The sequence below is a fragment of the Bidens hawaiensis genome, unplaced genomic scaffold (genome assembly GCF_021521415.1).
Source record: "Bidens hawaiensis isolate Kalapana, Puna unplaced genomic scaffold, B.hawaiensis_p1.1 tig00018140_1, whole genome shotgun sequence".
NCBI classification, from domain to species: Eukaryota; Viridiplantae; Streptophyta; class Magnoliopsida; order Asterales; family Asteraceae; genus Bidens; species Bidens hawaiensis.
The window spans coordinates 35,174-107,262 of NW_027492744.1; the positions used below are offsets into that span (position 1 = coordinate 35,174).

At 34.5% G+C, this 72,089-nt stretch overlaps 3 protein-coding genes across 3 annotated transcripts; 1 reads left to right on the forward strand and 2 right to left on the reverse strand.

The window, feature by feature from the left end:
- Positions 1 to 8,549: 8,549 nt before the first annotated feature.
- On the reverse strand, positions 8,550 to 13,504 carry LOC143555525 (serine/threonine-protein kinase AFC1-like). The gene is made up of 12 exons (XM_077045060.1): positions 13,243 to 13,504; positions 11,503 to 11,674; positions 11,406 to 11,432; positions 11,169 to 11,322; positions 11,021 to 11,069; positions 10,832 to 10,946; positions 10,557 to 10,648; positions 10,047 to 10,203; positions 9,897 to 9,961; positions 9,723 to 9,820; positions 8,948 to 9,053; positions 8,550 to 8,822 (listed from the first exon to the last, which is right to left on the reverse strand). Exons 1-12 carry the CDS (start codon positions 13,333 to 13,335, stop codon positions 8,664 to 8,666), a joined length of 1,287 nt encoding a protein of 428 aa, XP_076901175.1. The 5' UTR covers positions 13,336 to 13,504; the 3' UTR covers positions 8,550 to 8,663.
- A 4,880-nt stretch (positions 13,505 to 18,384) lies between these two features.
- Positions 18,385 to 24,875, forward strand: LOC143555524 (kinesin-like protein KIN-5B). The gene is made up of 23 exons (XM_077045059.1): positions 18,385 to 18,584; positions 19,260 to 19,389; positions 19,459 to 19,614; positions 19,706 to 20,043; positions 20,208 to 20,346; positions 20,433 to 20,530; positions 20,633 to 20,789; positions 20,945 to 21,014; positions 21,106 to 21,182; positions 21,272 to 21,325; positions 21,417 to 21,497; positions 21,584 to 21,695; positions 21,766 to 21,852; positions 21,937 to 22,112; positions 22,176 to 22,337; positions 22,473 to 22,580; positions 22,709 to 22,867; positions 22,974 to 23,057; positions 23,139 to 23,344; positions 23,427 to 23,528; positions 23,601 to 23,710; positions 23,804 to 23,952; positions 24,478 to 24,875. The coding sequence occupies exons 1-23, from the start codon at positions 18,385 to 18,387 to the stop codon at positions 24,697 to 24,699; spliced, it is 3,177 nt and encodes a 1,058-aa protein (XP_076901174.1). The 3' UTR covers positions 24,700 to 24,875.
- A 1,250-nt stretch (positions 24,876 to 26,125) lies between these two features.
- LOC143555531 (WAT1-related protein At2g37460-like) lies at positions 26,126 to 28,182 on the reverse strand. Its single transcript, XM_077045069.1, has 7 exons — positions 27,907 to 28,182; positions 27,731 to 27,793; positions 27,519 to 27,635; positions 27,121 to 27,361; positions 26,675 to 26,836; positions 26,436 to 26,587; positions 26,126 to 26,357 (listed from the first exon to the last, which is right to left on the reverse strand). The coding sequence occupies exons 1-7, from the start codon at positions 28,116 to 28,118 to the stop codon at positions 26,126 to 26,128; spliced, it is 1,179 nt and encodes a 392-aa protein (XP_076901184.1). The 5' UTR covers positions 28,119 to 28,182.
- Between the last annotated feature and the right edge of the window lie 43,907 nt (positions 28,183 to 72,089).

Here is a 72,089-nt window from a genome sequence, read left to right on the forward strand (position 1 = left end):
GCGGGTAGAACCGTCACTTGCACTTAGTAGGATGGCAAAACTTTACCCTTATCTGACCTGCGTGTTGGTTTTCCTTATCCTTTTAAGAATTTTGTTTTTGACCATTCGACGCGCGGTTATCGATAGGTTAGTGTTCAGTTTCCTTTCATGATTCGTGCGGATAGACCGGCACTTTCATTTAATGGGAGAATTGAACTTTTCCTTCAACTGACCTGCGTGAAGGTTTGCCACGTTATTGGGTTCGTGCGGGTAGGACCGCCTTCCCACGCAACGACTTCACGTAATGTGAATGCCGTCACCAGTGTTGCATAGTTTAACCGTTCGACGCGCGGTTGCGTGAAGGTTTGTCACGTTTTTTGGGCTCGTGCGGGTAGGACCGCCTTCCCATGCAATGACCTCACGTAATTATGCGGTGAAAACCGGCATATTAGTGTTCAGGAAAGTATAAATGTAAAATCATCAGCTTCGATGTTCTTAAAAGAGAATCATTTCCATTAGAAGTGGCTCTTGGCCTTTTCTTTACAAATTGGAATTGATTTACATGCAAACTGTGTAAATGAGCTCCCTTCCATGTTGGGATGGGAGCGCCATCGAGCCGATACGCACCTGGTTCGGGATCTCGTTCTTTACGCAGCATGTAGTCTCAATGTTGAAGCTGGAATTTTTATTCGTTTTCCCCAGCTGGGGTTCTACACGCATCCGCCTGCTCAGCCTTTATTGCGCCACGAGGTGCGCGAGCGTCCCATCTCTGACAAATGCTTCGACCATGTCTTTTACATCTATGCATTCTTCAGTGTTGTGGCCCTTTGTCTTGTGAAAGTCACAGTATTTGCTCCGATCAGCATCGTGACGATGTCGGATTATCGGAGGTTTTGGCCACGGGAGCTCTTCAGTGGCGAATATCTCAGTGACGCTTTTGGTGAGTGGCGTCCATCTGGAGTTTCGGTGCGGCTGTACATTATCCCTTCCGCCCACTCGATGTTGCAAGCCGGATGAGGTGTCAAAGTTTACCCTTGACTGCCAAATGCCTAGCTTTCGCTTTTTATTTAGTCTGGCGGTGAGGACGTTGTCTTCTCTCGTCTTCTGAGTGTAGAGGTTTGTGCTCTGTGGGAGATCTCTACCCAGTTGCTTCTCTGTTTCCGCATAGCGTTTTGCTGCTGTCATGATGCCATCCCATGTGGATGGCATGCCATCTTTACCCGTTAGGGTGCGGATGAGCTCTGGGTCATGTGCGCCCTGGATGAAGGCAGCGCGAACAAGATCTTCGCTGATATTGCCCAAACTTAGCTTCTTTGAGTTGAAGCGAGTGATGAAGTTTGGCAGAGATTTATCTTCCTCTCGTATGCATTTGAGGATTGTCCATTGCTCCTCGGTATACTTCCGTTGCTGGCTGAAGTGTTGGCTAAACTTCTGTTGGAAGTCTGCCCAGTCGTAGATGTGGTTGACCGGTAGACGATCAAACCAAGCTCTAGCAGCCCCCACCAGCGTCATTTGGAACATGTAACACCACGTGGGTTCCGTCCAATTGCTGACGGTTGCCCCCGCTATGAACCTGTTCAAATGATCGTCTGGATCAGATATACCGTCATATGTGCCTATGTTGGGCATTTGTTTGGCACTCTTTGGGGCGATTGCTTCAGCAATGTCCCTTGCAAATTTGGACGTTCCTGCATTTGCAACGTTTGGTCTGAACGTTTTAGAGAAGTCTCGTGGACTTCCACCTGTGCTTTTTGGTTTGAAGGCTTGTCCAAAATGCCTTTTCGGTTGGGATTCCGTTTCCTTACGCTTCCCTTTTGCCCTATGGCGAGGGTTCGCGTCGGAGTCGGATTCCTCCGAGTCATCCTCCCAGTACTCGAATTCGTCGGCCTGTTGCACGGAACGCAAGCGTTCGTCCAACTCAGCCTGGAATTCCTTTTGTCGTGCCTCCGCCCATGCCTTAACTTCATCGAGAGTCTGGCGGGGGAGTCTTCGTTTCTCAAACTGGGTATCGGTGGATCCCAGTAGGCGATCATTTACTGCACTTGCCCCAGCTTTGGTAAGTGGGGTAGTGTTCGTAAAATTTACTTCACTTGCCCCGGCTTCGGTAGCCGGGGTAGTGTTCGTAAAAACTGTGTTGCCGGTATTCCCCCTAGTAGCTGGGGTTGTGGTTACCGGAATTTCTCTAACCATCTTTGTAGAAGTTTGAAAAAACTGGAGAAAAATAAAGTTCTAGCTTTATGCACGGATGGCGCCAATGAAGAAACACTAACCGGACCCCGGACAGATTACTGGTAACCTGGGGGTTGGAGAGATGTTTCCCACGAGGGGTTAGACCCTTGGAAGATGGTTCTTCTGATAACCTGCAAAACAGACACCGTGAGCTCGTCACTGAGAAGGGGGGGGTTCCTCCTTGTGACCACCCTCCGGCGTGAGAATCAGACTAGATTGCTCTTTAAATATAAAGGTATATTAAGAGATTGCTAGAGCAGATATCAGGTATAATATGATAATGTCGTAAGATATGATAAGATGAGATGGTCATACCATTTGGGGTATTTATAGCCGAAGGTAGGTTTCCAAAGAGGTATGGCCGGCTGCAACAGTGTTCCTGTTCCACCAACAGTAGCCTACGCACGTGCCCTGCTGGTAGTTGGTGGGTAGGTAGCGGCTGATAGTGACCAGGCCTGCTGTATACTATTCCTGTTCCACCAACTGACGGCTACGCACGTGGTATGGCAGTAGTTGGTGAGTAGGCAGCGGCTAATAGTGATACAGTACAGGAGCATGCTGCTCGCCATACTGTATCAGTGAGCTGTCGTATCTCTGATCAGATCTTTCGCCCATACCTCGTCAGGTACAGTAAAAGATCCTTCAGTATACGGACTGGCTTATTTGGGCGGGAGTATTCCCCCTCCCGCCTCTGTGCGGGATTGCTCCCGGCTTGGCTCATTCCTTCAGGTGACACTGAATGATCGAGAGCTAAGTGCCTTGTGCGTGTAGCCATGCTGCGCGGGTGGCCTTCCCTAATGGCTTGTATCCGAGGCTGCGGGGACAGGCGGAGTCCTTCACCATTGGGAGGCATTTCCTGCGGGACCAGCTTGCGTACTGCGCGTAAGGACGTCACGTCTCTGAGCATGGTTGGTCCTGCGGATCCAGTTGGTCTCTGTGCAGACGTCCCTGTTTAAGGTGAGTCTTGTGGGTCCAACTGGGCTCTGCTGGGACCTACCTCTTCAGTGCTACAATGCTTAAAATTCTGTGAACTCAAAAAGGTCTGATACTCTGATGCACGAGTACGACTTAGAGGTTAGGGTACCGGTCCGGAAGACGACATGGGGATAGAAACGCATTGGAAACGTTTCCTAAACGAACCCGTTAAATGGAGACGGTCAACAAACGATTTTGGGCCTTTGGGGACGGGTCCAAAACCGTTTCGGGGACGCTTTTGTAGTGAATAGCGAGGCGGAGCGGCCAAATAGCGTGTTTTGGCGAAGAATTCCGGCGCCAATGATACAGTTTCTACCGAAAAACCATTGAAGAAGAAGGAAGAAGAAAGGAGTGCGGATGTTGGAACATGTGTTAGTTTTTTTAGGGTTAAATAATTTTAGGCTTAACATTTAACCCTTATCATTTAACTTTTGCATAAAAAGTGTTAAATTAGGTTATGCATTTTAACATTTAACCCTCTCTATCTAGACTAGTTTATATTTGGTCCTTCAACTTATAATTTTACACATAAAATGTTTAAAATTAACAATATATATAGATAAAAATTATATATTTATAATTAATTATCTATGTTTTATTGTAGTGTTTTTGAAGTTCATACTTTACATCAATATATATCTATTTTGGACTTTGTTTAATATATTTTAATTTTCTTGCCGTACCTTCGTCGTACGCCTATCTTGGATTTTTGAGTTTTGTCATTCCCCGTACCCGTATCGTCCCCGTACCCCGGTCCCGTGCCCGTTCTCGTGCTTCATAGGTCTGATAACATCATTGGGGATGCTGTTGGGAAATCATTTCCAATTGGTCGATTGTGTGAACCAATGGTTCATTTCATTGTCATACTATGTCAATAATGTACTTTATAAAGCATAGCAAGGCAGTCCTATATGGTGTTCGCTTCTTTTATATGCTCGCTAGCAACTCTAGTAAAACATCTTACGCCATATGATCACGACTAATAGATTAAGACCTGTAGCAAACAAGTACTTTAGAAGAATATCCAATAGACAATAATTGAGTTAAAAACACACAAGATAGAAGTATAGAGATTATATATTCAAGTTTGCTTGTGTTCACTCAAGACTAAAGAATAGACGAACATCAAAACTCGACATATTGAAACATTGGGGACCATATGGATCAGAACATCAAGAACCATAGTTTGGAGGGGTAACATATCATGACACTTTGGTGGCATAGTTGTACATGGTATAGAATTTCTACAAAAGATGCTTTGATCTCATTTGCTGCATTGATTCTTATTGATAGTCTGTAAATGTTTAAACATATGTAGATAGACACAAGGAAAAAAGCAAACACAAGCAAAAAAACCAGTTTCATATTGTTTTTATAAATCATGTCACATTTTTGTTAAATTTAACTTGTAGAGAACCTTTAACATGTACAAAGTTGTTGAGGGACTTTAACAAGAAAAAACATAAAGTATGTTAGTTTTCATATGATATTTGCTCTTTTTACTAATATAGTCTAATATGTGTTGTAGGAATGGGTTCGGAATTACTACTGAAAGATGAGTTGACGGAAATACTTGCACATGCTCCACGATTGTGGGATGTATAAATTTACGGTATACATAGTAGTATTCGGTTATTTATAAACATTTACCAGATTACTAACATATTTATAACTTATGAGGAACCCGACCAACATTCTCAACAATATGACGATAAGTCTATTGCTGGCTACTCACTAGATTTGATCATGGGATATGACTTGTTTTCTTTCTCCGTGGACACCTCCAACTTGCTGGGACTGCTCACTGGTTTCGATACCACGATTAGGTACAGAACCGTCATTACGCATAAAGATGATAAGTTATGCTTTTGTGAGTTTGACACAAATATAAAAGATCAGAACACAATATTGTTCAGGCTTGTGTGTTTAACACAAGTTTTTTATTCAAACAAATTTTTGGGGTTTGTGTTGGGTTTGACTTGCCAACTCACCCTTATCTTGATGTTCTTGTTTGGAAAGTTGTTTGGGGATGCGATCTTTATGTCACATATGTTATAAAATGGGTTGGCAACTTGGCACTTGTGTAGAATTTTCCTAATGCAAATTCACGTTTGAGTTTATGTTGTTATATAATATGCTTATTTGTTTGAATCTTATAAAATTACCATTTATATAAACCATGCACATATAATAACACAATAAATATTATGATAAATTAAAAAATTGTGATTTTTTTTTATTTAATTATGATAAATGTACATAAAGCTTTATCATGTTTTTCACTTGAATAAGCAATAGAACAATCACAGTCTATACTTTTTATCCAAAATGTTAAAAGCCCATTCTTTTCATTTGTCTCAAAAAAGATAAGGTAGTTATCTAACACTAAACCAAAGTTGAGGGATTAATGATTATAACACCACTAAGTGAGCTACAACACATTTTACACATGCGTCTATCTCTTTAGAGCATTTATAACAACAAACCTTCACAAATCACTACATCAACTTCCTATCATATTTCAATTTTTTCTTAAAAACCTTTATTTTTTTCCACAACAACAAACCTACACCAACTCTATTAATAAAAAATATTGAATTGCATGTGTATATATACCCCCACACACACGGGTGTGTGTGTGTATGAGAGAAATGGCCACATCAGCAGTCTGTTTCCAAGCAAACTTTGAAGACAAACTCCACCTCCGCAACAAGGAGGTTTCTGACCAAAAATCTGCCTCTTGCCATATGAATTTAGATCTTGGGCTTTGTAGCCTGATGTAAGTGCTTTTAAACCAACCATTACCACATGTCATCTGCCACCTAAGGAGGTGTGTCTAGGTCATCCCTCACTTTTAATATCTTAAACCAACCATTACTCAATGGCATCTGCCACATAAGCGTATATTTTATGATTCATCCTTTAAGTTCCGTATATTCACCCTTCAGGCCCTTTGCTTCTTACACAAGTCATTTCAAAACCCTAATTTAATTAAAGTTAATCCGATCAATCTGGCAGAAGATCTTACGGTAATCTTGTTGAAGAAACGTGGATCGACTCACTGGTAGACGATCTACTTTCCTCGGGTGTGATTATGCTATTTCACCGATGGTTCTCTGGGATCTGGGTTCTTCCACCTACAAAATGAACAGCACCGTAAACTTACCCCTCAGAAAGGGACAGAGGGGTTCTCTTTGGGGTAACCCTCCGGTGTGAGAATAAGTGTTTGTAGGAGAAGATAATAATATGAGAGTAAGGAAATTGGAGTGTATTGCTTAATATAGCTGAATACTGTGTAATTGGGTGTCCTTTCTCCTTGTGGAGTTGATGTGGTATTTATAGTGCTAGGGTTTCCAATGATTGGGCTCAGACCCAATTAGGGCCTTGTTGGCCTCCTCCAATTGCTTTGCGCCACGTGTCCTTGGGACACATGGTGCTTTTTCATTGGTTATAATCACGTGGTAGCACATGGGTTTTGCTGAGTTGTCCACCTTTCATTGGCAGCTGTCAACATCAGCATATTCTTATTCCTTAAAAAGATACCTTCTGGAAGGTTGTCTGACGTGCACAATCAAGGTTGCCCTAATCCTGATTTGGATAAGGACGAGGTTGATTATGTGCATGTGTGATATGCGCCTATCCTGAGGATGCGCGAGGTCTTCTCTTTATTCTCACGCGCAGATGTTTCATGCGCAGATGTGATATGCACAAGCATGTGATATGCGCCACGCGCGGATGCGCCACGCGCAGATGTGATATGCATGAGCATATGTGATGCGTGAGCATATGTGATGCCTGAGCATCTGTGATGCCTGAGCATGTGATGCATGAGCATGTGTGATATGCGTGAGCATATGTGATATGCGCCATGCGCATAGGTTTTGGCTTTGTGCCTTCATAATGTCTTGATTTCAAGCCTCTTGTCTATATCTTGTGGGTTGACCCGCCTCACTCGGTGTTGAGGCGGGTACATACCTCTTCACTTGTAACCTAAACTTATTAGATTGGATTAACTGTTAATTGTTGGTTTGTTGCTTAATTAGAGTGGATTATGATGCAATTAAGTTCTAAATATACGTTTAACTGTTATGGATTCAGGTGCAATGGATGCTCCAATCATTCCGGTAAATTAGGGATTTGTTGATTGTATATCTCGAACCTGTTATTCTTTGACTGGATATTCACTTGCTATGATGCTATAATTCAAATCTGTTACATCAATTGATAGATTCTGCATCAAATTCGGGGGTCTAAACAAGACGAGAGTCGCTCCTGAGGTTAAACGAGCTCGATCTGAGCAATCTCGATCTTGTTTAGATCTCATTTCTAAAGATCGAGCTCGGCTTGTGAGTAGCTTTTTGAAGATCGAGCTCGACTCAGTTATTACTCATTAATTACTTTCTAAAATTTATACTTAATATATTTTTATTATAACTTTTATAAATAACATAATGCATATTATTTTCTTACTTGTATTATAATATTATATATAATAATTATTTTGTAAAAATTTATATTTAAAATATTAAATAAAAAATAGATAAACAATAGCCTCGTTGAGGCTCACAGGCCGAATCGAGCTCGATAAGGGACGCTCCGTCTTATGCTAAGGCCCGGGCCCATTTATTAAACAAACTTATTTTTAAGCTTGAGCTCATTTAAGATCGGATTGATTCAAGTTTTTACCCAGCCGATCTCGATCTTGGAGTCTGAAACGAGCCAAGCTCGAGGTTGAGCTACTCATAGGCTGAACTCGAAATTTAGACTTGAGTTTGATGACCAGGACCTCTTAAGACTACGCTGGTTTAACTTAAAAGTAAAAAATATCTCACCACATCATTGTCACACAAGCATGGGGTTCTTGTTAACTTTTCACTCAAAAACATGTAATACTTTAACTGAAAAACAATTATTATTTAATCATTTTTTAAACAAAAATGCGTGTGAGGTAATTTGATTGACTGGAAAAGACTTGGGCCCACACCTTTTACCCATCCGCCAGTTACCGGGTTAGCATAGGTCAGCGCCAATGACTTCTATTTTCTTTTGTTTTGTAAACCATGTTAACACGGGATGGGTTGAGTCATGTCACTCGTGTTAACATGTTTATGAACAGGTCTATGTCCACGAGTGAGTAATTGCATAGTTAATCACGTCTTGTTTATGTTTGATACTTGTATTAATCATGTCAGGCCTACCCAAACACCCCTACAGGAGTACAGGCTACATCTCTTTCCTTTCAGTTATATCCCAAAACAAACATTAAAATCATAATGATTAAAATTGTGACAACTTTATAGTCTATACGACCGGACTTCAAACCACGGTTAGTAGAAACCAATATACATCACCAACATTTTTAAACAATCAAAAGGTAGAACAAGCAGATAATTTTGTGACGTAACATTAAAACCATGATTAAGAGCTTCGATTTATACGAAAAATATCACCACTTTCTATTTAACTTTTGAATTTTCCGATTACAAAGGGTAGCCGTATCGTCTAATATCTCCCGTAAAGAAAGGATGCCTTAAAGCTTCCCGAGCTTTGAGCCGTTCTGATGGCTCGAACCGCAACAACCCCTGCAACAGGTCAATCAATGCCCCAGCCGAGTGGTCCACATGCTGCATTACCAAGTTCTGCATTCACAACACAAAAACAAAAGGCAACTATTGTCTTAATATATTAAATGTGATATCCAGTATCAATGTGTAAAAATGCCTTTTAAACAAACACGAGCGCGCGCGCACACACTTATTTATACCTGCAGGCGTGGAAGTTTCCAAACCGCCCTCATACTTTCTCTTGAAGTTGCACCCTCGGGCCAATCTAACCGTGCACCCCTTCTAAAATATTTTTCAGATCGCCGGCTGACAAAACATTGGGTATAATATTACATATAAAAATAATCTAAACTATTGAAGGAGATCGTATACACTAAAAATGGACTTTGAATTGACCTCTTCCAAGGTGTGTAAACGAACAGAATGTTCAGTTAACCGTTAATGAACCGCTCGGCAGGAAGTTCGTGTATTTAATAAAACGAACGAACATGAACGGCCTTTTTGTTCATTTAGTTAAAACGACGAACATGAAGCGTGTCTTGTTCGTTCGTTTACGTTCATTAATGTAATCATTAAAACTTTTAGGCCCATTGCAATTTGGTCTACTTTTATTAACTTTTTTAGGCCCAACACATTGTTCACGTTAACTTCTAATTGGTTTTTATCTCAGTTATGTTCATTCATCTATTTTCAGCTATGTTATGAACCGTTCGTTCGTTTATGTTCATGAACCGTTCGTTCATGCTGTAAATGAAAGATCATAGAAGAGCACAAACACATTAATTCTCTTAACGAGCGAACACAAACAAGAAAACCATATTCGTTTGATTGTTCATGTTTGTTCGGTTAGTTTACAATCCTACGGCTTCAACCCATTTGAGATAACCCCAGCCCCAAATAAAACCGTTTGTAGGTAAACAGGTCGAATTTGCCACCTCTAAAACCAATGTAATAATAATAATAATAATATCTTACTCGGCTCTCATGATCATATGTTGCGGAAGCGGCCCTAAAACTCTCTCCATCATGGCAAGATGTTCCAAATTCTCATGAGTTTGAAACAAAGCCTCGCCCTATTTGAAAAAAAAGAGTTAGTATATTTTTCATTTATATATTTGCATAATAATCTAAAGAAAATAGAATACTTACACAGCAAAGTTCAACGAGTATGCAACCTACACTCCACAAATCACATGGATAATTCCAGCCAAGTCCTACATGCAACAAAAAATGTAACTCAAATGACAAAAAACGATATTACTTACAAGGTCGCATGATAATATAGTAGACGCCACTCACCCAATATAACCTCTGGGGCCCGGTAATGACGTGTTGATACAACATAGCTGTGATCCTGGTGTTCAAATGTAGTACTCCCAAAATCAATTAGCTTAATAGCACTTGTTTTTGGCAAATTCTTAAAGCAAGAACCTTCCTTTCCAGATCTTGAAAAAAACTGTATTACAAAAACATTATAATTGCACGTTAATTTGTTTCAACTATATACTTGTAGTTTATAAAAACTTAAAAAAAACAATCTTATTTGACTCTTACATTAACTTAACTATTGAAAACTTAATAAAGAACAATCTAAACATATAGACCATGTTCGATATCGCAATAATGAGATTGTTATAATGAATATGCTAAAAGAAAATTTTGGGTGATAAATAGTGCTACAACAAAAAGAAAAGTCACACCCTTTTTGTTATTTTGGTGGATACAATGGAGACGGTACAAGTAACTAAAGGATAAAATAGTAAATGTAATTAGTAGGTAAAACTCAAATCTTTTTAGACGGTTACATACCTTATAATCTGGCACCTTGACATACTCGGATGAAACCAAAAGAATATTTTCTGGTTTTAAATCGGTATGTATAAGGCGTAAATCATGCATAACTGCAAGAAAAACAAACAGAAGAAAAAATGATGACATTAGTGGTACACGAAAAGATAATCGAAAAAAAATAATAAAAGGTAATATGACTAATAATAACATTTCATCATAAAGACACGTTTTGCATGTATAAATATAAAAGGAAATAGCAGAAAACAAAAAATGGTACAAGGTTTTGCACACACATGCAACAGACTCCAAAAGTTGTCTTCCAAACTCACGAACAAGATCAATGGGAAACGAACGGTAGTTGTTTTTGCGCAGAAAATCATATAAACTTGGACCGAGCTTCTCAAAAACCTGTGACGATGACGGGGCGTCACTGTCATTGCTAAATTAATAATATCTCAAAACATATACCAGAAAACACTTACAATACAAATATGATTACGATAGTCAAACCAATTCCGTATTTGCACACAACTGCAAACATAAAGTTACAAAACCTCTTACACCACAATCACCCTAACTTCTACAACCAACAATTTTTAAAAAAAAAACATAAAGCAAATAAACGCATACCGTGAGCCACCAATATCATGTCTGGCAAGCTTCTGTAAAACATCAATTTCAATCATGGCAGCTTCACGATACTTGTTTATTGATCGAACGATTTTAATTGCCACAGGCTCTTTCTTTTCATTATCCAAACACTCCAAAACTTGCCCAAAAGTACCTACAATTGATTCCAAAAAAGAAAAAAGTTAGCTAAAACTTATAAATAAAGATGGAAGAAATAAAAGAAAAAAGATGGCTAACCTTCACCCATTTTGCTTAATATCCTGTCTGCCATTGAGAAACAAAGCATCATTAACACATCCAAAGTCTTTAATTCAAAAAATATAAAAAATATTACATCGAGGAGTTATATTTTCTCCTACTGCAAACATATAGTGGCCATCTTTATCATCTGGTCTCCATGGAGGTGAACCATTATGAGGCATCCCTTTGTAATATATTGAAGAGTAAGAAAACATAGGGAGTGCATTGTTCATATATTCCTGCCTGCAGTATAAAGCTGGATGTACCTGAGTGACAAGCAAGCATTATAATATTAATATTAGCATCTGAACAATCAAATTGATTGAAAACACTCTACAAATCGATGTGTTCTGCATCCAGTGATTGTATATGTGAAGCAGATTTGATAACCAAGTTATATACAAGTCAAAAGTGTTCAAATTCAATTTTAGATTAAAAAAGATACATATTATCTCTCCAAAATGGGATGTAATTAGAGATGCAACTGCAAACGAGCCGAGCCGCTCACGAGCTAACCGAGATCGGATAGATAAAAAGCTCGAGTCTCAAAACGAGCCGAGCCTTATCAATCCCGAGCCTCATATAAAGCTCGTTTAGTTATCAAGGCCGCGCTTGCGCCTTGTATGAGAAGATTGTTAGGCTCATCGAGCCTTGTATATTTTTAAGTTTTAACTATTTTGGACTTGGATGTATTAATTTCACATTGCAGAACCGATCTCGAGCCGATCTTTTAAACTCATTTAAGGTACTATACACGAGCTCGTGCCGAACTTAGGCTCGTCTAAAGCTTTTCTCAACATATAAATATAAACAAAAAATACATGAATTAATTAATAAGTAATAAACAAGCCGAACTCGAGTTTGATTAACGACTCATGATCCGAGCTCGAGCTTGGCTCATTGACACAGATCTATATTTTCTAAATCTAGTCATAAGTTTACACAAATTAAACATCTCCTAAACAAATTAACCATACATCACCATATCAGATGCTAAGTAAATCAAATCATCAGTTCACAACATGCTAATCTGTTAAACCACAAAAACTGCATATACTTGAGAAAAAATAACCAGATTCGTACTCAACAAACACTCTAAAAACAGAAATAAATACTAATAATAGCATTAACAACCCTACTAACTCAATTACACAAAATTCACAGTTTCCAGCACAATAAAAGTGGTTCCTAAATCAAATTCATCAACAAACAAAATTAAATGATCGAAACCGAGCTTAGGTTCGTTTAAGGCTTTTCTCAACATATAAATATAATTAAAAAAAAACTGTTTATAAATTAATTAAAAATATAAACGAGCCGAGCCCAAGCTCAAGCTTAAAAAAACAACTCATGAGCCAAGCTTAGGCTCGTTTAAGGCTTTTCTCTACATATAAACATTAAATATAAATAAAAAATGTATTCAAATTAATTATTAAACAATAAACAAGTCGAGCCCAAGCTTGAAAAAACGACTCAAGAGCCAAGCTCGAGCTTTAGAAAAGGAGTTCAAAACGAGCTGAGCTCGAGCCTAGTTGAGCTTTGGCTCGACTCGTTCACACAGATCCATAGTTTCTGAACCTAGTCATAAGTTTTTACAAATTAACCATATATCACTATACCAGATGTTATATAAACTAAATCACACAATTACAGAAATTAAACCAGATCCATACTCAACAAACATTCTACATACAGAAAACAAAAACTAATAATTCAATTACACAAAATTCACAGTTTCTAGCATAATAACAGTGCTTCCTGAATCAAATTCATCAACAAAACAAAATTAATAAAACTAATCAACCAAAACCTAACAAAAATTAATCAACAATACCTTCGGATGAACCGGATCAGCCAACCTCGGCCGTTTCCTCGGCCGTTTATCCATGTTTCTGTGCGGAAACTCGATGATCCGCTGCGTCTCCATCACGTAACGCGGATTGAGAAATTGAGATCTGGAAACATGAATTGAGGGAGTGAATTGGAGTTATGTAGAGTGAATTGGTGGATTATGAAGAGGAAGGTTGAGATTGTTGGATGGATTTTTTGAGTTAATTAAGAACCCTAGATTTTTTTTATTCAAAGAGGGGTGGTGATGGTGAGGTAGAAAGTAACCATGGTTGAGTTAAGCGTTGGCAGTTTGATGATGATGGATGACTCATGACTTCTTTTTTAGTTTACCTGCACGTGACGTTATTATCCAGATTTCTTTTTCTTTTTTCTTTTTTTCAGTTATTTTGGAGTTGATAGTGCATTAGTGTGTTGAGCCAAGCCAATAAAAGTTGGGCCTGGCCCATGTACTTTGTCATGTGTCAAGTATTAATTAGTATTACCCATGTACTTTTTTTAATATCCGGGTTTTTGATACCCAAATCCGTACCCGACCTTACCCGTAGGGTACGGATAAGGTATGCATTTCAGTACCAAAACCCATACCCGGAACCGGACTCGATTTATACCCAGTAATACCCGAAAACCGGAACCGGTTCCATACCCGGAATCGGGTTTCTCCAATACCCGAAACCGGGTTTTTAAAATACCCGATTTATATCCGAAATTACCCAAAAATACCTGAAAAATGCCTAAAAGTTACTCGAAAATACCCCTAAAAATTGCAACCTCTTAAAAAATCCAATATATACCCGAAAAATACCCTGAAAAAAGCCCGAAAAAAACCTGAAAATAAGGTTTATTCAATACCCAAAAATAGGGATTCAAATACCCGGTTCTATACCCGACTCGAACCCGATGCATAGGGTATGGTTTTTAGAGACAATACCCGGACCCGGACCCGGACCCGACCCGGTTATTGCCAATACCCGATTTTCCAATACCCGGTCATACCCGAACCCGGGTATTTGAAAAACCTGATTTGTGCACCTCTAGTATTACTCATGATTCAAATCTTCTATAGACTTGTAGCTTCGGCCAGAGGTGTACAAAACCGGTTTTAATCCCAAACCGAACAAGTTTGGTCAACGGCTGGTCAAAACCGGTTTGACTCGAACCGGTTCGGGTTATAAACAGGTTTAGAAGCAAGATAGTCCGGCCTGGTCACGTCGGTTCGGTCCGGTTTATAAACCGATTTTAGTCGGTTTTAAATCGGTTTTCCTCAAACCGATTTGGTTTTAAAACCGGTTTGGTAGATCTTAAGGGGAACCGGTCTTGAAACTGGCGGTTTGAATCGGTTTGGGAACTGGTTTGGATGAAACCGGTTTTAAACCCAAACCAGTTCGGTTCAGTATGTCCAAAACCGGTTTTTTTTGTACACCTCTAGCTTCGGCCTTTGGTGGCGCTTCACTTGAGTTGGTTTTACAGTTCTACGTTTCTACCTAGAGGTACAAATACTGATTTTTGGAATATTGGCTACTACTCATAACTGATTATTGGTCAAACTGCCAAAACCAGTTATTGATGGAAAATCTCTAACCTATGTAACCTATTGGTCAAACTGTCGAAACCAGTTATTAATGGAAAATCTCTAACCTTTGTAACCGTCGGTTCGGTGTGATTATGAATCAGTTAATCGATAATATCAACCTTATTAACACTAAACGTATTAATCTATTTTGAGTTAACCAGTTTCTTCTATTAGGGTTATTAACAAGTTAACCGGTTACGATTTACACCTCTTGTACCATGATTATGGTTCAGTTAACCGGTTACGATTTACGCCTCTTGTACCATGTATTTGGTTTTTCGGAAAACGTATGTGAAAATTATGTTGGTGTAAACCAATGTTTTAAAAACCGGTACGTACCGGCCGGTTGAACCGGTTATACCGGATTTTCGTAAGGTCACCGGTATTTAGAGTCTGGTATTTTTGGGCGGTTTGATAGAACATCGTACCGCCGGTTTTTTTGAAAATACCGGTTTAAACCGGCAAACCGGTTTTAAATCCAAAAGATTTTTGATATTTTTTGCCGCCCATATTTTTAAAAATGACTTTTAACATAGCGGATAAAGTTGAAACGAATAAACACGATAAACGACGATTAGTTATTCAACCAAATTTGTATCATGCAAATCCATGTTTGTTTATTTACATCTTTTGCAATCGACTACTTTTGTATACAAAGTATATAAACTTTCTATCAAACTTGACCATTGTTCATGTGCAATATTTTGTTCAAGTGTCATGTTTATTAATGTTTTTTTGGGTTATTTTTTGAGTTGAAAATGCATTTATATGGAATTACAAGGTAAATTATTTAACCCGGTTGAACCTCCCGGTATATTCCGGTTTAACTGGTTGTACCATTTTTAAACCAAATCCGGTACGGGTAAAATACCGGTTTTTAAAACATTGATGTAAACCAGTCTAAACTTTAGTATACCATTTAATCATTTATATAAAATAAATAAATAAAAACATGGTAGGATATATGTTCATTATGATATGATAAATACAGTAAAGCTCAATTTGTTTATGAATATTTTATAGAAAATTGAAATATTGGTTTTAAATAATCTCCAACTATGTCTTGTTGGCAAATAACAGTCTCAACTTTAAATTTGGTTGGTAGCGGTCCCAACTAAAGGGGTATTTGTTTTTAACGGACCGTGACTAACGGATGTTAACCCCGCTAGTGATTTGCTGGCGTGGACCGTCTTCTCCGGCTGCATCAAGCCGGAAACCTACAACTCGCCTTCGTTCTCCAAAATATCGTTACACGTTCTCTCTTTCTCTCTCTCTCCCCTTATTCGAAACCTAACCGACATGTCGCTGTCGTTGTCTCCGGCGAAATTCACCCTTGTCAATCGTGCACCATTCAAGGTAATTGGCACATCATTCGACTCGTTTTGATTCCCTTAAAAAATGACCTATGTTTATTTTGTAAATCATGTAACATTGATTTCGGATTTTTGAAAATAAGATCGGGTTTTATATCTAGGGATTGGCCATGGTAAAAGATGAAATCTGCTTCATTGTCTAATTTCCGATGTGGTTTAAAGAGGGAGGGAGACGGTGTAACGATATTAGGGAGAATGGAGGCGAGCTGCAGGTTTCTGGCGTGATGCGGCCGAAGAAGAAGGTCCGCGTCAGCAAATAACTAACAGAGTTAACATCCGTTAGTTGCGGTCCATTAAAAACAAATACCCCTTTAGTTGGGATCGTTACCAACTAAGTTTAAAGTTGAGACTGTTATTTGTTAATATGACATAGTTGGATTATTTAAAATCAATAGTCGTACAAAATTTCAAACATTTTATATATACACTTATACAGTTTAATGTTTATATTTGTTCCTGCACATAAAAAAGAATATTTTGGTAAACCATTTTTTATGAGCTTCCGCCGCAAGCGAATCAAAGCTTTAACATGTCAATCCAACCTAAATGGGTCTAACACTGGTGAGCCCAAAATAGGGTTGGACCATTAGAGTTTTATTAGCCCAAATACCTTTATTATTTTTTTTCCCAAAGTACATATATTGTAATTTGTAATCTCAAATATGAGCATGACTGACTTTTGTCTTGGAGTGTTCGAGGTGCTTAAAGCCCTTGGCCCCTCTAACGAGTATTTTCTTTTTGTGGTCGAAGCCCGATTTATAACACGATAAGAAGAAACCAACACCAACACTAAAGACGGATCTACTATAGTAGGCTGGTAATTGAGACATGATACATGAATACATGACACCTACTTACACAACTTTAACAGGTATCAGGTACGCCCTTGATAGGTTTCGTGTACTAAACAGGTAGACACGAATTGACCTGCTAATTTTCGAGCCTAAACAGGTAAAATATATGTTTACTTGTTAATTACTCGTTAGTACCTAATTAGACTTTTTGTATAAAAAAAGACATATAATAATAAAATTTGTTATATTATACTGATCCAGATTCCAGACGCATCTACCATCCAGACTCCGCAAGCAACAGCGGCGCACATCCAAATCTCCGGTAGTCACCTCTGGCCTCCGTTTCCCCAGTCTCCCTCCACGTCTCCCTCTCCACGACCACATCTCCGGTTCTCGATCACCGCCTTCATATCTCCGATTCTCTAGTTGCAGCGACGCCGTCCACCGACTTTTGTTTCACTAAAAAGGTTGATGAACATGTGTTTTAAACACAGCTCTTATCGTGTGTACCTGGTATTAACAGGTTCGTATTTGGGAAACAGGTACATGATAAAGTTTTCGTGTCGTATACAAGCATACATGTTTCGTGTTTGTGTCTTATCGTGTACAGGTATACATGATATGCCAGCCCTATGCTGTAGCTTTCTCTTCTGACACTGTTACCCAAGACCTTATCGTGTATGATGCGGTATATGGTTTTAACAATTGTCATTATGTTATTTGAATCAAGTCAGCTTGAGACACCTAGGTTCGAATTCTATTCACATTCTAATTTCATAAGGACTCAATTGGTAACATGAACTTCAAATTCGTAGGGGATATAAATCACATATACAACAATTGAATTTAAATACTCAAATAATAAACCCCTCTAACTTAACTTTATGTGTATCAATAATCTTTGAGAATCTATGCAATGATCTAATGATTTCATGGGCTAATCATGTTAAATTATTTTATTCTAACGTGTTAAATAGAAGAATATTTTTTTTATTAATGGAAAATCTCTTTAAGGCGCCTCATATTTAAAATTGAACAATTTGAAATGAATCTTTGTACAAAAAAGCCAAAGTGGAGCCCACACACCCCCCAAATGGTCAAATAAATATTCAACTCTTTGTAGCCGTTAGCAAGCAATTCAAACCCACACACATTCGATTCACAAAGCATCGATCTTTAATCACTTCAGCCTAATTTAATTTATTCACTTCAATCGCAGGTAAAACTTCACTATTTCACTTTCAATTTCGTCTTTTTATACAGTTTCGAGCTTGATTTGTGATAAATTATGTTTCTAGGGTTTCAATAATTTGCTTTTAATTTGATGGTTTTATATAGTTTAGTGCTTGATTTGTGATAAATTGTGTTTTTAGGGTTTGATTGTATAAATGGAGTATAAGAGGAGTATGAATTCGATGACGCCGGGTCAGAGTGGAAAAGTTGGAGTCGGAATGGCGGCTAACCCGTTGCCGTTTCTCACGCCTAGACCGGAACGTAGGCGGCTGGATTCGAGAGGTATAGATTGGAATTCGAGTAAAGGTGACAAGGATTGCGGAGAAGTTAATATCCAAGTTCTGGTTAGATGCAGGTATATGTTGTTAATTTTAGCTAGGTGTTTGATTTATGTGTGATTTAGGGTCCTGCATTAATAATTGAATTGATCCAATTACGGTTTGTGTATTCGATGGAGATCGTATGTCATAGATGTTGCAAACAATAGATTCAAACAGCCTTTTTTTTTTTTAATTTTCATTTCAACTGTGAAATTATTTGTTTGTCCTAAAATCTTAACTTGATTGATTAATTGACTAAACTAACATGGTCCTTGTTGAGCCTTTATCTTTGTCGCTTGAGCTCAACTAGGCTCGAGCTCGGCTCATTTCAAGCTCTTTCTTTGAGGCTTGAGCTCGGCTATTTCAAGCTCTTTTTTTAAAGCTTGAGCTTGGCTTGTGAGTCATTTTTCCAACTCGGGCTTGATAATCAAATGAGATTTAATTGAGGTTTGGGCTCGGCTCGAGCTTGATGAGGCTCGGCTCATTTCGAGCTTTTTATCGATCCGATCTCGAGTAACTCGCGAGCAGCTCGACTCGTTTGCACCCCTGATTTTTTTTTATCAAATTTACATGAAAGTTGTGAAACTTGTGTATGGTTTCTTGTGATTGTTCCAACATTGTATCGGATATGCACAATTCTTGATGTGTTGAATTTGCTAGAAAACGAGTTAAAATGTCTTCCAAATCTTAATTTTCTAATGTTCTCATAGGCCCTTAAGTGATGAAGAACGAAAGTGCAATGTACCAAGGGTGATAACATGCAATGAGCACAAAAGAGAAGTCTCTATATTGCAAAATGTTGCTAACAAACAAGTGGACAAAATCTTCACCTTTGACAAGGTACATCAGTTATTCTGTATACCTTTTTAATGTGAACAATTATCTTATTAATAAATATTTCTGTTGAAGGTTTTCGGACCCAAAGCGCAACAGAGGTCGGTATACGATCAGGCAATATATCCTATTGTAAATGAAGTGCTTGAGGGCTTCAACTGCACGGTGTTTGCATATGGTCAAACTGGTACCGGTAAAACATACACAATGGAGGGAGGCATGAGAAATAAGGTAGTTAAAATTAAGCGAACAATAAAACTCTTCTCACACACCTTATGATATTGACATAATAACAATTCTCTTAACTTTATTCTCATTTAAGGGTGGAGAATTACCTGCTGAGGCTGGTGTAATTCCAAGAGCAGTTCGTCAAATATTTGACACTTTAGAAGCTCAAAACGCTGATTATAGCATGAAAGTTACTTTTTTGGAACTTTACAATGAAGAAATAGTTGATCTTCTCACCACAGAAGACAGCACAAGATCTTTAGAGGACAAGCAAAAAAAGCCCATATCATTAATGGAAGATGGAAAAGGTTGTGTTTGTGTAAGAGGCTTAGAAGAAGAAGCTGTATATAGTGCAAATGATATTTATAACCTTTTAGAACGAGGTGCTGCTAAAAGGCGTACAGCAGATACATTGTTAAATAAGCGAAGCAGGTACACTTATTCTTACACTTGATCTTTAGTCTAACACATTAATTGTTTATAAAAAAATGGACAACGAGAATCAATAACCACTTTCAATATTCATTGTAGAATATATACCACTTGTAGCCTAAGTACTCTTTTTTTCTGTTTTTTTCTTTTTTTCTTTTTGGCAGTCGTTCTCATTCGGTTTTTACAATAACCGTACACGTCAAACAAGCAACGATTGGTAGTGAGGAGCTAGTTAAATACGGAAAGCTTAATCTTGTTGATTTAGCAGGATCAGAAAATATCTCCCGATCAGGGGCCCGAGATGTAAGTAAAAACAGATATATTTTTTATTCCCAAAAATGCTATATTCTTTCTGATATAATAAAAATTATTTTTTGTATTGATTTTAGGGTAGAGCAAGGGAAGCTGGAGAAATAAATAAGAGCTTGCTTACTCTGGGTCGTGTCATTAATTCACTTGTAGAACATTCGGGTCATGTGCCTTACAGGTTGGTGTTGATATTTTAGATATCTTATAGTACTGTTGAAGATTACCCAGCAACAATATTATTACAATAATTATTCTAATCGACATGTGTTTAATTTTACAGGGACAGCAAACTGACCAGACTGTTACGTGACTCACTTGGTGGGAAAACCAAAACATGCATCATTGCAACGGTTTCTCAGTCTGCTCATTGTTTAGAAGAAACATTAAGCACTTTAGACTATGCACACCGTGCTAAAAACATCAAGAACAAGCCAGAGGTCAGCATGGATATAATTATAATTCTTACATATACAATTATATAGACGTATGTACACACACACACACACACACACACACACACACCTAACCGTATTAAAATTTATAGCTGCTGTTCTAAAAAAAACTTTACTTAAATTTATATAATTTATTGCAGGCAAATCAGAAAATGTCAAAAGCTATGCTTCTGAAAGATATGTATTTGGAAATTGAGAAAATGAAACAAGGTTTATTTTGCATTATCCATAATTTTTGGCATAATTTATTAATGTTGCTTATGAGTTTATATATGTATATATACTATTACAATATATGCAGATCTTCGAGCAGCTAGGGAAAAGAATGGTGTTTATATTTCACATGAAAGATATGCACAGGAAGAAGCTGAAAAGAAGGTATGCATCCATGAAAATGCCAAATTTTATTTCACAACAATATCTTTTATTTATATGTGATTATGTTGACGATTGCATCATCTTTACAGTTGAAGAATGAAAAAATTGAGCAACTGGAGATTGATCTAAACATTAACGAGAAGGTAAACTAGTTAGTAGTTGCATTTTATCTACCTTCACTAATTACTTGAAGCATTACTGAAAAATGAAAATTATTTATATTTTTTATTATAGGAAGTAAATAAATACCGTGAGCTCTATGAAAGTGAACATGAAAAGAGGTTGAGTTTAGAAAGTGATCTTAATGATTGCAAGGTATGAAATGAGCAGTAAACTTGTGCAAACGAATTTATGAATTTTGATTCTAGTTTTTTTATAATTTCTGTTAATATTGAATTCAGGAAAATTTGGAGAACAGTAACAAGGCCTTGTTAGATATTCAAGGAAAACATAAGGAAGCCATGTTAATGTTGAAGAAAAAAGATTTTATCATCTCCAAACTTCTGGATTCAGGTCAATTGGTCAACCCTTTGTTTATTACCTCAATATCAATAATTCTGATTATTTTTGTTAAAAAAAACAGAAAACTGTCTGGTTGAACATGCAAAAGGTCTGCGAAACAAACTACAAGATGCAACAGAGGACGTGACCGTATTATCTTCCAAAATAGGTAAAGCCATTATCATATTGTGTTCATTTTAATTTATATTTTGCTGGGTAATAAAAACTAATTCATTAAATGTTGGGTTTATAGATCATAAGAGCAAGTTAGAAGCAGAAAACAATGGGCTGCTTTTGTCATTTAGTTGTCAACTAAATCACGGCTTAAAAGACCTGCAAAAGGTTATTATAAGTTCGGTTTCACAGCAACAACAGCAAATGAGATCCATGGAAGAACACGTTGCTTTGTTCCTTGATAGTAAACATAATGTAAGAAATTAACTTATTTTCAAAATTTACAAATTCACGACTAATTTATCTGTTATTTACCAGAATGCCCAGATCTTGGAATCTAGAATCAACAACATAACCGACACGTACACTTCGGGCATGATGTCATTAAATAAGCTAGTTGGCACTTTGCAATTGAAAGCTTCTTCTGATTTGACTCATATGAAGTCCAAAATAACTAATCAAATAATGGCAGTTGAGAATGTAAGGAATCTATTTTTTCAGCATAAGAATCTATTACCATCTTTCGAGATTCAAACAAATAATTTTTTTTTCCTGAAGTTACATATTTTTTAGCAATATGTTTACAAACGTTGTTTTGCTATTTTGTGTAAACAGATCTTTCAAGATGCAATTATGGAGGCTAAAAATGCCACATGTGATATTCAAAACTCTATAGCTGATCAAAAGCAAGAATTGGCTTTATCTGCTCAACAACATGAACAAGTGAGTCCTTTCTTAACTTAAAAGTTTTCAAGTTTATTATATTTTTTTATTGATTTTATTTATTTCCAACAAATATTCAATACTCTTTATATTTGATACTGTTTTGATTTTTCTTTCTAATTGTATAGGGACTACGTAAGAGTTTGTCTTCTGCGCACGAGATCGCGACCGCAACGATTAATTTCTTCAATAATCTAAGTCAGCAAGCAACTAAACTCATGGCAGCTCTTGAACAAAATCATAAAACTAGATCTCGTGAGCTGGCAGAATTTGAGAGAAACTTCAAGGTCAAGAAAAGCAATAATATTGATAAATTATTTATAATAAAGTATGCGAGTTTAATAAATAACTTGACAAAAGCTAAATTTTGAGTTATTACAATCTGTTTCACAGGAAGATGCAACTAGAGAACAACAACTGGCAATAGAAAACATTTCAGCAATTGTAAGAAACCTAACATCAAAACAAACTTCAATGGTAAGCTAGAAGACCCTTTGTTTGTACATATCTCGATTTCGTGAAGGAAAAATGTTAATCCATAATCAATATCATGATCAGGTTACCGAGGTGTCACGAAAAGTTGACGATTCAAGTTCAGAAGATAACAAACGGTTGTTGAAAGATTTGTCTGACATGGCGCAAATATCAAATGATGGAAAACATGAGATGAATGAATATATAGAGATATCAAAAACTCGTTTTACAGAAGACACATTTATTTCAACTGAGAACCGAACCATTATGGAGAATTGCCTTGAAGAGTGGTAAGTATTATTGTGTTGGTTAAATACTAAAATACTAAACTTTATATGCCACTTTTAACTTTTATGGAAAATTGGCTTGCAGTACAAACAAGGTTGAGAAATCTTTGCAACACTGGGATAACACAAAGTCAACTATCAGTCAACTTAATGAGAGTAGTATGGTTGATACAGAATCATTTATAAGGTACTATACATTATAGTATATATTTATTTTATTCTTGTTGCATTTTTTTGACCACTTTAATATTTTGTACAGTGAAACGATGCGTGTAAATAAACTCAGAAATGAAGATATTGATGCAGCACACGTGTCAATGGATGCATTAGTTCAAACACATACTAATGATCTGAAATCAACTGTTAATGGTAATCTTAAACTATAATCATATGTGATTAACTTTAAAGAATTTATCTACTTTTGAACCGATAATCTAATTGGGAAAATGGTGTTACAAGCAGATTCACTGATGCTGGACCGAGAAATGAAAAAAGAGTTTGACTTAAAGTCAAAGCTACTTTTGGATCACGTGACATGCTTAAAAGGCGAACACGGTGACACAACAGAAAAAATGATAAAACAAGTTGACTGTCTAAAACAAGGTTATCAGGTACACCATAGTTACTTACAATGATAAATTTTTTTAGTAGAATTAACTGCACGGGTAAGTAGTTTGGCTGTATTGCAAGTTTTGTCTTCAAGTTACAAAAATTCCAAGTTTAGATCAACTGTTGAGCACGAACATAACACACTAACAGTCTAACACCATTGGTCCTTAAAGTTGATGGACGTTAAATGTTCCTGTTAAGTGCGTGTGAAATGATCAAGCTACCCCTTAATATAAAAAATAAAAATAAAAAACTAAGAGTTGTAGTTTCTGAAACAAGATAAGGGGATCCCAGTATCCCACCATTCTTTAACGGGTCGTCTGGTCATTTCACATACATTTAACGGAAGAACTTAACGTCTGTCTACTTTAGAGAACAATGATGCTATGTTCGTCCAAACAGTTTGTCTAACGTTTTACATTTTTAAAAGTTTGTCTAACCTTGCAATAGAATTAATTATCTATGTAATTAATTCTTTTGAGTATTATAAAAATAGCTTGGGATTTGTATTGATGTTTGTATGACAGATTGATAATGATTCTACTCCAACAAAACATGTAATAGATGTGCCTAGTTTGACATCTATCGAGGCAATGCGAACACCGTCTTTTGCTGATCTTTTAGCGACAACAAATATTGTTTGCGAAAACCAGAAAAATTGTGTGGAAAATGGAAGCAAACTGAAATACCATCATCATCAAGTAACCTTGGGATCTCCAAACAGAAGTCCTTTTGCAGATGTTAATTAATTCTTTTATTTTACTAAATAAGTATTAAGATTGTATGCTCTTATATATTGATCTTATGCCATATATGCAGTTAAGATTAGTGAACTCCAAAACTCGGTTTTGGACTCATCTACCGATGAGCATGAATGCTGTAATGGAATTGAGTAAGCTAAATTTTTTATTGTGGTATTTAAAATCATTTATCGTAAAATGCAACCTTTATTCCTATTGAGTTTTATATATATTGTTACAATTAGGCTATGTGTTGTGGTTTATCTAAAAATTGCATAACTCACTGCCACATAGGTGGTAACTAAACTAAAATTAATAAATAAATAATGTGTGTGTGCATGTGATTGATGGAGAGTAGTGGAACCTACCTGGCTTTTGTGTTAAACGGTGTTAAGGGGGTAGCACATGCCTTCTTGGCTCCCCCCTTTTTGAGTTTTATTCAATTGGAAAATTCTGAGTTTTATCCAATTGAAAAATTCGGGTGAACCACCAAATTATTTCGATCTGAAAGTGATTATCCAAGTGCTACAACTTACAAATCGCCTACAAATGTTACAAAATTGTTAAACTAGGATGATGATTGGTGGTGGTTCTGATGCTATAATCCTGTTAAATGTTTAAGTTTGTATCACTTCACTTGGTTTGTAACTTTGTGCATATCCCTGTTATCACTAGATTATTTTGTCTGCAAACTATTACTTACTACACTATATAGACACTAAATGTTATTCGTTAACACATAGTAAACAGCATTTAAAACCTCAAAAGGATTTTCAACAATACAAAGACGAATTCTGCAGACTGATATAAACTAAGCAGCATAAACCGGTCAGAATCTTGTAACATATTTATTAACTAGATATACAGAGTTACACTTCTGCTCTTTTCGGGAAATATGACTGATATCATTTTGACTTTTAAACTCAAATGTTTATTGTGAATATTCGTCTAATTATCGCTATGTAACGGGGCAATTTAGTGACGGATATTTGACAACGAACCACCAAGGACAACTAACTTCTTTGAGATTGATTCTACATTTAGAGGTTTTAGTTATGGTGAGATTAGAAAAGTCAGTCAGTAAAGTCAAAGATGCTGAGAATTTTCTGTGGGCCCATCTGCCAACATTTTAAAAATCCTACTTCTGTTATATATTATTTGCACTTACTAATGTATTCTAAACCTTATTACTTTCTTCATTCTTCATAATCACTTCTAGCTGCTACTCGTGAGCTTCAACGGATATATGCGAAAGAAGGAGCTGTGCCGTAGAGAGTTGACTTGGTCAAGGTACAACACGTTTCAAGCATAGTTCTATATATCATTTTTGTAATACTATAGTTACATAAGTAAGCTAATTACATTGGAACATTAAACCTATCATTTCTAAGGAAGGCTCATTTTATCTCGCATTAAACCTGATCTGTTATTTTGCTTAATTGACCGGCTCAACATTAATTACTATTACATCAACTGTCTTATCTTGTTTATCACATTTTTCATCCGATGACTCGATAATAATAACCTTGTGACAACCGTTCTCTTCGGATTCCTTCTCAAGTAATTCTTCCGGTACTATTTGATTGCCAGTCGAAAGCTCGTTATCCTTACTTTTACCCCAAACAACCATATAAAGCCCTGCAACTATCACTATAGCTCCAAGAACCCTGTAAGAATATAAATGAATTTAAAAAAAAAAAAAAAACTATGATTTTTTACTTTTATAAGAAAATAATAATTTTTACCTTCCTAGATATGTTTGCTCGGCTAGAATAATCGAGCCCATGATGGCTACAATGATCATACTCAGCGGACTGAATGCAGTCACGAAAACCGGACCCCTGTCTTTCATTACTATTCCTTGGATGTAGTAAGCGAGACCTGAACATATTACGCCCTGCATACACATAAATAAAAGTTGGGTTATATATTATTTATACAAATTATTTATAAAATTTTTTATTAATTAGTTAGAGATTTTTACACTATAGAGTGTTGCTAGAAGTGAGATGTCCCACTTAATAGCCCAAACTGCAAAGTTACTTCTCTCCATCACTAATGCCACTATTGCTCCCTCAATTGTGCCCAAGAAGCAAATCCAAGCGGTTAATGACAGCGCAGCAGGATAAGACTTTAGTGTAATCGCCTGCATATTACAAGAGAAAAAAAATATATTAAGTTTAGGAATTGTTGATAATACTTAGTTCACTGGCTGGCAAATCCTGACCTGTTTAAGACACGATTAAACCTGTTTAATGAAAAAGTACACTACGCAATTTTATATATATTTTTAAATATTTACAATTAGTAGGCTATTGAAGCATACAACGAGTTGTATTCATGTTTGATACTTGTGTTAATCTCGTCATTTCTGACATATTAAACACGATAAGACATGTTTTGCCAGCTTATAAACATATAAATTCTTACTTGCAAAACCATGAAGCAAGCCCAGCTAAAGATTCCAATTATGATCATAATAGCACCCTTGAGAGAATGATGTAAATCAACCCCATTATTTGTTGCATTTCTGCTATAACGCCCTTTTGTCCAAAATAGCTCCAAAACCGGGCCTTTAACCAGTGTCATAACCATGGCTCCTGCAACGGTTGTAATCGTTCCAACTACTTTCGCTTGACTGCGGATACTCTTTAAGTTGACCACCTCAAGCCTGAGTCAACCAACAGTCAATCTTGTTTTATTTTGACTTGTTTGACATAAGCAATAAAGCACAGCCCAAATGGTCAAAAGGGGCCATTTCTTGTTTCTTTGACCACTTAATAATATTATTGGTTTTATGCTAAATTATTTATTTATTTATTTTTTACCTTAGAATGCATGCAATGACAAAAGTGATAGCAGGAAGAACATTGGACAATGAAATTGCAAATGTTGCTGTTGTGGCTTTCATTCCTAGAAAGAAAAGATTCTGATCAATAACTGGCCTGTCAAACAAGAAACATAAGGTTAGTCATTTTATTATAAGTCATAACATCATACCATTAAGTCATTAACACATGTTATTCTTATTATAACTTACTCCAATAGAGCAAGCAGCATAAGCTTTACAAATATTGATTTGGTCATCTTCGGTCTTATTTTCCTGTTAAAAAAATAATTAAAAATTAAAATATTAAACTGGTGAGAGAGACAGAGAATAATTAGTGAAAACATAAACATAAATAATTATTTTCTTGTTACAAAAGTAATATTTACTTGTCTAGGACGATGGCAAAAGGGGCCATGACAACAGTGGCTATAACGTGATGATAAACAACGAATACATAGCTACTCATTCCTTCGTTCATCGCAACTTTAGATACAACACTCATTCCCGCAAGCCCGAATTGCAGAAAAATGACTGCAAAAAAGGGTTTCCCCTTTTGGAAAAACTCACTGATTCTCTCACTCATTGCTTGCTTACTCATAGTGATATTTATAAGTAACACTTGTTTCAATTGTATGGAAATATGCTGCCATCTTATGTCTATTTATAGTAGACTTCAGCAAATCAGCAGTCAGCATGATCCTTTCAGATATACTGCATGGCATTGTTTATAATTTCATTACTTTGGTGTTTTTTTTTTTTTTGGTAATAACATATTTTGGCTGTTTTACATGAAGCTTCAAATATATTTTGTGACGGGGGGTTTGCTGCCCAGTGACAGAGACAAAGTCTCTTAATTATCTAACAGTCTTAGGTTCAAGTCCCGGGAAGTAAAAGAACTTTGCCGTTCAAATCAAAAGAAAAAGAACTTTGGAAACAAAAAACATGTCGAGATTCTGTTATATCAGATTTATGGTAAGTTTTTGTTGACCTTAGTTTAATTGTTTTGGCCTTTGGGTAAGATGTTGTGATTTGACTTTTGAGATGGTAGTAAAATGACTAAATGAGTGTTTTAAGTAATAAATTCAAGAAAAATATCACTTGCAAGTTTCTCACTTTAGATAACTTCAATTGCAATTCGCCAATGGTCGAATGGCACAGGGTGATGACATGGACTGTTGGCATCTGTTTGTTTCGGTATTTGAGATAGTTTCAAGGACAGCTCAAAAGAAAGATAACTTCAACTCATTAAATAGTTATTGACTTAATATTTTTTTTTACAAAAATAGCAATGTTGAATAGTTAATTTGGATTAGGGATGAGCAGATTTGATACCGAATAATTTGGTACCGTTGGTACCGAATCAGTACCAAGTTTTGAGTTTTTGGTATCGGTATTTTATGAATTTTGAATGAAATACCGGTACCGAACCAAACATTTCGGTACCAGTACCAAATATTTTCAAATTTCGGGATTGGGATTTTCGGGATGATACCGATACTGTCCCGAGCTCATCCCTAATTTAAGCGGATCCTTATGATCTGAACCAAATTCCAAATTTGGTTTCAAACTCGAATTTGTACCTTTTTTTGAATTGACCCAATTAATTGAATTCGATCTATATAATTTTCTATAGAAAACATTTATTTTTTATGTATCTATTATTTATTGTTTCTCGTTTTTTATATGTTATTCTATATAGTAAGTAGATAAAGAACGCTCATGATTACGAACTAATTTTTTTTATTTTTAGGTGATGATAGGAACTATATCATTAGTTTCTTATATTTTAACAATTAAAAAATAAATATATAATATCAATATTTTAATAAGTTACCTAATGAGATTAAAGGTAAAAAAACTAGCCATGCATCTCATAATCAAGGGTTATGATTGCATTCTTATCTATTCAACCATCCTGAAGTTGTTTATCCTTCCCTTGAAAGACAATGTTAAGGTAGCGTATGATATGCAGTAATGATAGGGGGAATGAGATGATTTATTGTGTTGGAATGAAAAAAGTGATGTTTGGTTGATTAAAGGAATGGAATGACTATTACACATGGAATCTCATTCCATCAAAACCATTCATTCTCACCCCCTTCTTTTTTTTTTTCCATTCTATTCCTTATTTACCCTACTTTATCAACAACACCACCACTTAATAACAACAACAGCCACCACTACCGTCGCCACCACCAACACCCGACTGCCACTGTCGCCACCACCACCGCCTCCGCCACCACTACCTTACCACCAGTGTAGCCACCGCCACCGCCGTCGCCACCATCGTCACTGTAACCACCGCAAACATTGTCACCGCCGCCACCTGACTATCACCGCCACCCTAACATCTCCCCTAACATCTCCATCACTACCAATGCTACCACCGCTTGACACCGCTAACCTCACCACCACCATTTTCGTCGCCAGAGCTAACACCACCATTGTCGCCATTGCAGTTTTTTTTTTTTTGGTGAAAAAATTATTTTGAGATAGGAGTGTTTTTATTATTTTTATTTCATTCATACAATTTTTTTGGATACCAAACATAATAAAGTAATAATTCATTTCATTCCCATAGGTTAACCAAACAAGACAAAGGAATGGTAATTATCCATTCCATTCCTTCTCCCATTTCATTCCCCCTTCATTCCATTACCTCCAACCAAACATTAAATGGAATGAGTCATTCATAAGGAATCACCTAATTCATAGGGAATCGTATTCCGTCATTGTCTGTTTTTTTTTCATTTCATTTATTTTTCACCCTATTTTCTTAACACCATCACACGACCATCGCCACCACCACTGTCATTGCCGCCACCACTATCTGACCGCCACCACTGCTACCTCATTCCTTCTCTCTACTTTCTCAACACCACCACATGGCCATCACCACCACTTGACCACCATTGTCATCGGCGCCGCCACCACTACCTGACCACACAACCGTCACCATTGCTATCATCGTCGCCATCACCACCAATGTTGCCACCACCATCACTATCTTCGCCACTACCACCGTCGTCGTTGCCCCACCGACGTCATTACCATTTTATGTTTAGGTAAATTTAATTTTTTTTGAGCCAGAGGTACTTTTTGTCGTTTGTATTTCATTCCTTTATTTTTTTTCTTGCCTTCCAAGCAACAATGATATGGTAATAACGCATTTTATTCCATTGTCTATTTCATTCCCTTGTTCATTGCGCTCCTCTTCGTTACAATATCTCATACCAAATAAACCCTACACGAAACTAAATTACACAAACCTGCCATAATCGGGGCTTGATACCCTTAATATCAAGAGGAGATTCACCGCTCTAACTCTTAGTGTTTTTGTGAACCGGGGGGGGGGGGGGGGGGGTATGAGGATCTACATAAACAAGTAATAAAGTCTTGCCTTAACCCAACTTTCAATTTTTTTTAATACAAAGCCATGAAAGTTGATTTTTTTTAATATTTACATCACGCATGTAGCAAAGTCAGAATCATTGATAGATATAAATGAATTTTAGACTATGCGTAATGGACGAGTGAGTATGAAAGAATACGTATCGCATCAATATCACGTCTACTGAACACTGCACTGTAGTTTCGTAAGGCGCGATGAGTGTTACGGTGAGAAAGATCACGGGCGTTGTGACAAAAGAAAGTGGAGAGGGTTATCTAATTTAAATGTTTAACCAATTAATGGACCTTATATTTTTTTATTGTAAAAGCTTGTTTAAATTTTAATTTGATTGTTCTTAAATAACTTAGAGCGTTCACATTTCATTCATTATTTTTTACCCTATAATTTAACTAAAATTCATACTTTTTAAAATTTAATACTCATTTTAAAAATCTTCCACAACCCATTCACATTTTTTTTATCTTAATCTTACTTAAAAATAATTTTTATTATATTTCTTGTTTTCATACACTTACAATAATTTAAAGAATGATAAATAGTAACTTTTTTTTATATATAAACAGTTGGTATAACAACTTTTTATAATTTAGGGTTGGGTAAACAAATAGTGGACAAGATGAAATTAGTTTTTAGTGTATTGTTTTAAAATTTAAAGACGGAAGAGAAGATAATGAATGGGATGAAAATGCTCTTATAGACGTTATACGCTTGTTTATAACATTCCTGTATTAACTTTAATGAAAAAAGGAGTTGCTTTAAAAAGATACTTTTGATGTTGTAAGTGGTTTTGACACAAGCAGAACCCGATATTGTTTCTAAAATAACAATTCCGGTTTCGAACATGATATTGTTCTCAAACACAACCCGAACTTGATGTTTAAATATAAATATATGCATAAAAATAATTAATGACTGTATTTAATGATACTTAAAAATATGGGCCGTATTCACCTAAAAATATGAGTAAGATGTATTCGTATGAATATTCCATTTATAAATATAATTTGAACTTGTAAAACCATTTAATTTAACAAAATATAGGTTTTAAAAAAACTAATCATTTAATTTCTATATTTTAATTATAGTTCTTTTAAGCATTCCATGCATTACACGAGTTCTAAAGCTAGTTATAAAATAAAAGAAAACTACACGATAAATTAAAAACCATAGAAAACATAATAAAACTACTCTCACCTCCAGCATTTTGCGATCTCTTTCATTTGTGGTCTGCTTACATTGGTACGAATGTTTATGTTTATTGTAACACCCCGACCGATGGCGGATTATACATCGGGGCGCCACGTATTGTTTCATTACTCGTGACACTATTTGGGTGTCAATATTTAATAAATACATTTTCATTGCGCACGCGCAGAACACAAATCGTAAAGTAACATAAATCATTTCATAACTTAAAATATTCAAATAACATAATTCGTCTTGTTACATTTTAATCTAGGTCCAAAGAAAAAGAAAACATCCTACGTGTCCTTGAGATTCCCAAAAGCAGCTACAGCAAACCTGAACATGTGTTAAAATAAAACGTCAACACTTGCGTGTCGGTGAGAAATCAAGTTTAATAGATATAAATAGATAATAACAAATACTGCGCGCAACATGTGCTTAACTGGGGTTTAACATAGGGTGTAATCAGATTGTGATCAAGCCTAAATAGATCATAGCTCATAGTTCAATCCGTGCTCCCAATCGAGCACAAAAACGAATAATCATACGTGCATGTGTAAACAAAACAAGAAAACCGTAAACGATAGGTCTCCCGTGTTCATCTAATGGATCCATGAAAACTTCGGAATAGGCCGAACAAAGCGGTTAATGATTCACACATACAAATAAACAGCCAAGTAAACGTCCATAACACATGGGGTTTTGCGCACATAAATTTCATAAACAAGTTTAAGACTCAAGTTGTACGAACACATGAACATCCCAAAACGTTAAAAATAAAAGGGGATTAAGTACGAGATTACTCACCTGAAAAAGGTGTGTTGAAAGATAATGCAAGAACCGCTTTTAAACAAGCGAAAGTTAACCTATAAATAAGAGGTTATTGGTTTAACGATTGGTTTTAATGTCTTGAATATATGCAGTAAGTATCGATTTTTGTTAGTTAAACAAATTAAAACAAAATATATATATTTATATTTACCGAGATTCTGGGCAGAACAGAAGAGAAGACGGAGGCAAAGAGAGGAGTGGCGCTGCTGAGGAACTACGGCAGAGAGCAAAGGGAGAGAGATTTGGGGAGTGTTTAAGTGTAGTGTGTGTAGTGTTATAAACAAGGAATTAGCTTAATTTATAGGAAAAACCCAAGGGAACACAATCCCTTGAAAAGGGGAAAAGATCTTATCAAATCAAGCAAAAGATACTAAAAGTACAAGAAAACAAAAGCAAAAGATATCAAAAGATATGCCGGCAGCTGCAGGGGATGGGGAAAAGCTGACAGGTTACAGATCAAAGCATGGGAGGTGTCAGATAAAGCACTGTTCAAGACATGCAAAAGAAGATTTCAAAAGATTATGTCAGTCACTTTTTCTGTCAACTAATAGGATTGGTGCGCATGCTGCGCCGAAAGTGGCTTTTCCGACAGATGTCGGAACTGGCCTACAGTGCTCTAACAAAAGATAAGATATTTCAAAAACATACAGGCTGACTAAAACAGAAGAAAAGACTTAAGGTCTAGCGCGAGAAGACTCGAGCGCAGCGCGAGGGCGGAGGCAGACAGGGAACAATTCTTAGCGCGCCGCGGGAAGAACTATAATCCTTAGCGCGTCGCGGGAAGAACTACAATCCTTAGCGCGTCGCGGGAAGAACTACAATCCTTAGCGCGCCGCGGGAAGAACTACCATTCTTAGCGCGCTGTGGGAACAGTTCGCCTCGCGTATCGCAGGAACAGTTGGTCTTCGCGCAGGCTTCCTTGTAAGGAGTCTGGCGCGTGGAGCTGCGCAGACATCCTTAGGCGGGAAGAACCAAAGGACAAGCAAAGAGTTAAGAGAAAAAGGGTTTCAAGGCTTAAGGGTTAAGCAGAGGGGCGAGACGGCGACAAGAGAGAAAAAGGGAGGCGGGACGGCGGAAAAGAAATTATTATTATTAGTAAGTAATATAAAAATATATATATATATATATATATTATTTAATGTTAAATTTACAAAGATTAATAATCAAATTTTAAATTATAAAAAAAGAATCGGATTCGAAAACGGGTACCTGGGTCGGGTCGGATAGGGCAGTTGTCACATTTATATCACTCGACGTATCCTTCCAGTTCTATTCACTTATTAGATGCTACGATCTATTGCCCTGCTTTCTTGGCAAAATACTCGAGCACACGTTTTCAAAAACCATCCAACTTTTTTTGGTTTATGGGAGCCATGTCTTCTAAAATATGGATCCAAGCAATGACATATCTAGAATAAAAATTCAGGGTATCCCCAAAATTGTTTTTTAAACCTAGGTGTATCCTAATATTTGCTCAGCGATGTCAAAATACATAAAACAGATAAAAAATAAATTTCAGCGGTAATTTTTCACTTGCCAAAAAAATTGAGGGGTATCTGGAGATACCCGGATACCCTTTCTTGTATGCCACATTCGCCATGGATATAAGCATTTGCAAATACGACTTCTTCTTGATTGTTTCATGCTCTTACTCTACGTGAACGTGGCAATATCTTTTTTCACACTCGCTAACTCTCTACGGAAATATCCTAAATGAACAAACTATCTGATTTATTAAATTCGGTTAATTTATATTCCTACATAAAATCAAACTGTGACATTGACATTCATAAAAGTATTTTCTTAAAAAGAAAATTATATCTTCCACCAAAAGAGAGTTGAGTATTATAATCTTTTGGTGCTACGATATTTGAGAATAAACTAATATAAATTCATGCAAGACTGCACGGTTGCATGTGTAAGCTTCTAATCCAAAAGGACCAAAACGTACAAAACTTTAAATATAACCGAGTGGGGCGTTCACGTGACGGAACAATATTTAAAGTCGATCAATGTTAGCTCGAACTTGACTTAAACTTTATATCAAGTTGGCAGGTTCATTTTCGAAAACCTCTTAAAATTTTTGGTTTCGGGACGAGCACAAGAAAGGCCATCTTATATCACGCTTTTAGTTATGTAATAAATAATTTGACAATTTTACCAATTGGTGCATTTTCAAAGTCCAATACAAACCAAAACAAATAATAATAATAATAATAATAATAATAATAATAATATAGCTCATATAAAATACAAAAACTTTTATTCACTAAAAATAAAAATACCATCAAAGGGAATTGAACCCATAACCTTGATTCCATAAACTCTCACTTCTTCTATTGCATCAATGAGTCATTATATAGACTTGTGTTTTAAAAGAAAATTATATATAAAATATTTATAACCTTTTTTTAACAATTATAGGTCTCTCGGGAGAATGAATTTGGGTCTGTCACCCCCTCCCTTTGGGCCGTCTCTGCGAGTTAGCCCGTCTCGATTCAAATTAAAATTAAGTTGGTATCTTAAACTCAAGCTCGACTCGATTAAAAATCAAGCTGGCTCGCTCGATTCTATTTGGCTCAACTTACAACTTATTTTCATAAGAGTCTATATATAGCTTATTTTTACCAAAGGAATACAAATAAAACTTTACTTAGGGGGGTGGGGGTGGCTTAAAAACCATCACTTGCTTCCACCAATCACGGTGTGCTATCTCACCCCACCACATTCCATCACTAGTGATGGAATTTTGGTGGGGGTAGTGGTGTGATGGAATTTTTTTTATTTTTTTTACAATAAATACTACAACAAGGTTAAATTAAATAAAAAATAAAACAAGATTAAATAAATATTACAAAGATAAATAAATTAAAAAAACCGACAAAAAAAAAACATACGGCGCTTCCCAACCCCACTTCTCGCATAGCTCGCATTTGCGTTGAAGTAGGATCGATCTAAAGGGTTCGTTAAGATGTTCGTGCGGTTGTACGATGAATGCTAGAAAAAGGTGGAATAAACGGTTGGTTTTGATACGGTGTCGATGAAAACGGTGAATTAAATGTTTGAGATTGAAATGGTTGGTTTTGGAACGGTTGTGGTTGAAAAGGTTGTTGTTGGAATGGTTGGGTTGTGTCGGGTTCATCTTGTAATCGGAATCTCGCCGGCTCGCCAAGATGTTGTCGAACCTTTGGTCGGAATTGGGTTTTCTTTGAACCTGAGCCACGTTTCTTTGAACCCTCCATTTGTGTGATGTTAGAAAGTTGTTTGTAGTAGAGGATTTGAGTTAGATTTGAGTTGGATTTGAAGATGGATTTGATTATATTTATATAGGTTAATTAAGTTTTTTTTTTATTTCCTCTCAACGGTCACTTGGAGCCAACGATTGGAATTGAGTGCGTGATGGCCATCACGGCCGCCCCCCCATCACGTGTGATGGAAGGACCGGCGGCGGTGTTTCCGTGACCATCACGCGTGATGGCCACGCTATAACGGACCACCCCCACCCCTCTTAGGGTCGTGTATCTAAGAGATACGATTTATTAAATTTTTTTTCATGAACTTACCCCTTTATGAAGTAAAGTGGTCCCTTCCACTTTGTTTATCTTACTCTACTAATAAATAAAAATAAAGATGATGATGTGTCATAATCATATTAAATCTTAATTTCTAATTTCTATTCTTTTTAACCCATGCTATCTATGGGTCATGGGCTAAAATCATTTTGATAATTGGGTTATAAAATACTCAATTTTCATATCTAATCTTCTAATATTTCATCTCATTCATACTATTAATGAGTTATGGACCAAAACCATTTTGGCAATTGGTTATAAAATAGCCATGAAATTAAAAGTAAAATATTAATAATTGCTATCCATGGGTCATTGATTAAAATTATTTTGAAAATTAGGTAATAAAATAGTCAATTTTCCATTCTAATCTTCTAAAATTTCATCTTATTCGTACTAGCTATCAGTGGGTTATAAAATAGCCATGAAATTAAAAGTAAAATAATGATTGAAGATCAAACAAATAAAAATATGAAAAAAAAGTAGAAAATAGTAATGAACAATCTTTTTAAGGTTGTTTTGTTCCTTAGATGTCCAGTTTTTTTCATAAACATTATATGTTGCATTATTCAGGATAACTAGCAGACATGGTTAAAATTTGTTTATATTGAATGTCGATTTGAATGCTTGTGATAAAACAACAAATGTTTTATATAAAGAGATTTTATCAAATTTATACAGTTGAGATTGTAGACTTCTCATTGTTTGTATAATATAGTTCATTTCTTTTTTACCTTTAATTTTGTTCATTTATTTCAAATAGCAAAACCTATTGTTTTTATCATTTGACATATCCCGTGTAACATACGGGTTCAAAAGCTAGTAATATAATAAGTAATAACTGAACTTTAAACAACAAAAAAACTTAAAAAGTAAGTTTTGTATTTTTATTTTTTAGATTATACAATTTTTCTTTAACACTTAATAATTAAAATTACTTAATCTTACAAATTTTATGTTAAACTACTTTCTGTCCTTACATATAATTATTATATGGGTTTATTGAATTTAAATAATCTCAATTATTGTCTAGTGGCCGATAACAGTTCCAACTAACGAAATGCTCAGTAACAATCCCATCTTTTAACATATTTTCGCCCAATGTTTTCATACTAACAGATGCCTAACGTCATTAGTCTTTGATAACGTGACATGCCTCCGTGTCAAAAACATGTTTATATGAAAAATACGTAGCAAAATCGTGGTGGCAAATTGCACCACCATCACCATAATATATTAAAATTAAAAATATACTTTAATGTAACAAAAATCTAAAATTAAATAAACCAAAAGCTAAAAACAGAAGGCTCATACTATTTTAGTTCAAATACTATTAACTAAAAACATATTGATATATATAACGAGAGTGTTCCCGACGCGCTTTGCGCGGGAAGCTCGACAATGGACCCGTATATTAAAACGCGAATACGCAAACACATTATAAGGAATATTACTTTGGCACAATAAAATAAAAGTTTATCTAACTATCAAAAGAACTTGGCTGGTATTGGTTCGGCTCATTACGGCATTGATGTGATACCGACACTCGGTATGTGGTTACAATACAAAAAAAATATTCTATTGCGAAAAAAACTCCGTTTTCATCGAAACTTATATAACTTGTTGTGAATACAACTTCGTTTTAACGGCATGACATATAAAAATATGAGCATGTCGTAACGGTATACTAAAGTTTTTAAAATATCGTATGTTAAACATTACCAAATAATCAATAACTTAAATGTATAAGTAATAACAAAAAACTATATGGAAAGAAAAACACATGTTAAGATACATACTAAAACCATGAAAACTTTGGGATGCTAAAGTGAAAAATAAACAAAGTTTACCAAAAAGAAATGTCATGGATCAAAATTGAAACAATTTTAAACTTGGGGGACTAAATCAAAACAATCTAAAATTAAAGGACTAAATATGTAAAAAAATAAACTATACTGTAGCAGTACTTCAATATATAGTGTAATGTAATAAAAATCGTACCTATCCAACATTTCATCACCAATACAATTGGCTCGATTATGGATCCAGTTTCTTGTACACAGCCGAAGTAAAGTATGACCGATATTCGTATAGTTCCCTTACCAACCATAACAAGTTCTATAATTTAATAAGGTTCTAAGGGACTACAACAAATAAAATCATATTAAAGATATGTTATCCATTCAACAACTTACTTTAGTTATTAATTCTACGATTTAATAAGTGTTCAATATAAAACAGGCTGTGGCGGTGGCAGTGTCATGATGTTTTTGTCAAACCACTGACGATGCAAAAAATATGCATTCTCTTAAAAGACCTAATAATAATAATAATAATAATAATAATAATAATAATAATAATAATAATAATAATAATCGGTTCCATATTACGTGAAAGACAATTTGGGAGGGGAGACAATGTTTTGGAAACATACGTGATCTAATAACTAATAATATATGTTCAGCAAAAAAATTTTCAACATTTTATGCCTTCTCTTAGTGTTGATAAAGATTGTTGGGTGATTCAAAGGACAGAGAGACATTCGTGGAATTGGCGTAGAGACGCACATGAGGTGTTTAAATGACATAGTTTTTAGATATGCAAAATCTTATTAAATCTCTCTCTCTCTCTCTCTCAAATGATATTGACTAGTGAGTTTGGACAATGCAAGGGATGAACGATATTGTGGTGGTGGGGTGGGGGGGGGGGGGGGTGGGGGCTGCAAACATATCGAAGGTCTCATGCTTCCAAGCAGCCCGAGGAAAATTATTTGATGCTCATGTTTACCTTAGAAGATTAATATTTGTGGGTGGAGAGTTTGGGCAATCTCTTCAAACCCGGTCTAATTTAGTGGCCAAAAGTATTAATGCTCCGTCTACTCTTTGTCCCTTGTGTAGTAACGAAACAAAATTTAGACGCTTCAGAATTCATTGGTCTTCTTGAAGAGTCAATAAGAAACTCTTATTTGTTTGATGATATTATGTATTTATCTTTTTATTGGTTCTCGAGTAGAAAGAATACATGTAAGGTTTATTTTAGATAGTGCATGAAAAATCTCATACTTTTTATGTGTTTTTTTCTTCTTGTTGTTATTGTTAATGGTGGTTGTCGTCGTAGTTGTAGTAGTAGTTTATCGTACTATTTTAATCAAACTTTGTACATAATTATTTTAGAGCATTCCTGGCAACTTCTCTATCTATATCTTTATAATTATACTAAAAAACACTACATTGTATTTTTTTATACAATTAAATAATATTTTTTTACATCTTTATCATTATCTTTTCTTTCTCATCAACTCACAACCACTTTCAAATATATTAGAAAAATAAATAAAGGATGAACAGTGTTCCTCTAAATTTATTATCTCTTAAAATTTTTCACCATCATCTATTCACAACCACTTACAAGCCTCTAAAAAATTTAGAGACCCCTCTTACATAATTATAGAGTAGCTGTTGAGAATGATCTTAGACCAACATCAATGGGCTGCCATTTTACTTATTTTTTTATTCATAACTAGTGTTTTTTCCAGTAAATCCCGGGAGATGGTAAAACCCAAACGTTAATGTGGTAAGTCGACGCGAATTTGGTCGGTTTCGGTTACGTGCGTTATTGTACCGGAACTAAGACAAAGAAATAAAAAAAAAGGTTATGAAAATTGAAGTGGACCAATGGCGTGGCGTCAGTCGGTAAAGCCCGATCATTGGTAAAACACGACCATTATCGATCCCTTGCGTTGAGGCGATGAGTTTACGTGAATTTGGTTGGTTTTCGTCATGTTCTTTACAGTACCGGAACAAGAAAAAAAACAAAATAAGCATTCGGTTGGTTTTTGTTACGATACTGAAACTAAAACAAAACGCGGTAAGTCTACGCGAATTCAGTTGGTTTCCATCATGTTCGCCACGGCATCATAACTAAAACAAAATAATAATAAAAAAAACTGGCATTTGATCGGTTTTTATTACATTCATTACAAATTGAAATTAAAACAAAAAAGACAAAAAAAATCATCACCAATAGGGTGCCGCAAAGTGGTCCAGTAAGAGCTTTGCGGCACCAAACTTCTAAATTATTATATATAATATAATAATAATAGTAGTAGTAGTAAAATAAAATTAGTAATAATAGATGGTAAACCTGCTTTCATTCTTTAGTTTATAAAAGCTTTGTATATTGTAATGTTCGTAATCATTTTAGCGCTTTTCTTTAATGGTTGTCGAATTGGACCGGCAACATTTAATAATAATGATATGATAGTTGATAAAAAAATATATACAAGCTAATAAATTGTTTTGGGTTGGAGCCCAAGCCCTACTTTCATTAGGTTGGATAATTGGTCACATTTTATTCATGACTAGCAAGGTGTCCGTGTAATGCGGTGGTGTGTAAAGGCAGCTGGTGTTAGTACGTTTGTAACCTCGTAACGGTACGTGCGTAACCCGACGGTGGTATGCATTTAACGTGGCATTGGATGTGTAACCGGTTCCAGTAAGCGCGCCACACAACGCCTATACGCGAGCAATCCGGTATGTATAAACCATGTCATCTGTTTTGACGAACTTGTTCTGACCGAAAACGTTTTTAACCTGAAGCCCGTTTTGACATGACCCCTTTCGATCTAAACACATCCCGTCATGAACTAAATTAACCCTTTTTTGTATTAACCTGTTCCGACCCTAACCCGTTCCGACACCATTAGTTAAACCTGCCCGACCCGTTGCCGGTAATAACGGGTAATCATGTAACATATTAGTTATTTTAAAATTAATAAACTATAGCAATGCCATACTCAAATTAAAGATAATAAAATGATCATTTTTATTGTGTGATTTTTTAGAAAAAATATTAACGTGTAAAAAAATTATGGTCATTAAAAAAGTCGTAAGGGGTAGTTGGTTTAAAATGAGAGGAAAATGTTTAACTATTTAGTAAATTAACAACTTGATTGAAATTGAGGGGCCATTACTATAAATTATTTTTGAATGAGAAAAGACTATACTACCCCTCTATTTTTTAAATTCTATGCATTGTTAATTGTACAGTATACAATAAAAGTGACATCTCTTAAAATATAAGAGAACCTTTACTTCTATATTATATATAGTATAGATATAGATATAGATAGATGAGGGATAATTTGAAAACCTTGTTGAGTTTTAAGAACTTTAGAAAACTCATTTTTAACCACATATTTAATTAAACAAGTTAAATTTTGTAGTTAAGATTAAATCTGATTAAAAAAAATTAAGTAGGGGAGAAAATAAAGATGCACAGTTTACACTAATTTAAACGTACGTTACACCTATGTAAAAAGTCGATTCGGTGCGTAAAAAAATGTTTTAATTTTTCTACTTACATGTAACCTACGTATATTACATATATGTAAAACAAAATCAAGAAAAGAAATTGTTACATTGAGTTCTTTCAAGTTCTTAAAACTCAAAGTGATTTTCAAAAGAAATTAGCCCGATATAGATATTAGGTAATGAAATAGACGATGAAATGGAATGAACAACAAAATGAAATTGATTATTATTATTATTCCATTGTCTTGATTGGTTAATGTATGAGAATGAGATGAACCATGAATTTATCATGTTTGGTAGACGTGAATAAATACAAATGAAAACATTACTTTTAATGCAAAACTAGGACAGAGCCCATGTGGTACACGGGTGGTTAAAAAAATAAAAAAAACTCGGGTTATAACATAACTAAAAGAGTTCGTGTCCCATATTATGTTTAGAAGAAGAGATGATAAAATAGAAAGCTGCTCACATTACATTTATGTGGCATCTTATGTAGAAGCTCTAGAATGATGCCATATGGAAAAATCTTCTTGCTTTAATATTAGATTATACAATTTTGACCCGTAAACTCGTCTGTAAAAAAATTTCAGCAAATTGATTAAAATGTGGCAAACAGTTATTATTTCTTAGGTAATAACTAACTTGAAACAATTAGAAATTGTTAATAATATAATTCTAAGAAAGTCATAATTGGTTTATTTGAGTTAATTAATAAATAATAAATATTAATGAGTGCATTAATTGCCATATAATTTAACATAAAAATGTATTAAATTGAAGGAGTGGTAATTAAAAGATTAGTTAATTAGGTGGAATATATATAAATGGAAATTGATTAGTTGGCATCCCATGTGGATAACATATTTGAAGGACATGTGTAAAACATGTATTGCTTTAATATCTTAGTTAGATAACGAACATTTATCAAAGTAAAAAATGGCAATGGCGGTGGTCAAGTGGCAGCAATGGTGGTCGTGGCAACAGCGACAACGGTGGTCAAAACCATTTTTTCACACCTCATGCTTTTTTCCCATTTCATTATCTCTTTCACCCTACTTACTCGACACCACCACAATAGCCACCACCAAAACTTGACCACCCCAACCTTCATCGCCACCACTTGATCATGACTACCATCGCCGCCACCACTACCATCACCCATGCCACCCCACCATCACCGTTGCCACCATCACTGTCGCCAACACCACAACGTCACCATTGTCGTTGCCATTACCGACACCGCCATCGCCCCCGGAACCACCACCACCACTGTCGCCAATACATTTTAGTGTATTTTGAAACTGGTCGCAAATATTTTTGTCATTTGTATTTCGGTTATGCATCTTTTTTGTCTTTAATAAACAACATAAAGTAATGATTAGCTTAATTCACATAGGTTAATCATACTGAAGAATGAAATGAAAAATTATTCATTTGATTATCTTTTCCATTTCATTCAATCTTCCGTTCTATTCCTTCATACCAGATAGATCGTAAGTACAATTCAAATAAAACATAGAGGCAACTTGTATAATACAGACTGGGTCTTCGCGTTAATTTGTTTCTTCTTTCAAGTTACAATTATTTTGGTCTTTTAATTGAGTTTCAAGCTCCTTACTAGGGCCTAGTTTTTGATATTTTTCCCCGTAGTAAAAAAAAAGGTTGTGGCTTAATGATAGAGCACTCATTTTACTAGTGAGAGCTTGGGGGTTCAAACCTCACTATCATCAATTTATATGGGAGATATGAGGGATGACCCTGGCTTGCCAGGGTTCGAGTCCTGATCTCACCCGGTTTTATCGGCTCCTCGCTGTCGTGCCGTTTGGCGGGCGTGGGAGTCGGGTTTTATCCGGGGAATCCCTCAATAGGTGGACCGCTAGGGGCTCCGTCCGTCCGGACTCGTGGCCGGCTCGGGCTACCTTTAACCATTGTAGCCGCGTACGGAGTATCCGGCGTTACTTAGTTGGTAGTTAAAAAAAAAAAAGGAAACAAGAATTTACGAAAACAAGACATGACTGTCTTTGGGGCATTTGCTAAAAGCTTGATTTTTGATGATTTGTTATATGCAAAACTTAAAATTTAAAATGACTACTACTTTAGTCTTACTTATGTGTGATGTATTCGTAGATAACATATTAAAAGAAACCAAAATTTTTAGGATGTACACGAGACGGTTTGGTTTTAAACGCTAATTAAAACCAAAATTTTCAACCCATCCTAACTAGTTTCTCCACAGTGCCTTGGATTGCATGGTTTACAAGTGTTAAGCGTTAATGATAAACAAGTGACACTTCAACTAGTGGCTAACTTCATTCATGCTTTCATCACAAAATAAACTCTATTAGAGGGGGCTGGCCGCCCAACCCGGAGCCTCCGAGCGCTCGGTTGAGCAAGCTAACCGGTCACCACCCCTATAGCGAGTAGATGAAATGGGTGGGTCACATATGACGTAAAAAAGTGTTCTTTTTTGTTTTGTTTGAAGTGTGGTTTTCTCATTAATTGTTATCTTTTCAAGTCAATAAATAATCTTTTTTTATTGGAAAATATGTTATATTTTCAGAAGGAAATAACTTAGAAAATTGTTCTTTAAGAAATTATCATTAAACATCAATTCGGTGTGTTTTACTCCAAAAATGTCATAAAACCATTTTAATTTTCTCGAAGATACAAGATTGTAATTAAGTATTTTAATTTTAAGTATTCTACTTCTTAATTAATGAAAATGCATTTCAATTAATTATTCAATTTTAATAAAGAAAAGGTCTAGGAATAAGTTGAGCTAGGTCAATGTGAGTGGAGACCTATCTATAGTTGGTGCGAGTACACGTTACTCTCATTGAGTGCGAATCATTCTGTTGATAATAACTGTATTTTATGGTGATTTCTTGTATTTGAATAGTTCAAAACCTATCGCATAAATTGGACTGTAGATCCGATGCCATGCAAGAACGAATTTCGAACTGCATGCGTGTGACATATGGATATATTCTACGGTGGAATTTAAACTAGCGAGTTGAACCGTATCTTGACCTTCGGGTCACCATATCTCTTCATTACACTACTAATATTATCATGTCTATTTTTCTTTCAATAAAACAATTTAAAGAGTTCTGTTTGGTTTCTCAAAGATCGAACGAACCAATCGCTTCTAAAATAGCAATAAATTTATATATTATTCTGCCAGCGGCCCAATCTATTTGGTCTGATAATCATGCCCGGCCCATCAGTTTACTAGACTAAATGTTATAACCCAAATACATAAACAATGAGTTGTCTTTAATCATACAAACAGTAAATCACAAAAGCCTAAAGGTATATAATTTAATACAAACAAATTGTTTAATTCAATACAAATTAAATTGTTTAATTAAAACAATGCGTGTAACCAATGGGGGTGACGATTCATTGGTAAAGACAAAACCTTTAGAACATTTGGGTATGGGTTTAAATCCTACAGACGACAATGATTAAAAAAAATCGCGGTTAAAAAAACGCGTGTAATGAGGATGTTGCTGCAAAACATGTCTCTATGGATGCCCTATTTCAATCACATGCTTATGATCTGAAATCATTTGTTAACGGTAATATTATAATCATACGTGAATAAGTTTATAGAATTTATGTACCTGTTAACCGTTAAATCAAGTACATGTATGTATGACATAGGCTGATAATGATTCTACTCTATGAAAACATGAAATAGATGCGCCTAGTTTGACATCTATTGAGGCGACGCAAACACCGTCTTTTGCTGTTCTTTTAGCAACAACAAATATTGTTTGTGAAAACCGACAAAAATTCTATGGTAAATGGAAGCAAGATGAAACATCATAATCATCAACAAGTAACCTTGGGATCTCTGAACAGAAGTAGTTTTGCAATTTTTTTAACAACAACACGCCCTCATTATGATTCCATGCAAAACTTCATTTCTCTTGTTTCTTATTGGGACAGTTTTATGAATCTCCATTGTTCGCGAACCGTATAGTTTTATGATCGACAACATTTACTAAGGTATATTTTTCATATATAATTTTTTTTACCGTACAGTAGTACTAACAATAGTTAGGGCTGTCATTTTTACCCGAAACCCAAAACCCGACCCGAAAAAACCCGCACCCAAACCCGAACTAACCCGACCCGAAGAACCCGAACCCGAGAAAAGACTAACCCAAACCGAAGTAATTTGGGTTGGTTCTTGTCACACCCCGCCTAAGGCGGAAATGCCGGGGCGTGATCCGATTGCTCACAGCTCGAAGATACTATCATAAATATAAATGACAATATCTAATTAATTATTTTAGTTCAAATGTACACACAATAATCAAATACAATAAAACAATTCAAATAAATAAATACAAATCAATTAAATTTAAATTTGTCTTCATTATAACCCTAAGGTATTTCTAAATGTCCAAACTTCAATCTTCAATCAACCTGCATATGCGTAGAAAATGGAGTTTGATCAACAACACATGTTAAGTGAGTTTACCACCAGTTTGCAATAAAATAAGAATAATATAATAAATAAGCAAAACGTACTAAATGCGGTAATGAAATCAAACCATAAGCAAGTAAGTTGTCGATTAAACCATTGCCAAGCGAATCGGGCGCCGGTAAATCAACCATAAGCATATAAGAATAAGACCGTTGCCAATCGAATCGGGCGGTGGCCAATAAGAATGAGAACCCTCTCCAAGGGGATATGTCAAGCGAATCAATACAATAACACGTAAGCACATAACAAGTAGATTTGATTAATCACACACAATTACACGTTTGCTATTTTGATATGTATGTATATATAGATATGTATATATAGTATTATATACGCATATGTCCCCAAAACGTTTATGAAAATCGAGAAAAATAGGGGAATGATAAAACTCACCTGATCGATTAGGCCAAACAAAAATGAATACGACAAGACGATAATCACACTCCTCGAGAATTACCGACAAGGATCCTAATTAGATGATATGATGATTGAATTATAGATGATAAAATACATATAATGAATTTAGGATTCGATATGATTTGAGTTACAATTATGTTTGGTACGTTATGGATTGAACGATTGATCTCTACGAATTATTATTATTATTTAATTATAGAAATCATGATTTGTCAATAATCGGATTTGCAAATAATTAGTTTTAAATAAATATGAGTCGAGATCTTCTATATAAAAATATACATTTAAATATATAATTATCTTAAAACTTAGGTATTGGAAATCTTAACGTAATTTGATGGTAAAAATACAGTTAATACTTTTAATATGTTCTAATATGTTTATTATAATTTTGTTTAAAATAAATAGTACATACATATATACATATATATATTTATATATATACATATATAATATATATTTAATAAAGATGAGCGAATTTATAAAGACGATTTAACGGCAAAAACATTAATATTGGCGTCAAGTTTTAATATAATAATATTGGTTTATTATAAATAATATATATATATATATATATATATATATATATATATATATATATATATATATATATGTATATATATACATATATATATATACACACACGAAAAACTTGTAATGAAGCTAATTGACACGAAACTTTTATTTTATGAGGTTGGTGTGAATAAAATATTGTTTATTTAATATTTAATATTAATTATAATATATTATAAATAATTAAAACCAATTAAAATCATCAAAATAAAAATTACCAAAAATATATGGCCGGCCGGGACTCGAACCCGCGACCTGACCGGCTTGATAATATTAAACACACACACACCAGCCAGCCAGCCAGTTAAGCTGGTGTGTCAGTTGGTAATAGTTTGTAAATGAATATATATATACAGAAATAGTGATAACCAGTTTTAAATCATAAACCCTAATCACGAAATCAATCAATCTGTTCAATGTTAGTTCAATTAATGTTAGGGCTTTTATTCAGTAATTCAAGACGAACCTATACGTATAATTGATTACCTGATTTGTTGTTTATACACGGGTTAATTTGATCCAACAGGGCCGGCGGTGAGGACACACGAACAGGGTATCACGAGACTTCTATAACTCGATTAACCTTAGGGGTTTGGTTCGCAAAGTTAAGGAGATGGTACAGACGCATTTAATTGAATTATTATCAATCTTAGGATATATAAACGAGTTTAGGTTAGGTCGGTTTATTCAAAAATCAATTCGTATCAGTTTTGATCTTTGTTTCTTAATTAAAGGGTTATTTAAGCCGAATACAGTGGGGAAATCACAAACATGATTTAATTCCGAGTTTAGAACGAAGATTGTGCAACAAGTAATCTAAACGGGTGATTCGGGTATGGATATGGGTTAACGGGTCTGGTAAATGGGTTACGGGTTTGGATGATGAACTATAAAAGAAACATGTGATAATTGCACTTTAGTCCTTGAAGTATTTAAATGAAAACATTATAGGTTTAAAGTACAACTTTGGGTTAAAAATGAACATTTTCCATAGTTTAAATATATATTAAATAAAGATAATAAATAAATATAAATTGTATAATACTTTCTCGATAATCGCGATACTTTTCATTATTAAAATTTCTCGAATATAAAACGGGTCGAGTAACGGGTGTGAATTAGTATGTGGAAAACCTTAGTTGTTACAGTCTCCCCTACTTTAGGGAATTTCGTCCCGAAATTAAGGAAAACCACAACATAATCATTTTGAAAACAATTATACTTTTAACGAAAATAATCAAAACATAGAACTTATAATAACCGAAGTAACGCTTCAAATGACAATCCGATAAGGGCACTTTTATATAGTCACTAAAGTTATCATAATCTAGCTAATTAACTGTTGTCATTCTAACTTATTTATTATTAATTTATGTTTTTCGTTTATTACTAATAGCAACCGAAATCGAACAACCAAATCACGCCCGATTGAATACGATTAAGACGCAAGTTAGTTTTTCTCTTCTTTTGAATTGTTTTATCAAGTTATGTTGGTTTGTTATTTGATTATTTGTGTTATAAGCAAAAAAGTATATGTTGTTTTAATTATAGCATTGTAGTTTTTAAATTTTTTTTGTTTTTTTTTCTTTTGTTTGTTTGTTTTATAGGATACTCGAAAACCGATTAACCCAACTTGAAAAGACCCGAACCCGAATTACCTGAACCCGAAAAACCCGTGAGAGATTTGGGTTGGGTTTCGGGTCAAGATTTAAAACTTTGAAACCCGAAGAACCCGACCCGAAAAACCCGAAACCCGAAAAACAAACCCGAAGAACACCCCTAACAATAGTTAAGGTTTGATGTTTGACAGCAGATAAAAACATGTATATACTAATAAATTGTTTTTAAGTCAAACCCTAAGAGCCCGTCTACCACCTGACAAGAACCGTTTGCAGTGTCGAATAGTTTCTTCTCTCTCTTCCAGTGAGGCTCCACATCATTCATGTACGGTTGCCTGACTCTTCATTGGAGATGCTCTAACCCCACCCGCAAAGAGCTTAGTTTTTAATTTGAGTTTTTAAACCAGATAAGACAAACCTTCAATTCTACTCATAAAAATTACTCATTTGTCCATTATAATAAGACTTTAATCTATAAACGTTCACATAGCTAAGCCACAAGACCTTTGATATTATATCTTTAATAAGGCTCGAATTCAAGATTTGTTGATCTTCCCGGCGCGTTGCGCCGGGCAAGTTGGAAAAATCCGAACGATAGTAAAACCAAACCTTGATGCGGTAAGTCGAAGCAAATTTGGTCGGTTTCGGTTACGTGTGTTATGTACCAGAACAAAGACAAAAAATAAAACAAAAAAGATTATAAAAATTGGGGTGGACCAATGATGTGGCGTTGGTCAGTAAAACTCGATCATCAGTAAAACCCAACCGTTATCAATCTCGGATGTTGAGGCGGTGAATCTATGCAAATTCGGTTGGTTTTCGTCATGTTTGTTACAGTAACAGAACTAAAAAAACAAAATTAGTATTCGGTCGGTTTTCATTACGGTAATGTAATTAAAACAAAACGCGGTGAATCTAAGCGAATTCGGTCGTTTTCTGTCACGTTCGTCACGGTATCGTAACTAAAACAAAATAATAAAAGAGAACAAAACAAAATTGACATTTAGTCAGTTGTCGTTACGTTCATTAACAAAACTTAAAAAACAAACAAACCAACAATGGTGCCGCAACCATAATGCATAATGGAAGCTTTGCTACACCAAACTTTTAGATTGTTACATATAATAATTATAGGAGGTGAACGAACATGGTTAAGTAATTAATTAATGTCCTCAAGGGACATAGTGTTGGTACTGATAAAGTTGTGTGGTGTTGGAGGTGGAGCGCATGGCAGTAGACGATTAGTGTCGCACGTAGCGGAGCTATCAATGAAAAACAACGAGTATGTGATGGATACAAACAATTATCATGAGCCATTGACTAATTTAAGAAGATTCAAAATGACCCCTTAACTTATTTAAAATGACCAAATAAACTTATGCATAATTTATTTTTGTCCAAATAATGAGTCGTCATTGCCACTATTTTCATGCAATCTATTTTTTTTTACCGTAATTAGATTTTACGAGTTTATCAAACTTTTATAGTAATTGTTCTTAGAGTCCTTTCCCCAAATGTTATTCAACTTTACAATATTAGTTATAGTATTAAATTAATTTAAATTTTTCTTAACCGATAAACACATGCTCTCTACTCTACTTTTAAAATCGTCATTATGCACCCTGTAAGATTTAACCCATAACCTTTTGGTTCAAGTGTAGACATTAAGATGATCTTTGAGTGCGTTATCGCCATACGCATGTATCAAATTGATTATAACTTCTATAAAACCAAAAACCTAATTTACATAACCTTTAGTTTGCCTCTTAATACTTTTCTTAAAACATAAATATAATTTCTTCAACTAAAATTAAAAATTAAACACAAAAGTTGAAAACACAAAGCACTACAATGAAAAAAAAATAGCCTATACATTCAAACCTAGGCTACGTGTCATCACAAAACAATACATAAGCCCACAACACTTAAAAAACTCACAATCCCCTGTATCCAACTCCACCATAAAACCACCACCAACTCCAGCCCACACACACTACTCTCCAATCTCCATCCCATTTACCAATCCAACGACCCAAATCCATCCACGTGTACCGATCCCACATTCTAATCGTGTACAACACCACTTCGGATCCTTCCTTTAAACTAAAGCAACAAATGCGTAGATCTCGCTTCCGTACACTTCTCTCGCCGGACAGTTATTAATCAATCGGAGATCATTAACTCACCGCCGGAAAACTTCATTACAGGTATATTATTATTATTATTTGTTTATTGAGTTCATTAGTATATGCAATGCGAACTGTATTACTGTAATTGTCTGTAAATTATTATTAATCGATTGGCGATCGTACGCGGCTTGATTCTACCTACGGTTTTGAACTGTATTACTGTAATTGTCTGTTATTTTTGCTTCATATTAGGTATATTATTTGTTATTGAGCTTAATGTGTTCATTACTCATTAGTATATACAATGCGAACTGTGTTACTGTAATTGCCTATGAATTATTAATCAGCGATCATACGTTGATTATTTTTACCTAGGGTTTTGAACTTTAATTTGTTTATTTATTTATGTTTTTTCAGTTATATATTATATTCTTATGAGTTCAATGTGTCCATCAGTATATGTAATGCGAACTGTAATTATCTGTAAACTGTTGATTGATTGGAGATTATAAATTGCTTGATTTTACTTATGGTTTTTGAACTTTAATTTGCTGATTTATTTTATTTTTTCAGTTGTTTTTGCTTCATTTTAGGTATATTATTTGTTCAACAGTTCATCAGTATATGAAATGCTAACTGTAAATCTGTAATTAGCTGTAAACTGTTGATTGATTGGAGATCATGCATTCGCTTGATTTTTCCTAGGTTTTGAACTTATTTTTGTTGATTTATTTATGTTTTTTTAGTTATTTGTTTTTCGTTTTAGGTATATTATTTTTTTATTGAGATCAATGTGTTTATTAGTGTATGCAATGCGAACCGTAAGTGTTTGTAAATTATTAGCCGATTGGAGATCATACGCCCCTTGATTCTACCTGGTGTTTTGAACTTTAATTTGTTGATTTGTTTATGTTTTATCAGTTATTTTTTTGCTTCAGTAGAGGTATATTATCTGTTTTTGAGTTCAATTTGCTCATCAGTATATGCAATGCAAACTGTAATTGTCTGTTAATCGATCGGAGATCATACGCCGTTTGATTTTACCTAGGGTTTTTTACCTTTATTTTTTTTGTTAATTTCTGTTATTTTGCAGTGTTTATGCTTCATTTTCGGTTTAGAAGTATTAGAAGTAAAATGCTTAATTATTTTCTGAAGTTGACTTTTAAGTGTTTTCAGTTGACTGAAATCAAATTGGCACTTAGAACATGAACATAGTTAGTAATTAGTACAAAATATGTTGATTTATATGATTAGTATTTGATTTGATGCAACTTAAATTGGCCAAAAGTTACTACATTATTGTAAATGAGCTGAACATTCATGTACTATTCGACGGGAAGTTTGTTTATGTTTGTTAATTTAATAAACAAACGAACATGAACAAAGTTTTTGTTCGCTTAAGTGAACAACATGAACACATGTTTTGTTTGTTCATTTATGTTCCTGAACTTCCGTTTGAGCATTATTTTTTGTTTGTGAAAATTTTAATAAGTACGTAAGTAGTTATTTTTGTATAGATATAAACATAAAAGGAGTCCGTATATGTTTGGTCAATTATGGTCATTTAATACAAATATGTCCCTATTCTATCTACTCTACTATATTTGTTACTTGTCAATCTTATAGCCCTTCTCACATTTTTTTCAACCAATTTTAATATATGATCCTTATCTTTTAAATCATTTCAATAAATGAATTCAATATTTTTTTATTAAATGTAAATACTAACCGATTCATTTATTAACATTAATGGTGAAATAAGAAAATAAGGAAATATAAAAATTGAAGTTACAGGTCTGTTAGAGTAAAATTTTAAAGTAACGAGTAATTGCAAATAAAGTAAATAAAGGTGCATAATTGTCGCAGAATTTGGATTTGTATGGTAAACTACAAATTGGTATACCGGCCAATACAATCACAAATGTAGTATACGAGGAAAGTTTTACTTATTTTTAACATCTTTTTGTAATCTTAATAATTAAAATTTAAAATTTTCATAAATTACCCGTATAATACACGGACCTCAAACTAGTTCTTTATATAAAAACATAAGAGTTATATAACTGCCCACGTAATGAATAAATTTTAACATGGAGGGTTGCTTGACCCTCTTAGGTACCTTTGAAAGAGTAATGAAAGTAAGAAAGAAAATGTAGAGATGTTATATGTGAAAATTTACCGGCATAAAACGGTTTGGCTACAGTTTGGCTGGTGGCCCATCAGGTGTAATATTAGAGGCATGCATGGTTCGGTTATTTAACTCAACCAAATTAACCAATCGGTTTCCAGTTAATCAGTTCAATTTATTCGCTTAATTTTTTATTTTTCGGTCTAATTCTGTTATTTTTTGTTAATGACCAAAATCAAAATTTGACTAGAACGTTTACTTACAAGTTACAACTATATGATCCAAGTTTGATTCCTTCCCCATCGAGTTAATTAAACGAATGCTTCATGTGGTTTGCACTGGTTTCATGTTTGGTCCCTAACTTTGATATATTACATCCGTGCTCCCTAAAACTTTGATGTGGGTAGCACTCGCGGTCTTTTGATGGATGACTTTAATTTTTCATTTAAATTAATGTAAAGTTACCATTAATACTTCACATTAATTTAACTAAAAAAATTAACAATCATCCATCAAAAAGACCGCGATTGTTACCCGTATTAAAGTATGGATGTAATATATCGAAGTTAGGGAGCAAACATAAAATCAGGTGGGGAACATCCGCGTAATTAACTGTTCCCCATCATTTAGTTTCGGCAGCACCAGGTGATGATGAGATACTAGGCAAGTAGGTGGCACTAGTTTAATCCTTGAACTGAATATGTTTTACATCACCGCCCTGTCGTGCTTTCTGACGAGTATTCACGGATGCTGGCCTTAGTTGAGAGTTTTCCCCTAATCACAAGGAAAGTTTATCTCGATATGATGAATTTAACCAGTAAACCATTTAAAGGATTTGTCGGCTATTAAATAAAATGAGGTACCAACATATTCTACAGCCCTATGTTGGTAAGCCAAATTGAAACCCAATATTTTATTGCTTTTTTTCCTTATTTAATATTTGTTATTTTATTTTTCACACGAATTTTGTTATTTGATTGTATTTTATGTGATACCAATTAATATTTATTTATGATTTAATGTAGGACTTACTATTTTATAAATTGTCTGCAATAAGTTTTTTCTTATTATTTGTATGCGTAGAAACACATTTATAAAAAAAGTATTTTGATCAAAATATTTTTTCAAGTGTTGAAAGTGAATCAATTCTACAACCGTTTCAAGATACGTGAACTCAAAGATCATAGTTACCGGCTGTTGGTAGAAAAGTAATTGGCGGTACAATAATGAACATAACTTTATTTTAAAAAATTATTATTGAAGACGTAAAACATTATCACTTATGCCGTGCTTTATTAAGTGAAACAACACTGGCAAATGTCATACCAGTATACCAACAACGAGGAAACCTGAATTTCTTAAATTTTGATTTATGTGAATTATAGGACGCACCAAAAGGGCTTGATGCAGAAATTGTCGGGTGTGCCCATTTTTTTTAAACCTACGTCTAACTCTTTCTTGAGAACTCATTTGGAAAGCATTGCAAAGACAATGAAAACCAACTCAACTCATCAAGTACAAATGTCAATCAAGGGAGGTGTTGGAATTTCGACTTTCAAGATGGTTTGTGAGAGGATGTTACAATTTGTTATTAAAAAAGCTTGTCGTTTGATCACTTTGACAACCCGCACTTGGCAAAGACGATTTAAGATACACTTCAACCTTATTAAAAGAACTTAAGTTATACCATCTTCAGAAGTGATTGTTAAAAGATATGGAAATATGCTAAAAACAATTAATTTTTGGTTTGAAAATTTTGAAACCAGTTTAGTCATCGATGTTTGGTTGACTCCACTTGGTTATTATAATAATCAACCATGCTCATAATGACGAGTTAAGTGAGTATATACAGCTAACAAATACAAAAGCATAAGAAGGAAAATGCATTAAATTTAAAATCGTTGGAGGGATACCAAATAAAAGTCAAGTTGATAGGAAACTTATAAGGCTTAGGTTATTCATACACCAAGTAGGTTATTCAAACACTAGAAGGCTTATATGAGTCGTATAGAGTCTATACGACTTGTATAGGTGTAGTGTCAAGTCATTTTCAAGTCAGGAGTGTCAGTTTTCATTTATTTGATTCGTATAGCCCCTATACGAGCTGCATAGGGCTATACGACTCGTATAGAGTTTGTTTGACTCGTTTAGTGTTTTTTTTAATTATGAAATATTAAAAATAACATTCGAGTTATTTACAAAATAGAAACACGTAATTTAAAAGTAAATATTTTCCTATATAGAAAAAAACATACGAACAACATGAGTGTGTTTTTGGGTAACGACTTTTTATATGTGATCATGCAATCCATTTTGGTTGACGCCCATGTCAGTTATCTAAGCTTTTGAAATATAACTGTCATAAAAATAATTACGTTTGTTAATATATATGTTTTGAAATATTCATGGCCTATACGGGTCGTATACCATCTATACGGCTCGTATAGACTATAAAATAATTATAAATATTTGGTCAAAGTACAGCTGACATGCAGTCTATAGGAGTCGTATAGACCCTATACGGATCGTATAGGTCTATACGGCTCCGTCAGCTCGTATAGGGTCTATACGAACAACAATATCTATACGACTCATATAGGGTTTATACGGCTCGTATAGACTGCAAAAAGCTGCCACACTGTCACCTCCGTACGCATGTTAATAAGTTAGTCCTATACGATGTAACACCCCGGCTTTAAGTGGAATACGCCCAGGTGTAGCGTACAGATACAAATCATTCATAAGCTCGTAACGCTATTAAAGCGACATTAATTATATTTAATTCATTTCATATCATCCAAAAATACACACCTTGTTCATAAATAAAAGAAAACAATAACAATTCATCGAAAAAGTAAACAAGTTCTTTATTTCAAATATCCTAAGGCAAACTAATTATCTTCGTCCTTAGCACACCATCGGTTCAACCTGTAACACGTTGAAAATAATATATTTTGTCAACAATTAAGTTGGTGAGTTTTCATAAGTTTTTGCATATACATATATATATAAAACTCGCGATTCGATAATTGTAATGCAATAAGTATTCATGCGTAAAGTAAATGAAATCAAATAGTGACGTCCTCCCGTTCATTTAGCCGAAGCCGTTGAAGTCGGGGAAATGAGAACCACCTTACGTAAACAGCCGAAGTCGTAATATTAGACGGCGTGGGTACGTCCCGTCGAACCCTCCCACTATATGTATGCGTTTGCGTAACTTCCACCATAAAAACAATAAACACATTGCAAACAAGTTCACGTATAATCATAAACAATATGCACGAATAATATTAACATGTACGATATAAGTGAATCGGTTTGTAAACAATCACATAACTAACGAAAGAAAAACTTGTAGCATGCTATCCCCAAAATATTATAAAACGTTAAAATGGGGTTATAAAGAACTCACCAACTTAATTGTTAACAAAATATATTATTTTCAACGTGTTTGCTACGGATTTGGGGTCGTTGACGTATTAGTTATACTTTATAGGATATTGAAAAAGATGTAATTAAATTTTATTAATTTTGATCATTAGAAAATATTTAACAAGTCATATTTGGTTATTAAAGAAAATCCTTTATATAATATATACACCGACATATGAAAATGCATTATGTAATTGTTTTTAACGGGGTTCAATTTAGTTTGTTTAAATATATATTTTATTTACGCTTTAATAATTAGGACAAATTGTCGGAAATTATCGTGTGACCAACTAGTTTGCTCTAATCGTAACCGTCTTCTTACCTTATTCCGTATTCCAAGTGAGTTCTTCGTAACTCCATTTTAACATTTTATAATATTTTGGGGGTCGCACGTTACAAGTTTTTCTTTCGTTAATTATGTGATTGTTTACAAACCAATTCACTTATATCGTACATGTTAATATTATTCGTGCATATTGTTTGTGATTATACGTGAACTTGCTTGCAATGTGTTTATTGTTTTTATGGCGGAAGTTACGCCAACGCAAACGCATACACATAATGGGAGGGTCCGACGGGACGTAGCCGCGCCGTCTAACGTTACGACTTCGGTTGTTTACGTAAGGTGGTTCTCATTACCTCGACTTCAACGGCTTCGGCTAAATGAACGGGAGGAAGACACTATTTAATTTCATTTATGTAACATTCGTTACTTTTCAAACCCGAAGATCCGACCCATTTCGAATTTCGGTTTTTGTTTATAAATATACACATATATTATTCGATTCATGTATTTTATGTGTCATTCGATTTACGTTTATTGTCGTTTGTTGTGGTGTATTATCATTATTATATATCATTTATATAAAAGTGTTCCCGACGTTTAAAGTTCAACATTCGATGTTATGTAATCATTTATAAATTTCGAGTCTTAAACGTTAATCGAATCGTGCGGGTTAAACGCGCAAATAATCCAAAACCAAAACTATATAATTCGATTATAAGGTTTAGGGCCAAAAGTGTAAACTTTAAAACCTATTATTAACTTGAAGAATTAACTTTTCCATTTAAAATGTTTCTTAAACTCCAAGGGTGTAAAATGTAACATTTATTTAAATTATAATATTATAAAACCCAACCCTAACCCAACCCCGCCCCCTTTGCTCGTTTTTCCGGCCACCCGCCGTTGGCAGCGCCGGCGATCCCCAAAACACCCCAAAACCTCAATCTTTGACCCGTATTTTCAGTCCAACGCGTTATGTCGTCATTAACCATCGATAACTAACAAATCAATTATGTTATAACAGCCTAAACGCGGTGTTTAATGTCAGCAATCTCCGCCGGATAATCAAATTGATCTAATTAACGCGTACACGCTCCCTCTACCAGTATAAATAGGTGCTTTAGACCGTATACAACTCGCTCACACCCATTTCTCTCTCTCATTTTCTCTTAACTTGGTCGTAATCCTAGTTGAAGCTCCGTCTCCGGCGAGCCCTGAACCTCCGTTAAAACACAGCGTATTCAGGTAATTAATATGTGTATAATGTTGGGTTTCAAGCAGTAAGCAAAACCCTAAAACCTAATTAATCAACCCGATAACAGAATTGGCTAATTGACAACCTAGGGTTTCGTTGAGGAAAACGAACCTGGTGTATTACATATAGTTAATCATTTTCAAGTTTAAACTAAATGCCTTGATAGTTCAACTGGTTGATCGCTGGCCTTGTCTCATGCGAGAGCTGGGTTCGAACCCGGGTCAGTCCACCTGTTTTCATTATTTGTTTTTGTAAACTATTTCTTGTATGTTAATAATCAAATTAAATCATTAAAAACTATTAAAATCTTTTAAATCATTTTTTTTTAAATTAAATAGAATTATTTATAAATTAAATTTTATCATTATCATTCGAAAACAAACTTTTTCGTATTTCGTTAAGTTCCGTAAGACCCGATAATGTTATTCGTTTCGTTAATCCGTTAAATATTAATTCATTCGTTAGCTAAATTCATCACATTTATAATTCGTTAATTCTTCATTCTTTAACGGTGCTTTGTTAAGATAACTAAATCCCCTTATTAAATAATAAATTAATAGTTGAAATAATATTTAAATGACATATTTCGTTAAATAAATTAATAGTTGAAATAATATTTAAATGACATATTTCGTTAAACCGTTAAAGTTAGTTTATAATTCGTTAGCTTTTAAATCATTAGACTTTAATTCTTTTACTTCAAATTTTATATTTCGAAAACCGTATCCCATCAACTTTAAAATTTGTTAAATTTATATCCGTTTGAAAGTTTATAATTCGTTAATCTCAATTCTTTAACATAAATATTCTTCGAGATATCAGTTCTATTTAATTTCCGTACATTGTAAAAGCTATAATATTAAATTAATCCACGCCTTAAGATAATAAAATATATAACGCGTCATCTTTAAACTAAACAATTAACCCGTATAATCCCGTTAGTTAGTCTTTAAACTTTTGTATTTATTCTCATTTATAGTTCGAGAAAGTTCAATCGTGTTGGATCCTTTAATGCATTTTCGGTTGCTTCGGTTTCATTATCGTGCCTTCAGTTTATATTACAATATTTATCTTTGATTTCAAGGTGAGTTTTTCACCACCTCTTTTTAAACATTTTCATATTTTGGGGTAGCATATGTATCCTACAAAACTTCAAGTAAATACGATATTGCTTACAAACTACAATTCATATCATGGACTTGTGTGCTTACTTGCTTATTTGTTTACGTGGATTTCAAGTGGTTGCCTCAATAAGTATGATCATACGCCCCCCTTTGCACTCAGGTCCATTTGTATCGAGTGGAAAAGGGCCTCATTATCCGAGTACGTTGGTTGTTACCGACTGGAAAGGACCTTACTTGCGCGATTACCCGAGTACGTTGGTTGATACCAACTGGAAATGACTTACTTGCTCGTTTATCACTTGTCCATGAATTGTATGATTTTTACGTATTATATCAAACTATGGAAATCTCACCAGCTATGTTCATAGCTGACTTTATGTTATACATATGTTACAGGTGTAAAGATACGAGGATGAAAGTTAGAAGACACATAGCATTGCCTATAGGATAATCAAAGAACAACTTATCATTTGTTTATTTATTTGTTACAACTTGTACTATTTGATAAACTTGTGTTACATGAATATTTAAATGAAATAATGTTATTATGGTCACCTAATAGTGTCACGTATGTTTGAGCAATCTGTACGTCACACTCGGGGGTTTCCGCTTTAGCCGGGGTGTTACAGATTGGTATTAGAGCCGTGGCTATAACTTAGGTCATTAGACTTAGTGTTCTAGGTAGCTATAGCTTATTTGTTAAATGTTTAGGTTGCATGATAAAATTATGTGGGCCTTTACTTGATTGTTTAAACGCACTTACTATTACTGTATTACCATACTGCTGATTTCATTGACGCCTCGTGAACACAAGTACACACACAAACAAGTCCAAGGCTTAGGCCTAAAACAAGTTTTTCTCAAAAGCAATTTCAAAATTTGTTGTTTCATCTTCTTAGAGACGGTTCTATGTGGCGGGTTCGTAGTAACTGTAAGGGGGTCGTGCTTGTTTCCCGAACTCTTGACACCAAGGTTATTGAAACCTAAGGATAAGCAATGCGCATATATCCAATCAGACGCTGGACCTGGTTGCTTACCTGGAGAGTTCGGGAAGGTCATGAAACCTATTAAGCCAAATCGTTCCATCCCAACTTCATACGAATCGCAACTCTATGTTTTCAACTGTGATCATGTCCTCTTTGTGATAAGGACATGGTTGCACTCTTAGGATGTCATACAAGTCATGGTGATTTATGCAACGTATGACTCCGACCCTCCATGTTTACAATGTGTTTTAACCAAATGCCTGTCAAGTCGTGGTGATACACGAATAACCAGCTTTTGGTTCGATTTAATTACGCATTTTGATTTGTTTTAACTGAAAGTCTATCAATTCGTAGTGATACACGAATACCCAACTTTCGGCTCAATTTGATTACGCATTTTTTTTGGAACATATATGATGATTCTTACGATGTGTGATTTCAAAGACTTCATTGTTCATAATACGGTTTTAAAAAGACATTGGGTTATGAGAATAGTCAAGTTTTAGTTCGTTTTTCCGTGATTATATAGAAAGTTCTAAAAGTTGTGCTACTACACCGAATTGTCGAGTTTTAACCCGTTTTCTTTACTTATTATAATTTGAGAAATTCGAAAGGTCATGGTGATACATGAATAGTCGAGTTCCAATTCGTTTACTTTATTTGTTTATATCCATTATTCCTTATACTTTGAATTGAAAATTCGAAAGGTCATGGTGATACATGAATAGTCGAGTTTCAATTCGTTTTCTTTATTTGTTTATATTCATTATTATACTTTGAAATGAGAATTCGAAAATTCATGGTGACGCATGAATCGTTGATTTTCCATTCGTTTCCTTTATATAATTCGTTTATTATAGTTTTAATTGAAAATTCGAAAAGTTATGGTGGTACATAAACACTCGATTTTCAATTCGATTTCTTTACTCATATTAGGTTTGTGTTAATTTTGTGTTTTTAATTCAAAATTTGATATATTTCTATTCGAAAATTTACGAGATTAGTATTACTGAAATGCGAAAACTCATACTGACTCATGAGCATTTCAATTTTGATTTCAAATTTTACTTCATGCGATTTCATTTTTATGATTTATAAAGATTGATTCCGATTTTAGGAATCTTTTATGTAAAGTTTCTTTTGATACGAATTTCATACTTATGTTCCATGTCACATAAATTTTTCACACTTACTCGCTTTCCTCGATGTTGCCCTCAAAACTCAAACCATTAAACGACAACCCAAACCATCAAGCAATTGACCATCGCAATCCCGACCACGACAAACCGAGACTCATTACCAATAATACATTCAAACCTCAAGGCTGTACCTAAGTAAATCCAAACCCTACCTAACTCGTGGATACTCAAACCCAACCCAACCAAGATATTTACACGAGAACCCACTCTTTGACTAAATGTACACAAATAGTGCTAAGTTTGGTCAACTCATTAACTTTTGCCTCATAACTATACATACTCAACACAACGCCTTTATTCCCACGACCTGTTACCCAACCATTTATCCCACACCTTCTGCATTACCTAACGTCCGTACTTCAAACTCACTACCATGGTAATAACCCGAGCACACCCGCTATAAGGCCTAACTTGTTTCCGCCATGCATACCTTACCCTGCGTTCCTCAACCTCACAAGGTTTATTTGATTTTCAACTTCAATACTTTGCCTCTTTTAAACTTGTTATTATTTCTTGCACTCTTTTCCACATTTGGTTCTTTTACAAACATCCTCTTTGGTGAAATTTCAATAAATCATTAATAAGTATATATTATGTATACAAAATATATTCAAATAATTTTTGCAACAAAGAGAATTTTACGAAAATTCAAATGATTCATTTTGTCACTATTATTATTACTACTACCATTATTATTACTATCAATACCTTAGTATTACTATTATTATTCCAATAAAACTATTAAAATAAAATAAAATATTTCGCTTTAAACAATTCATAAGCCGTGAGGCTATTATATTACCATCAATGAGTTATTTTATCTAACGACTTCCATTTTCTTAAAATGTCACCCAACCGGGAAATCCTTTACATCTAAAGTTTTCCAAAGTTTTCTAACTAGCTAAATATATATGCAAAAATTATTATCATAAATTTCCTTTGAGTTTTTAAACATCGTGACCCTACAAATGATTTTCACAAACAACGTCACCAATCATTTTATGTTCCCCCTTTGCCAACACCAACGAGTTTCGAATTAGTAAACCATACCACCACACCATAATAACCTTCATACCGCACAACCCATCTTTGAGAAGACAAGCAACGCTAGCCATCTTTCGTTTTCCTTTCTTTCTTCTTTATACAAGTATATTGCTATATACATTATTTAGTTTGGATATTATCGAAATAGTTTTTGCGTATCGATTTCTTTCAAAGGTTATTTACGAAGTTAATATCGAGCTTGGTTATTCGTTAATTAGCGAACTATTTTCATGCATATTGCATTCAAATCGGTTTACTTTGATATTCAGTCTCGTGGTCTATAACCGATTTTCCATAAACGTAATCGTTTAGTGGGAGTTGGAGACTATGAGCGTGTTTATACACATGTTGAGTTTATTTTTGTTACACGAATTGCTTGGTCATATTGTTCTATTTCCACTCAACGTTTTGTTCGAATGATTTTGTTATTCATAATCCCAATGTTAAACCAATTTGAGATTAATATCTTAATTCGATCTTGAAGTTTCAATTATTTGTTCTCAATGTTTTATCAAATTTGAGATGAATGTTTCACCTTAATCTCGAAATTCAAATTTTTATTATTATTATTTTTGCGATTATTAATCTCAATGTGGTCTTTCTTCACATTGATATTTTATTGAAAAAAACTTAATCTACTTTGTTGTTTTATTCAAGTTTCGTTTATCCTATTCTTGAACCCAATGCTTTACCGACTTATGTGTTTATATTTTGTTGGCTCAATGCCACGTTTACTTGCTCTGTTATTCTCGACTTCAATGTTCGTTTAAATTTGTTGATGTTCATGACTTTAACGATTTCATTTATTATTATTATTATTCTAGGTTACTCTAGAATCTCGCTTATTTCATTATAACTTCAATAACGTTGTTATCTCGTTTAAACTTTAACGATTTCATTTATTTGGACCTAATGTTTCACTTATCCTTGACCTCAAGGACTTGTTTATAAATTGTTGATTCCTTATAGTTTATTATTCTAGATTTAAAAGCTTCTATATAAGAATATAATTTATCTTAACCCACACAATGGGACGGATTATGTGGACCATCCGACGATAAAGGTAATTATGGGTCGACACGTAATTATACAAGTCCTCGCATGGAAGACATAATAAGTACGTTGTGTGCAATAACTCGAAACCTGAATGATTTTGAAAGACGGGACAAATGAAATATGATAAGGTCATGGTGGGTACGCCGCTGGTACATCCTATATATAAATGTCCTTACCATATTCTCATTTGTGGCGTCTTTCGGGTCATTCAAAGATCGACGTTATTATTATTATTATTATTTTTATTTAATTATGTAATTGCAAAATTGTTAAAACTTTTAAAAAACTCGTTATATTAGTTGTTTCTTTTAAAATTTTATTTTTATTTTAATTTCGGAACGAAATTTCTAAAAGTTGTGAATCCTGTAACATTCGTTACTTTTCGTTACTTTTCAAACCCGAAAATCCGACCCATTTCAAATTTTCGGTTTTTGTTTATAAATATACACATATATTATTCGATTCATGTATTTTATGTGTCATTCGATTTACGTTTATTGTCGTTCGTTGTGGTGTATTATCCTTATTATATATCATTTATAAAAGTGTTCCCGACGTTTAAAGTTCAACATTCGATGTTATGTAATCATTTATAAATTCCGAGTCTTAAACGTTAATCAAATCGTGCGGGTTAAACGCGCAAATAATCCAAAACCGAAACTATATAATTCGATTATAAGGTTTAGGGCCAAAAGTGTAAACTTTAAAACCTATTATTAACTTGAAGAATTAACTTTTTCATTTAAAATGTTTCTTAAACTCCAAGGGTGTAAAATGTAACATTTATTTAAATTGTATTATTATAAAACCCAACCCTAACCCAACCCCGCCCCCTTTGCTCGTTTTTCCTGCCACCCGCCGGTGGCGGCGCCGGCGATCCCCAAAACCCCAATCTTGGACCCGTATTTTCAGTCCAGCGCGTTATGTCGTCATTAACCATCGATAACTAACAAATCAATTATGTTATAACAGCCTAAACGCGGTGTTTAATGTCCACGATCTCCGCCGGATAATCAAATTGATCTAATTAACGCATACACGCTCCCTCTACTAGTATAAATAGGTGCTTTAGACCGTATACAACTCGCTCATACCCATTTCTCTCTCTCATTTTCTCTTAACTTGGCCGTAATCCTAGTTGAAGCTCCGTCTCCAGCGAGCCCTGAACCTCCGTTAAAACACAGCGTATTCAGGTAATTAATATGTGTATAATGTTGGGTTTCAAGCAGTAAGCAAAACCCCTAAACCTAATTAATCAACCCGATAACAAAATTGGCTAATTGACAACATAGGGTTTCGTTGAGGAAGACGAACCTGGTGTATTACATGTAGTTAATCATTTTCAAGTTTAAACTAAATGCCTTGATAGTTTAACTGGTTGATCGCTGGCCTTGTCTCACGCGAGACCTGGGTTCGAACCCGGGTCAGTCCACCTGTTTTCATTATTTGTTTTTGTAAACTATTTCTTATATGTTAATAATCAAATTAAATCATTAAAAACTATTAAAATCTTTTAAATCATTTTTTTAAATTAAATAGAATTATTTATAAATTAAATTTTATCATTATCATTTGAAAACTAACTTTTTTGTATTTTGTTAAGTTCTGTAAGACCCGATAATATTATTCGTTTCGTTAATCCGTTAAATATTAATTCATTCGTTAACTTTAATTCATTAGATTTATAATTCGTTAATTCTTAATTCTTTAACGGTGCTTTGTTAAGATAACTAAATCCCCTTATTAAATAATAAATTAATAGTTGAAATAATATTTAAATGACATATTTCGTTAAACCGTTAAAGTTAGTTTATAATTCGTTAGCTTTTAAATCATTAGACTTTAATTCTTTTACTTCAAATTTTTATATTTCGAAAACCGTATCCCATCAACTTTAAAATTTGTTAAATTTATATCCGTTTGAAAGTTTATAATTCGTTAATCTCAATTCTTTAACATAAATATTCTTCGAGATATAAGTTCTATTTAATTTCCGTACATTGTAAATGCTATAATATTAAATTAATCCATGCCTTAAGATAATAAAATATATAACGCGTCATCTTTAAACTAAACAATTAACCCGTATAATCCCGTTAGTTAGTCTTTAAACTTTTGTATTTATTCTCATTTATAGTTCGAGAAGTTCAATCGTGTTGGATCCTTTAATGCATTTTCGGTTGTTTCGGTTTCATTATCGTGCCTTCGGTTTATATTACAATATTTATCTTCGATTTCGAGGTGAGTTTTTCACCACCCCTTTTTAAACATTTTCATATTTTGGGGTAGCATATGTATCCTACAAAACTTCAAGTATTTACGATATTGCTTACAAACTACAATTCATATCATGGACTTGTGTGCTTACTTGCTTATTTGTTTACGTGGATTTCAAGTGGTTGCCTCAATAAGTATGATCAAACCCCCCCCTTTGCACTCAGGTCCATTTGTATCGAGTGGAAAAGGGCCTCATTATCCGAGTACGTTGGTTGTTACCGACTGGAAAGGACCTTACTTGCGCGATTACCCGAGTACGTTGGTTGATACCAACTGGAAAGGACTTACTTGCTCGTTTATCACTTGTCTATGAATTGTATGATTTTTACGTATTATATCAAACTGTGGAAATCTAACCAGCTATGTTCATAGCTGACTTTATTTTATACATATGTTACAGGTGTAAAGATACGAGGATGAAAGTTAGAAGACACATAGCATTGCCTATAGGATATTCAAAGAACAACTTATCATTTGTTTATTTATTTGTTACAACTTGTACTATTTGATAAACTTGTGTTACATGAAGATTTAAATAAAATAATGTTATTATGGTCACATAATAGTGTCACGTGTGCTTGAGCAATCTATACGTCACACTCGGGCGTTTCCGCTTTAGCCGGGGGGTTAAAATTTACTTTACGCTTGAATACTTATTGCATTACGATTGTTGAATCGCGAGTTTTATATATATATGTATACGTAAAAACTTATGAAAACTCACCAACTTAATTGTTGACAAAATATATTATTTTCAACGTGTTACAGGTTGAACCGATGGTGTGTTAAGGACGAAGAAAATTAGTTTGCCTTAGGATATTTGAAATAAAGAACTTGTTAATTATTCGATGAATTGTTATTGTTTTCTTTTATTTATGAACAAGGTGTGTATTTTTGGATGATATGAAATGAATTAAATATAATTAATGTCGTTTTAATAGTGTTACGAGCTTATGAATGATCTGTACGTTACACCCGGGCGTATTCAGCCGGGGTATTACATACGACTCGTATATGCCCTATACAAGCCGTATAGCCTTGTTCACACACCATGAAGATGGTGTTTGTATATAACAACCCAACTTATAAATATATACGTTTTTATTGTGATTGATTCTCTTGTTGCTACAGTTCCTATCAATTTATATTTATTTTCAATTTAGTTTTGGGTGCATTTGTTTGTAAATTGTCTATTCACCTTATTTATTCCCTATCAAATAAATAAGCAACTTGGCTGACACACGACTTTTTTTAGGGACATCCACATACGATTCTTCCACTTTTCATTGTCATATTCATTCTCAACATTTCCTTTATTTTTACTTGAAAGATTAAGGAATACTTCAAATAGGGTTACCGACTAAATTAATTGTATCGTGATACACTCGTCTTTCGATCCGGAAAAAACCCTTACCTAAGGCCAATGCCCGTGAACACTCGCCCGAAGGCATGACAGTGCGGTGAGATAAAACTCGTTCAGTTTAAGGATCCAACTAGTAAAAGCCACATACTCGCCTTGTCTCTCATCATCACCCCTGGTGTCTCTAAAACTAAATGTTGTTGGCAGGAATCGAATCTGAGTCACATGAAACACTTAGTCTCTTTCTTACCACTCCAGCACTAAATATGTTTAATTTACATCTTACAGATATAATTGAGTCCAACTTTCAAATGTAAATTAAACTTTATAAATTCATTTTTATTAAATATTAATGAATTCAGTCATATCAAACTTTTCATTTTTGATAAAATTTTCAGAATTCAATATTTTCAAATCTTATAATCAAACAACTTCGTACCATTCGGTATTATAGTATTAAGCCTGGTTTATGTGTGCATGTTTGAACTTATCACTAATCTAACGATATATACAATACTAACTGCTTTGAAACCACAATCGTTGATGTGGAAAATCCAAGAATTCAATGATTTGCCCGCGCCAATTCGTGGATCTTTATATTGTGGATGTGTTTCGGCTAATGGCATTTCAATAATGAACCTGTGGAGTCATGCCAAAACATATAAAGTTATGTTTGAACAGTTCCCTCGTAGATTGCACGACAAATTCAATTTTTGTGTCATTGGTAGGTAGAGATTAACATCTTATGATGATTAAAGGCTATATATAAAAACAATTAGATGCTTTTGTCTGTGCCATTAGTTTCCTTTTTAAGCAAATGAAAGTGACAACACATCAACATTGGTCTCTATAAGTAAATCTCCATTTTGCTTTCCTTCACCAAACGCAAAACAAACACCGATCAGTAGAGTGTGTGTTCAACAACTATCCAACTCAACGATTTGGTACTGAAATGTTCTTCAATTTTGAAATGTTTTATGTCATTTAAGAACCTTCATTGAAATGTTTTATATTATTTTGAAGACTGATCTCTAGTTTTTTTAGACAGATTCACCAACAACAATGAGGTTTATCAGAATACGTCTTGCAAATCTTCAATGGCGTCTTCTTGAACGCCATATACTCAAATCAATGTTCAACACGATGTGTTATTGAGTTTCAGAAAGGTGAGTGTTATTGTATTAATTTTAGTAATTGGATTAAATTTGTGTTTTGCTTGATAATGCTTGTGTTCTTTGATTAACAAATGATAATTGTTGTAATAAATAGTAAACAAAGGTAAGCGGTTTTTGGGTAAGAGTCACCGTACGGGTATAGGAATTGGGTAGGGGGATTGGGTTGAGGCCACCGAAGAAAGAAGAGGAGAGAAAGCTATGTTTATGTGTGGAGAGGAGAGAGGGAAGGGCGGGTTGACGGTATATTAACCTTTTTAACTCGTTATATTGATACAATACTTGAAGGAAAATTCAAGTAACAAGTCTTACTAGGAACACATGAGATACATGCTTAAAAACATACATTGGTTAAATGTTTTTCATTGGTGAATTTAACAACATAAAATCTATCAAAACTTAAACATGTGAGTTTAGCAGCATACAATGAATCAAAACTTTTACAGAAAACGTATCTTGAACATGTATCAGCACTTTGCACTTCATATATCACATTCTACACGATGTATATCTTTATATATACTCCTAGGTTTAACTATATATATTTGCCACATCACAGTTTTACGTACGTGCCCTCATCACAGGGACTTTCCATGGTCAACGACAAGAATATATATAATCGGCATATACCATTTTTATGAATACATATATAGCCTGAATGAAAATGCTAATATAAACTCACATTTTCCTTTGCTTAGATGTTTTCTGGTCTTTTCCATTTGTGTTTCAATTTCTCAAGTTAAATGCATAATGGTTTAAACCTATGCGAAGAATAATAATAATAATAATAATAACATACTTTGCATTCTTAGTTCATCTTTGTTTACTTATGGGCATCGGGTTAACTTTTTAATGGACATAAACTATATATGATTTCAAACGCGTGTTACAAACTTGTAGAAAAATCACTAGCCTATTTTGGTCAGGGATTGATTTGATCGAGTAAATGGAAGGCAAAGAGATAAAGTTCCGTAGAATTGAAGGAGAACAATACGGATGGAATTAAAATTATATTTAATATACATATGTACACACCATCGGTGATTGTTTTACAATAATAGATATAATACATAACAATCAATTCCACAAGCCAATATGACCTTTTACAGAAACCGGTTGGTATTTAATTGATATTCACTATGATATAAAGTCTAGGTTAATCTATATTTAGCAAAACTTAATTAGTTAACGATTAACTGATTTCTGCCAGAAGGATTAAAAGGATTATATGGTCCATATTGACAAGTCATTGATTATGTAATAGCAGAACAAATTTAATTGAAATACAGTTTGTGTTCCGGTGTAATTAAATGGTTTTACATCACTTGTATTTTTTACTACACAATTTAGTGGTCATGACCCTTAATCTAACAGACGTGATGAATTGACAGTGCATGTAAAGTGTCGTTTGCATGCAGCCATTTTATGACCGTCTTCATAATCGTTAAGAAAAGATTGTAAGTGATCAGCTGCATTCTCTCTTTCTTTAGTTGACCTGAATTATTCTTCATAGGAGCCCATATGGGTCGATTATCACTTATTGCACACGCATTTGGATTCAGTTTGTTAAGTATTAAGGATATAACTGTAATAGTCAACGATAGTCAAACTGGTAATATTCCAACAATGGTGAGTTGGTGAAGTATATGATTGGTATGTTCATGAGTAGTTTAAGTTTTATTATACTAATGTCAAGTTAGTGAAGGATGGAGCTGGGGCGGACATACAATAATAGGAGGGGTAGCCGCCTAGAGATGTTCAAAACGGTTTGGGACTAGGAACCGGAACCGGAACCGGTTCCTAACCGGTTCCTATATTCAAAACCCCATTTGAAACCGGTTCTAGGCTCGAACCGGTTAGGGAACCGAACCGGTTCTCCCACCCTCGGACCCCTAACCTATGGAACCGGTTCTTACTGGTTCCTAAACCGGTTCCTGCACTGTAAGCGGTTCCTTCAACCGGTTACAGTGTAAAATTTTTTTTTTTTTCGTTTTTCGTTTGCGATTTGGATTCTAAACTACGATTCGTATTTGTATAGCATGAAAAATAAACAAAACAATTAACATAAAATTCATTTTATTTACTTTAAGAAGTTAAAAAAAAAAAAGGTTACATGTTTTAAAATCTTCAAAAACAAACTAACAAAACATTAAACTTATAAATATAAAGTTGTGACATATTGTTTCTAGAAAAGCCTTCTTGTTCGTTGTAATTATTGAGTGGCGACTTCTTCCTCGGAATTACTTGTAGAAATGCCTTCTTGTTCGTCGTGCACTCGAACATCAAGTGGTGTTTCATCTTCGAGAGTGGTTAAGTGTTGAATACGATCGATTGAGTCCAAGTGATTCTTTAAGCAAATGCACATCTCCACCGACTCCGAATTTAGTCTTGTTCTTCTCACCGATATTACCCTGCCACTAAGAGAAAAAGCGGATTCCGAAGCTACCGTAGAAGCTTGGACGGTTAGTAAATCACAGGCCATGGTGGCAAGAATCGGAAACTCGGTTTCCTTTACCTTCCACCAAGCCAAAACATCAAAAGTGCCATATTCCTCTTCGGATAAACCGGTAGAGTAATCATTTGCACTATACCTTCCTAGTTCGCTTGAAGGGGTGTTACCCCTTTGTTTTTTAGCCGTTACGTTGCGAACGGTGTTCATAAGGCTAATCATGGGATCTCGTACTCTAGTAGCACTTGAACTTGATGAAGACCCCCCCGGCATAGGCATGTGTATGTTTGACCCATATTTATTTAAATAAAAGTCATACATAAATTTAAAATTCAAGTTAAAATAATTTTTTGCCTCTGTTGAAAAGTTTGGGTCAATTTCATGCATATCTAAGGCTGAAAAAATTTCGTCTATCACACATTCAACCCCCATAACATTTAACATTGGGTTTAAAGCGGCGGCGCAAGTAAAAACCGGTGGCAATTCAAGAAAGTATTTTTTTAATTTAAACTTCATTGGTAATATGATGTTTGAAAACATTGGACTTTTATTTTCAAATTCTTTAAGATTGTTAACCATTAAAAATAACTCCGAAAGAACCAAGGGACTTGTCGGATAATACGTTCCCGATAGTTTCGTAGTTGATATTTTATAAACTTCAAGAAAAGTCGATAAGTCATTGATAATTTCCCATTTCTCATTTGAAAAGGGGATTGCCAAATCATTCTCGACAAGACTAGAATGAAACATTTGTAAAGTTTCTCTTTGTTCCAAAGCACTTTGAAACATTATGCAAGTGGAATTCCATCGATGAGGTACATCCCAATTAGCTCCCAAAGCTTTTCTTCCCGTATCTTTACAAAATTTTCTATAATCCATTTGTCTTTTTTTACTTTTCTTAAAAACTTCATGTATCATTAGTCTAAAATCGTTTATAACCGATGTAACCTCATCCGAAGCAAGTCCGTCTTGCACGATTAAATTAATGATATGTGCAACACACCTTGAGTGAAAAAATACACCATTGCAAATCGGCGTATATTTTAATTTTAATTTATCAACCGCCGATGTATTATTCGACGCGTTATCAAATGCCATTGAAAATATTTTATTTTCTAGTTTATAAGTTTTTATAACATAATCTAAAATTTTAAACAAATTATCTCCCGTATGTGGATACTCAAAGAGTTCGAAAGCAATGGTGCGTTTCATCATTTCCCACGATGACGGGTCTACCCAATGAGCGGTGACACAAA

Bases quoted from the DNA above. Each gene is read 5' to 3' on its own strand.
- LOC143555525 (XM_077045060.1), bottom strand. From the start codon at position 13,335: ATGGAGACGCAGCGGATCATCGAGTTTCCGCACAGAAACATGGATAAA. The intron at 11,433-11,502 runs GTAATATTTTTT...TCTCAATGGCAG, and splicing joins AGAAAATATAACTCCTCGAT to ACAGGATATTAAGCAAAATG. The intron at 9,054-9,722 runs GTAAGATATTAT...ATGTTTTGTCAG, and splicing joins CATATGATCATGAGAGCCGA to CCGGCGATCTGAAAAATATT.
- LOC143555524 (XM_077045059.1), top strand. From the start codon at position 18,385: ATGGAGTATAAGAGGAGTATGAATTCGATGACGCCGGGTCAGAGTGGA. The intron at 20,790-20,944 runs GTCAGCATGGAT...AATTTATTGCAG, and splicing joins ACATCAAGAACAAGCCAGAG to GCAAATCAGAAAATGTCAAA. The intron at 21,015-21,105 runs GTTTATTTTGCA...CAATATATGCAG, and splicing joins AATTGAGAAAATGAAACAAG to ATCTTCGAGCAGCTAGGGAA.
- LOC143555531 (XM_077045069.1), bottom strand. From the start codon at position 28,118: ATGAGTAAGCAAGCAATGAGTGAGAGAATCAGTGAGTTTTTCCAAAAG. The intron at 27,636-27,730 runs GTAAGTTATAAT...CTTGTTTGACAG, and splicing joins ATGCTGCTTGCTCTATTGGA to GCCAGTTATTGATCAGAATC. The intron at 26,837-27,120 runs GTAAGAATTTAT...TGTAATATGCAG, and splicing joins CTTGCTTCATGGTTTTGCAA to GCGATTACACTAAAGTCTTA.